Source organism: Polypterus senegalus, chromosome 11 (genome assembly GCF_016835505.1).
Source record: "Polypterus senegalus isolate Bchr_013 chromosome 11, ASM1683550v1, whole genome shotgun sequence".
Taxonomy (NCBI): Eukaryota; Metazoa; Chordata; class Cladistia; order Polypteriformes; family Polypteridae; genus Polypterus; species Polypterus senegalus.
This window is the reverse complement of record NC_053164.1, coordinates 88,673,786-88,734,733: the sequence shown is the minus strand read 5'-3', so window position 1 is coordinate 88,734,733 and position 60,948 is coordinate 88,673,786. Positions and strand designations below refer to the sequence as shown.

The following is a 60,948-nucleotide window of genomic DNA, read 5'->3' as shown; positions in this document are numbered from 1 at the left end:
GATTTTGAGCAGTGTTTGGTCGTTGTCTGTTGAAAGATCCAGCCCGGCGCAGCTTCAGCTTTGTCACTGATTCCTGGACATTGGTCTCCAGAATCTGCTGATACTGAGTGGAATCCATGCGTCCCTCAACTTTGACAAGATTCCCAGTCCCTGCACTGGCCACACAGCCCACAGCATGATGGAACCACCACCATATTTTACTGTAGGTAGCAGGTGTTTTTCTTGGAATGCTGTGTTCTTTTTCCTCCATGCATAACCCCTTGTTATGCCCAAATAACTCAATTTTAGTTTCATCAGTCCACAGCACCTTATTCCAAAATGAAGCTGGCTTGTCCAAATGTGCTTGAGCATACCTCAAGCGGCTCTGTTTGTGCTGTGGGGGAGAAAAGGCTTCCTCTGCATCACTCTCGCATACAGCATCTCCTTGTGTAAAGTGCGAATGGTTGAGCGATGCACAGTGACTCCATCTGCTGCAAGATGATGTTGTAGGTCTTTGGTGCTGGTCTGTGGGTTGACTCTGACTGTTCTCACCATTCGTTGCTTCTGTCTATCCGGAATCTTTCTTGGTCTGCCACTTCGAGCCTTAACTTGAACTGAGCCTGTGGTCTTCCATTTCCTCAATATGCTCCTACCTGTGGAAACAGACAGCTTAAATCTCTGGGACAGCTTTCTGTATCCTTCCCCTAAACCATGATGGTGAACAATCTTTGTCTTCAGGTCATTTGAGAGTTGTTTTGTGACCCCCATGTTGCTACTCTTCAGAGAAAATTAAAGGAGGAGGGAAACTTACAATTGACCCCCTTAAATACTTTTTCTCATTATAGGATTCACCTGTGTATGTAGGTCAGGGGTCACTGAGCTTACCAAGCCAATTTGAGTTCCAATAATTAGTTCTAAAAGTTTTGGAATCAATAAAATGACAACGGTGCCCAAATTTATGCACCTGCCTGATTTTGTTTGAACAATTATTACACACTATCTGTAAATCCAATAAACTTCATTTCACTTCTCAAATATCACTGTGTGTGTCTCCTATATGATATATTTAACTGACATTTTTTATTATAACAACCAACGATTTATACAGGAAAATAATGACTATTAACAAGGTTGCCCAAACTTTTGCATTCCACTGTATGTATGTATATATATACACACTATATTTGTTACCAAATTGTGTCTAAAGATTTCAGGTGGTTTTACATACACCACATGGTATAAGAGATGCATGCACTTGTCAAAACATTTTACCTCATTTCAGGAACCTTGCAAAAAAAGCATCAATTAGGTGAGAAATCACATATACTGCTCAAAAAATTAACGGAACACTTTTTAATCAGAGTACAGTATAGCATCAAGTCAAAGAAACTTCTGGGATATTAAACTGGTCAGTTAAGTAGCAGAGGGGGTTGTTAATCAGTTTCAGCTGCTTTGGTGTTAATGAAATTAACAACAGGCGCACTAGAGGGGCAACAATAAGATGACCCCCCAAAGCAGGAATGGTTTAACAGGTGGAGGCCACTGACATTTTTCCCTCCACATCTTTTCTGACTGTTTTTTTCACTAGTTTTGCATTTCGCTACCATCAATGTCACTGCTGGTAGCATGAGGCGCTATCTGGGCCCTACAGAGGTTGCACAGGTAGTCCAACCTCTCTAGGATGGAAAATCAATACGTGCCATTGCCAGAAGGTTTGCTGCGTCTCCCAGCACAGTCTCATGGGCATGGAGGATATTCTAGGAGACAGGCAGTTAATCTAGGAAAGCTCAACAGGGCTGTAAAAGGTCCTGAACCCATCAGCAGGACCGGTATCTGCTCCTTTGGGCAAGGAGGAAATGGATGGGCCCTGCCAGAGCCCTACAAAATGATCTCCAGCAGGCCAATGGTGTGAATGTCTCTGACCAAACAATCAGAAACAGACTTCATGAGGGTTGCCAGAGGGCCCGATGTCCTCTAGTGGGCCCTGTGCTCACTGCCTGGAACCGTGGAGCTTGATTGCCATTTGCCATTGAATACCAGAATTGGCAGGTCCACCACTGGTGTCTTGTGTTTTTCACATATGTGAGCAGGTTCACCCTGAGTGCATGTAACAGACGTGAAAGGGTCTGGAGAGACCCTGGAGAACATTATGCTGCCTGTAACATCATTCAACTTGTCCGGTTTGGTGGTGGGTCAGTAATGGTCTGTGGAGGCATATCCATGGAGGGATGCACAAACCTCTGCAGACTAAACAATGGCACCTTGAGTGTCATTAGGTATCGAGATGAAATCCTTGGACCCAGTGAAGGACCCTTTGCCGGTGAAGTGGGTCCTGGGTTTCTCCTGGCGCCCAACAATGCTCGGCTTCATGTGGCGAGAGTATGCAGGCAGTTCCTGGAGGATGAAGGAATTGATACCATTGACTGGCCCCCATGCTTGCCTGACCTAAACACCTCTGTGACATTATATTTCAGTCCATCCGACGCTGCCAGGTAGCACCTCAGGAGCTCAGTGATGCCCTGGTTCAGATCTGGGAGGAAATCCCCCAGGACATCATTTGTCATCTCATTAGGAGCATGTCCCGATGTTGTCAGGCATGCAAGCACGTGGGGGTCATACAAACTACAGAGTGCGATTTTGAGTTGCTGCAATGAAATTTCAGCAAAATGGACTAGCCTGCTGCATCATTTTTTCACTTTGGTTTTCGAGATGTCTTTGAATTAAGCCCTCTGTAGGTTGATAATTTTCATTTCCATCAAATGATGTGGCATACTTTCGTTCCTAACACATTACCCAGTCCATATCAGTATAGATATCCAGCATTATTTTTCCCCCCATTGAGATCTGATGTCTTTTCAGTGTTTCTTTCATTTTTTTTGAGCAGTTTATAATGAAACCACATGTTCACATACATCCATGTATTTTCTTAAACTGTTTTATCAGGATCTGGTTTAAGAAAACAGCAAAAGGTATGAGACATAAATTACCTCTAAAACTGATGCCTATCATTCAAAGGTACATTAAAGCACTTGCCACAATTATACATTTTACAATTTGTTATTGTAACTTCTATGCAGTATCTTTTCACACTCGCCACTTTATTTGGCCTCCTAAACAAATTCTGGTTCACCACTTCCTTCCAATATCATTCTTTAATTGTCTGTAGATGTGTTAAAATAATAGGAACCACACAGATCAAACATGTCCATGAGCTCCAAGGGTACTGAAATTCATGCCAAGTAGCATAAATGTGTTTATGGAAAATCAGTTCAAGTAATGCAAGCTGTTCTTGCAAAATGTCACATGTTCACTGGTGTGGCATGTCATAGAAAAACTACCCTTTTATCAAAAGTAAACAGCACTGTGTATTTCTGAAAAGATTTGAGACTTAACAACTGTAACCTTACACATATGAACATACAATGGTCACAATCATCATGTTTTCTGATAAAAAATAAACACAGAAATTCCTGCAGATAAAGTGCCTGCAATCTATTAATTTATACTACATTGCGAACCTAGGCAATCAGTGCATTTACATGTGCTTTATTACCCCATTATTCATAGAAATCCATTTTTTTAAAATGCCATATAAACCCTTATTCCAGGTTATTGGTTATTAGAACCCTGGTTAACACACGTAGATTTCTTCACGAGTAACCTGCTTATATGGCCATTTATAAACTTTAACCAGGTTACAGTTAAGGACTTTGTAGTCTGCATGTCTGTTTGCCTGCTTAGCTTTATACATGCTCTAGCTGCCACAGGTAGAAGCATCTGCAAGGATAATTTCCTGAGTCAATCACATTATTCATTCTCCTGGTTGAAATAATGTCTCAATATTTCAGAAATTGTTACATTTTTGTTGATGAGCTGAATGTACAGTGCTAAGCGCAGCACCACAATCTCAGGAACAGTGTTAGGTTAACATGAAGTAGTCTGATTACTTTTTACAGTAACAAGTAACCTAATGCAATACTCATTTTATTTTAGTAAAAAATACTTGCATTTGTTTTATCCCAGCAGCACTGGGTGTAGCCAAGAAGCATATCAGTATGTTGGTCCTTTTCAAGGCTCAATAAAACAGCCTAACAGAAAAGAGTGAGCTGTGTGAAATCTGGTAACAGAAACATATTAATAATAAGTATCAGTTTCATTTCCTGGTTTATTTAGCAAGTCAAATGAAAACAATGTAGAGAAATGTTTCAGCATAAATTAAGGATTTTAATTTGCTCTGCAACAGATATTGCAGGCAGAGAATTACATTTGCAACACATTTCCTTGAGTAACATCTCAGGGAAGTGAAAAGTTACAGAGGAAGGCATGACACTTATTTTTTTAGACAACTTGTTCTTTAAAATGAGACATACATATACATATTAGAATAAGGAAAAAAAAAATACTGTCACTTTATTTGAACTCCTATCAAATCAGCATTTTAAATCTGCATCTAAATGTGCCTTACGACTGTAAAACATGTTTGCATAATCAGGCATAGTAATGGAATGTATCAAAAATCCTGTCATTGAAATTTTTCTTCAGGGCCACTTTTTAAATTTACATTCTTTGGATTGCTATTGATATTTCAGTCTTTAGACTAAAAGTCTTGTATGCAGTTCATAAACTCAAAGGTGTGCAGCAAGTGAACTTGTAACTTTGCGTCCTGGACCAGCTATTGGACGGTCCCGCTCTTCCCAAAGCGTGACACCATCACATGCGCATATTAATTTGGGGTTTTCAAACAGGCCTGCAGAACGAGCAATGATGCCACAAGCCATCCTACAGAAGAAAAAGAAATTAAGTCTTTACCTGTTACTTTAGAAAAAAATTCTAAATTGCATTTGCATTTAAATTAAAAATGTACAGGAAAGCATAAGAAGAGAATATCCTCTCAACCTAAAGTGCCTAATTTAAGAAGTTTATTAGATATATAATATTAATGATAATCTTATCTGTGTTAAACTGTTACTACTTTATTTCTCCTTCATCTTTCAACTCCCGTTAGGGGTTGCCACAGCGGATCATCTTGTTCCATATCTTCCTGCCCTTTACATCTTGCTCTGTAACACCCATCACCCGCATATCCTCTCTCACCACATCCATAAACCTTCTCTTAGGCTTCCCTCTTTTCCTCTTGGCTGACAGCTCTATCTTTAACATCCTTTTCACAATATACCCAGCATCTCTCCTCTGTACATGTCCAAACCAACGTAATCTTGCCTCTCTGACTTTGTCTCCCAACCGTCCAACCTGAGCTGACCCTCTAATGTACTAATTTCTAATCCTGTCCATCCTAATCACACCCAATGCAAATCTTACCATCTTTAACTCTGCCACCTCCAGCTCTGTATCCTGCTTTCTGGACAGTGCCACCGTCTCCAACCCATATAACAAAGCTGGTCTCACTACTGTCCTTTAGATCTTCCTTTTCACTCTTGCTGATAACCGTCTGTCACAAACTACTTCAGATACTCTTCTCTACCGATTCCAACCTGCCTGCACTCTCTTTTTCACTTCTCTTACACAATCCTAATTACTCTGTACTGTTGATCCCAAGTATTCAAACTCTTCCACCTTCGCCAACTCTACTCCCTGCATCCTCACCATTCCACTGACCTTCCTCTCATTCACACACATGTATTCTGTCTTGGTCCTACTGACCTTCATTCCTCTCCTCAACCTGCTCCCTACTCTCGACAGATCACAGTATCATCAGCAAACATCATAGTCCAAGGGGACTCCTGTCTAATCTCATCTGTCAACCTGTCCATCATCATTGCAAATAAGAAAGGGCTCAGAGCCGATCCCTGATGTAATCCCAACTCTTCATTGAATGCATCCGTCACTCCTACCACAGACCTCACCACTGTCACATTTCCCTCGTACATATCCTCAACAACTCTTACATACTTCTCTGCCACTCCCAATATCCTCATACAATACAAACTGTTACTACTTTATTTACACTGTCAATTTTTCAAATGTTCTAATGTCATTGCCTACCATGTAGTCATGTGGTACTTAGCGATAAATGAGTATCTCCTAAGCTCTATACAGCTGTGTTTAAGTCTAGGTGACAATTTACTCAATGCAGACTGGTTAAACAGTTTCATTAACCAAAACAATGTAATTTAAAATGCTTGTTCTGAATGCAAAAGCATTAGAATCAATTGTGACATCTGTTGGTGAGGAGGTATACTATATGATTAACAAATTGCGGTAGTCCTAAGCCGACAAATATTAGTTGATGAAGCTATACTAATCTCTGTTTAATAATTTAATACATCTCTTTTTGCTCAAATGATTTCAAGAAATTGTAGAAATAGATCTTAATTACTGATAGACAAATTCTGGATGCAGAAGTATGAAATCAGCAGTACGAATTACCTTTCAAATTTGTTGCAGATGCAGTCAAAACCACCTGCTGCCAGTACTGAGCAAGCTCTGCACAAGCTCTGCACTGGTGGCAACACAGTTCTGCAGCTAATTCCTCAGGAGGAGATGGTCCTGGTGCTTGCTGGATACTTTTAGCTGATCATTTTGTACCAGGGTCAAAGTAAGTGAAAATGGGTTTTTGTGATAAAGTGAACTTTTTATGCTAATAAAGCTGTTTTCTATGAATTAATATGCATCTGATCACTCTGCACAATAATATAAAAACAATGTGAATTGCCACCACAAATCTGAAGGTGTGAATTTTGCAAAATACAACATTTGTGTCACTGTCAAAACTTTTGGCCACTACTCTAAACCTGATCAGCATTCAAATCATAGATAAGAAAATGATACATAATGTATGTACTGGCTTTTATATATTTTAGGGTCTAATCTAAAAAAGTCATTTTTGTCCTATTGATTTATTGTTTATTAACACTTCAATAAAAAGCAGAATGTATTTTTCTCCTTAAATACTTATTCAGCTGTTCATCACTAGTGATATAAGCTTATGTATACCAAGACAAAAATAATGATCATGTCACAGCAATAAATAATTTCTTTCAATAATTATGTCAGAGATTATTATCATTTTCTATAAAAAAAAACTATAGTACTAGTGTTCTAAACGTGCTTACCTTTCTCCAGAGTTTCCTGTTTTGCTAGAAAGGGGATGATTCCCACAACCTAAATCATCTTCTCCAGAATCCACTACAATTGAGCGACCAATTATGTCCCAAACCTGTGTATCCAGAGTGAGAGAAGTCAGAATATGCCCATCATCGTCTAGGCTTATGTTTGATAAAATCTTGAGAAACTTATATTGTTAAATTTTGATGTGGATGAATTTCTGAAGTAAGAATAATCATTAGTTTTGTAGGTTAATATTTACTTCAGCATAAAAGCCTAAAATGTGAGATGGACCCTTACACAAAACAACAAAAATGTTTATCTATAAAATAATGTATAAACATATGTTACTTCTTTACATTTTCCAGTTATATACAAAACCTATGGCTACATATATATATGCAATATATTTTTACTATAAACAATGGTGTGTCAGGTGATGTTACCCTTTTATCACCTCACAGTAATAAAATAACAGATCATTTATTAAAGTCATAATTATTAATGCTACTCAGATGCACTGGTCACATATTGTTCCTCATGTACTTTAACTTAATAAATTTCTTTCCGTATGGAAAAAAATAGAGATAGATACACAAGGTGCTAATATTTCTAATTGACAACAATAATAATAATAGTAATAATAATAATAATGTTCCAGAGACATCAGTGGGATTTATTATCTAATTTATTTTATGTTTGAGTCAGTCATTTTGTAAGATCTGAACATTAAGAAATAAATACTAAAAATTGAGAAATACGTAGCATGAACAAGTACTATATCCATCCATTCATTTTGTGAACATGCTTATTCTACAATTTAAGCACCACCAAGTCCATGTGTACACTTATTTAAGATAATTTGTCAATTTAAAAAAGTTTTAAGGAAGGCTTGGTAAATTTTTTAAATTACACAGATATTAGATTCACTGAGTTTTGGGGTCTGTTTTTAATATATTATTTGATTCCAGATAAATAATTGTTGTATTTAACATTATTAACCTTTATGCATCTTGTGATCTTAAACACCAAGATCTGTCATCAAAATTGCTTGTGCATTTCTAGCATTTTCCTATTATATACTATGTAAGAAAATGCCTTAATAAAACACATTTAATAAATACTTTTCATGAACATAATATGTAAGGAATTTACTCTTTAAAAAAAAATACACACATTTACCTTGACTTGATATTCTTCAATTCTAAAGGTAGCTCTACCATCTTTGTCAGAAAGGATATTTCCCAAGTCCCCTGCATGCTGTAACATACAAATACTCATGAACAGTAGTCACTTCACCTGAACTAATACAGATTGTATTATTTTAAATTAAGGTTGGTAATTCACTTAATTTAGTAATTTATTTTGATTTTAGTGGTGTGGGATTAATCAGTGTATAATGGCAGAAAAATGAATACAGTGAAAAAATGTTTAGGGTATTGAGGTGAAACATTTTTGAACTGTATGAACAAACTCAAATGGAACTTGCTGGATTTAAAACCACGTGATATCGATTGCAGTTTCCGCTAAACAAACCTGTAGAAGTGTTATGTCTGTAATTGAAATAAAAATTCTGACCACAAACCCCCTTAACTGAAAAATAATTTCATCAGATTAATTTATAATATGTCACAGTGATTTTTCCTATGGTTGTAGTATACAATCAATATATGTAATCAATCAATAATTAGTATAATATTGTAGTTCATGGTTTAAAGGAGTACCATGACATGTATATTTTGCATATTATACAGACATTAATAAAAGTATTATACTATGTACTTGTACTATGAGACACTAAATAAACTGTAGATCAAGGACCAATTGAAATGTAAACTACAGAGACAAAGTAGAAAACAAGATAGAGCTGGAGGTCAGGCAAGAATACCAATTCTCTTTAAAAAGGCACCTCATTCACAGCCATAGTTCTGCATTCCAAGAAGTGAATTTATATTAATTTTATTTAACCGGAATTGTTGCAAGGCTCATCATTTTTCAGGTGTGTATATTTTCTTCATCATGCACAGTGAAATAATGTTATCATAAGTGTGAGATTTTCTAGTTGACTGTAGAAAGAGAGACTATTCAGATTTGGCCAGCAATATTCAGTAATGTGAGTAACAGTAGCAGAAAGGGATTTGTCAAAATAAAAAGATATGCAAATGTGGTCCTGTGCAAGCCACAAAGAGATAAGCATCGATTCACACTTGGGTACCCGCATTTAATTTTACTGCTTGTTGCAATACTAAAGGTTCTTTAATGTTTAAAAAATAAAAATGAAAAATATAATCAATCACATTTTCTGAATATACAGTGCATCCGGAAAGTATTCACAGTGCATCACTTTTTCCACATTTTGTTATGTTACAGTCTTATTCCAAAATGGATTAAATTCATTTTTTTCCTCACAATTCTACACACAACATCCCATAATGACAACGTGAAAAAAGTTTACTTGAGGTTTTAGCAAATTTATTAAAAATAAAAAAACTGAGAAATCACATGTACATAAGTATTCACAGCCTTTGCTCAATACTTTGTCGATGCACCTTTGGCAGCAATTACAGCCTCAAGTCTTTTTGAATATGATGCCACAAGCTTGGCACACATATCCTTGGCCAGTTTCGCCCATTCCTCTTTGTAGCACCTCTCAAGCTCCATTGGATGGGAAGCGTGGGTGCACAGCCATTTTAAGATCTCTCCAGAGATGTTCAATCGGATTCAAGTCTGGGCCACTCAATGACATTCAGAGTTGTCCTAAAGCCGCTCCTTTGATATCTTTGATACCCAGTCTGAGGTCAAGCTCGCTCTGGAGCAGGTTTTCATCCAGGATGTCTCTGTACATTGCTGCAGTCACCTTTCCCTTCATCCTGACTAGTCTCCCAGTTCCTGCCACTGAAAAACATCCCCACAGCATGATGCTGCCACCACCACACTTCACTGTAGGGATGGTATTGGCCTGGTGATGAACAGTGCCTGGTTTCCTACAAATGTGACGCCTGGCATTCACACCAAAGAGTTGAATCTTTGTCTCATCAGACCAGAGAATTTTGTTTCTCATGGTCTGAGAGTCCTTCAGGTGCCTTTTGGCAAACTCTAAGGAGTGGCTTCCGTCTGGCCACTCTACCATATACAGGCCTGATTAGTGGATTGCTACAGATATGGTTGTCCTTCTGAAAGATTCTCCTCTCTCCAAAGAGGACCTCTGACAGAGTGACCATCGGTTTCTTGGTCACCTCCCTGACTAAGGCCCTTCTCCCCAGCTCGCTCAGTTTAGATGGCCGGCCAGCTCTAGGAAGAGTCCTGGTGGTTTCGAACTTCTTCCACTTACGGATGATGGAGGCCACTGTGCTCATTGGGACCTTCAAAGCAGCAGAAATTTTTCTGTAACCTTCCAAGATTTGTGCCTTGGGACAATCCTGTCTCAGAGGTCTACAGACAATTCCTTTGACTTCATGCTTGGTTTGTACTCTGACATGAACTGTCAACTGTGAGACCTTATATAGACAGGTGTGTGCCTTTCCAAATCATGTCCGATCAACTGAATTTACCACAGATGGACTCCAATTAAGCTGCAGAAACATCTCAAGGATGATCAGGGGAAACAGGATGCACCTGAGCTCAGTTTTGAGCTTAATGACAAAGGCTGTGAATACTTATGTTCATGTGCTTTCTCAATTTTTTTATTTTTAATAAATCTGCAAAAACCTCAAGTAAACTTTTTTCACATTGTCATTATGGAGTGTTGTGTGTAGAATTCGGAGGAAAAAAATAAATTTAATCCATTTTGGAATAAGGCTGTAACATAACAAAATGTGGAAAAAGTGATGCGCTGTGAATACTTTCCGGATGCTCTGTAATTTTACAGTTAGAACAATATGGGAATTTAAAGAGCTTTTATTTAGGAAAAGTCAAGAATGGATAGGTGCATAACACACACACTAATAAAATATCAAGGTCCATTTGAAATGTAAACTCCAGAGACAAAGCAGGAACAAGACAGAGCTGAAGGTCAGGCAAGAGTATTAATTTTATTACCCGTAAAAGGTGCCTCATTCATAGCCAAGTTCCCCATTCCATCAAGTTTGTTTATATTTGTTTTTACTGAAATAGTTGTACCACCAACAGTTATATAATTAAACATTTGAAAAAACAACAACCATTGGCATTGTCCATAGCATTTCTACAGTTCAGAGTCCTTTAGTATTTGTGAGAAATGGAGGAAAAAGGATTGTACATCAGATCAGTATTTGATGGTTTGGGAAAGCGAGAGGATAACACTAACAAAATTAAAGTAAGGAAAAATATTAATTTTAATAATAGTCAGTTGTGGATAGAGAGACCAAGAAAAGAGAGAGAGAGAATCCTTTGCACTCTTCAAATACACTTGTAACTATAGACAGCTATACCCTGCACTAATACTGTAACATCAAATTTAACATAACTGAATAAACAGAATAAAGGGGAGGTGGGGTTCTTAAAGTGTATGAAAATAATTCTGAGCAGAAATTAAAACAAACAAATATCCATCTCAATAGATTTATTGGGAAAGAGTCTTGTTACGGTTTTGATGGCCAAAATAGACACAGAAGATTCACATCTCCCAGTGTACAAATCCTATAAGAAGTATTCATCTTCTTGAAAACGTTCACATTTTATTCATATACTAGCTGTGTGACCAGCTTCACCTGGGAAATGGGCCTCAGTTATTGTGCCATTAGGTAATCGGATGTAGCAGAAATACTTTTCTGTATATAGTATTTGTATTTTTTAACTAATATCAGTTGAACATGCTACATACAGTTCTTGGTGATGCTGGTATAAAAGAGATTGTAGCAGAACTCTGTATTAAAGTGGTATTCGGTTATTTTGTTGAAGTTAATTCATTCAAAGCTAAAACTGCTAAAAATCCATTAGCTTCAAAGCCTTAAATTAGTACTGCCTAAGTATACAGTGGATTTGAATAAATGTCTACCAACAAAAAAAGCAGAAAAAATAAATTACTAAAGCTAGTCACATTATAACACTGACGTGGCACAAATTGTTTTGCCTTAATGTGACACAAATCTAATGATATCAGGGCTGTATAGATATAGAAATCCAAACTTTTCAAATCAGATTTGAGTCCCTTTCAAATGTGGTCTTAGGTCTTATATGTATGCGATTTTTGGCCATGTGACATGAACGGTCAGATTGGAATACATGTTTTTTGCATCTACGAATGGACTGAGTGCTGCCATCATCAGCTAACAACAGCAGCATGGCAAAACATCAATGGAGGAGAGTTACAGCTGTGAGAACAATCACGGTCTCACCATTGCTGACTCCTTTCTCATACCCACACAGTAGTGCCAGTAATAGCTGTGATAACAGAAAAACCTAGTCGTCTGGCTTTTTTTGCCTTCTTGATCTAATCATGTACAGGTGACGAAGTGTTTGCCATCCTCTAGGGCAAAATGTAATGCATACACTAGATACTAGCTCATTCATTTTGTTAGGTTTAAATAACACAAGTTATCTCACAAATATGACATTTTTTGTTGTTGGTGATGCAGATAACTTGTTCACAAACATATCAATGTGTGCCGTTTCAGAGGTAAGATGTGTTCACATTACCGTTAGATCCAGGTCACATGTACAGTACTTATGAATGTGAACTGTCAAGATAGGCAAATCCAATCTGAGCAAAAAAATCAAAACTGAGCACTGAGGTGTGTAATGTGAATGTAGCCTTACTACTTTTACTTACTCAAAAACACCACCCCTGTTCTCTTCATATCACATTCTGAAAAAAGGCAGCTCCATCAGCTATAGAAAAAAATCATACTTCATTTTATTTAATTGTGGCTTAACTCTGTCAGTTAATCTATGGTGAATTTTTTTAATTTCAAAAAGTGCTTAACACTGATGATTGTTTTTTTTTTTTTAAATTATGATATGCAGGGGGACAACAGTTTTGGGCTTCTCAAAAATGTAAGACTATGCACTGATAAAAAAAATGCAGTGTAATCAGTTTATCTTTGATTTATTTTCACATGTGGCACACCCCAGTCCATCCATCCATTATCCAATCTGCTATATCCTAACTACATGGTCCATCTAAGATAAATCCTGTAATCAAGCAAGACAATTAGATTGTTATTCCAAAGTGGTTAAAGAAAAAAAAAAACAGCATTTACTACCTTTCATGACATAACTTTTATTGATGCACTTACATAAAGTTTGTGAGTGCTGATAAAATAAGTTTGGAGCACTGCACTAGCTGATGGGAATCGTAGTCCCCACTTCAACATTTGTACTAGGTTGCAGATATGATGAAGTGGATGGGAAGAAATATATATTGAATTCTTATCTTACTGGATCAGTTGTGCAGAACTGACTACACTCACAGCCACAGTTTCTGGCAAGCACTTGCCAAACACATCTTCCTTGAGCTTCACTAAACTTTGTTCTTTTCACTTTGCTTCTACAAACAACTTTCGTTTTCATAAAGTAGCATGCCCAATTTCTCAGTGCATTTTCTGTCAGCATTGTGGCAAAACAGGGGATGGAATGCGTTGGAATGTTCCATTTGAGAGGGTGTTACTAACAACAAATATCACCAAATAAAAAAATTCATGCCAGATAGTTTTTTTTTCTCCAATATCACCAAATTTCAATCAAATCTGTCAAGGCATTTTTTGATGTTTTGGGGTATTTAGTTTTTCTACTGTTGGGAGATTACTCCTAAATATTAATGTATCAAAGTATGCTTTCTTAGTGGATCCATTCTACCTTTTATGTATCATGCTGCAAATTTTAGCATTGTGGCTAATCAAAAAATAGTGTGTTTATTGATGAGTGTGTAAATCAATCAGTTAGTCAACTTTAAATTATATATAAACAGGACAATCTTTAAAAATCAATAAAAATATATTATACAGTCAACTCTACTTACCTGCAATTCGATTAGCTGCAATCTCTGCCTAGCTGCAATGCGGGTTTTGGGCCCGTTTCTTTCACTATACACTCCATTGCTAACTGCATTCGGTTAGCTGCAATTCGCTTATCTGCAATTTCCAGTTTGCTGCAATGCCTTTAATTATCCCGTTTCATGATTTTCAGGTCAGTCGGCTTCGGATAGCTGCAATGGCCATGTGAGTCCGTTTTCCGCTTATTGTACAGTCTACTACGTTTTAAGTGCACGACCTCCGGATGAGATCGCCTCATGCGCTTAAGTGGAGTCAACTGCACTTGACTTTATGCAAATAGGGACTGTGCAAGTCATTTGCAGCTAAGCAGAGTGTGCACTCAACTGACGTGCACGCAAGTGGAGTCAACTGTACTTGATACATTGTACAGAGAGAGACAACACTATATAAAGTCGACAGTGCCAGGCATATGCATGGGCGGTGTCTGTCATTTCAGTAACTTAGAAAGCTGACAGATCTGAAAAGAGCATCAACTGTAGTTTTTTGAAAAATTTCTGGAATATCGTTACATTAAGTCTAGTTTAATATGGCAGCGTGTAAGACTTCAAATACGTTAAAAGCCCTGTCATTAGTGGATAGAGTAGAAGTGTTAAAACGAATTGATGGTAAGGAAAGTCAAGTGTCTGTTGCCAAGCACTTTAGTGTTAATCCAAGTCAAATCTGTTGCATTGTTAAGCAATGGCAGCAGGTGATTGATGACTGGCAAAAAACGCTGATCCTGACCGAAAAAGAAAACGGGCAGGAAAATCTGAGGATGTTGAAGTCGCTTTATTGCGTTGGTTTAGCCAAGCTGCCAGTTAATGGACCAATGTTGATTGAAAAAGCCAATCAGCTTGCTGTTAACTTTGGCATAGAGGGATTTAATGCTACAAATGGATGGCTGGAGCACTGGAAGCAACAAGAAAACATTCAGTTTAAACAGCAACATGGGGAAAAGCAGGATGCTGATGAATCTGGTACCGAGCGTTGGATACTTCAAGTTCTTCCTGACATCATCAAAGAATATGAACGTGATATGTTCAATGCTGACGAAACTGGGCTTTATTGGCGTGCCATACCCAAGGGAACATTAACGTTACACACCATGAAGCTGCTGGGACTAAAGTGCCAAAAGACAGACTGAAGCTGCTACTGGCCTGTAACATGGATGGATCAGAAAAGTTGCTGCCGTTGGTAATAGGGAAAAACAAAGAGCCAAGGTGCTTCAAAAATGTCAAGAAGCTTCCAGTGGCATACGAGGCAAATCACAACGCCTGGATGACCAGTGAAATTTGGCTGCAGTGGCTGAAGAAGCTGGACAATTCAATAAGGTCCAAAAGGTGACAAATTGTTTTGCTGTGTGACAACTGTGCAGCACACAGTGATGATAACAGACTGAGAAACATCAAGCTCGTTTTTATGCCGTCCAACACAACAAGCTTAATTGAGCCCACGGACCAAGGCATGATAGCAAATTTCAAGCGAAATTACCGATCCCTCATGCTTCACCGTCTGATGGCTATCATGGATCAAGGTGACAATGAAAAATGAGAGCAATTGAGCTGGCCTGTAAGCTGACGCTACTTGACAGTTTGCACATGCAGAAGGATGCATAGAATCGTGTCACTACGTCAACAATCGTTAACTGCTACAGACAGGCACGCTTCATGAAAGCTGTGGAGGGAGATAGCACTATCCCAGTTCCGGGTGCCTCAGCAGCAGTTGTGGATGATAGCAACAGAATGGGGCTACAGCTGCCTGATGGAATGTCAACTAATGATTTTGATCGTTATGTTGAAATCGACAGTAATGCTCCAACAAGTGCAGATAAAACAGATTAAGAGATATGCAAAGGCCTGAAGGAGAGGAGAGACTGGACACGACCGACATCGATGATGTTCAGACTGCACCTGCTATGGCACTGATGTTCGCTAATGCAGTGAAGAGCTTGGATTTTTTTAAAATTAATTTTATTGTAATCATTCCATACAAATCAATCAACTTTTACAAAAAGTAGGATTGAGAACAAGTCGACCCCCACCCCTGAAAGAGAGCATGGCCAACAGGGTAAAACTTAAGGCTTGTAAACATACCTAAATTGATGAGTTTGATAAGCCAATAGAGATGAATGGAGAAGAAAAAGAAATGCAGAAATAATTGCTTCCTCTGTGCTTTAAGAGCTTATTCTAAAATATTACTGATTAGATCCTGCCATGTTTTGAAAAAAATCTGTACAGATCCTCTAATTGAGTATTTGATTTTTTCCAATTTCAAATAGTATAAAACATCGGTTTCCCACTGACTTAAAAGAGGAGAGTTAGAATTCTTCTAGTTTAGCAAAGTAAGTCTGTGTGCCAAAAGTGTAGTGAATGCAATCACAGTTTGTTCTTCTCTATGTTAAACCCATCTGGAAGAACCCCAAACACAGCTGTTAATGGGTTAGAAGGAATTGTGACACCAAGGCTGTCTGAAAGGCACTTAAAAATGTTGGTCCAAAATGATGTTAATTTGGTGCAGGCCCAAAACATGTGACCCAGTGAGGCTGGGACTTGACTGCAGCATTCGCAGGTTGGATCTTGCCCTGGAAACATTTTGTAGAGCTTTAGGCGAGACAGATATGCTCGATATATAATTCTGAGTTGAATAATTTTATGCTTTGCGCATATGGCGCTCGAGTGAGTTCTCTGCATTGCTACTTTCCACTCCTTTTCTGATATATTAATTAAGAGATCTTTTTCCCAGTGTCCTCTTGGATCTTTGACTGTAAAATAATTTTATATCTTGCAGAGATGGTGTCTGAGTCCTTGAAATTAAGCAATATTTTTTCCAGCATTTCCAGAGGGTACAAGATGAGGAAAATTGGGCAGGTTCTGTTTAACAAAGTTCCTAATTTATAGATAGTGAAAGAAATGTGTAGCTGGAATGTTAAATTTGGAATGTAATTGTTCATAGGATGCAAAGATGTTGTCTATATAAAGATCACTAAGCAAGTTAATCCCAAATTTTTTCCAGATATTAAAAACTGCATATGTTTGCGAAGGTTGAAAGAGGTGGTTCTCTTGCAGAGGTGCCAGTGATAAAAGCTTCTCCATCTTAAAATGCTTTCTACATTGGTTCCATATTCTGAGTGAGTGAAGCACAATTGGGTTATTAGTATATTGCTGATAACTTGCATTCATTAGGGCACACAGCAGGGAATATAAAGAAGTACTGCAGGATTTTATTCTATTGCGGATCAGGCCTGTGTGTGTTCATCTATTTGTGTCCAAGTTTTTATAGCTTGTATGTTTGCTGGCCAGTAATAAAACTGAAAGTTAGGTAGAGCCATGACACTTTCTGCCTTTGGTCTTTGTAGGGTCGCTCTTTGGATACTTGGATGTTTTGAGTTCCAAATAAATGAGGTTATTGTTGAATCTAATTGTTTAAAAAATAATTTATTGATGTATATTGGAATGTTTTGAAATAAAAAGCAGCTTAGGAAGAATATTAATCTTAACATTGTTAATTCTTCCAGCTAGAGTAAGATGAAGGGTTGACCATCTATGCAAGTCTTGCTTATTTTTTTCCATGCAGACGGTGAAATTTTGTTGATAAAGAGCTTTATGTTTACCCCTAGGTATTTAAACTGTTCTGCAATGGTAAAAGGTTGGGTGTCTAATCTAATATTATATGCTTGAGAATTCACTGGAAACAGTACACTTTTATTCAGATTAATTCTGAGACCAGAGATCTTTTGAAATTCTGTGATATAGCAGCGGTGACAAGGGGTATCCTTGTCTGGTACCACTTTCTAGTTTAAAGTAGTCTGAACAAATGTTGTTGATACAAATTGAAGCTTCTGGATTGGTATACAGTAGTTTGATCCGTGCACAAATGTTCAGGCCAAACCCAAATTTCTCCAATGTAGTAAAAAGATATTTCCATTCAATCATGTCAAATGCTTTTTCTGATTCCAATGATATTATTATTTCTGGGGTGTTTGACTTTGTTGGTGAGTATATTACATTAAACAGGCATCGAAGACTGGATAAGTGTCGACCATTGATAAATCCAGTTTGATCTTGTGATATTACCGAAGGGAGCACTGTCTCCATCCTTCTAGCTATGATTTTTGAGAGCATCTTAACGTCATTATTCAAAAGTGAAATTGGTCTGTATGATGCACATTGCAATAAGTCCTTATTTTGTTTAGGAAAAACGGTGATTAATGCTTGGCAAAAAGTTTGAGGAAGAGTTTGATTGTCTCTAGCTTCTGTAAATGTTGCTAATAGGAGGGGAGCTAGCTGAGCAGAGAATCTTTTATAAAATTCTGCAGGGTAGCCATCAGGGCGTGCTGCTTTCCCACCTTGAAGTGACTTCTATAGCATCTAGTGATTCTGATAACGCCAGAGGTTTATCCAGTTCCTCTGCACTAAAAGTATTTATTTGTGGTATCTGTAATGTATTCAGAAATGTATTAGATTGTGTTCTGTCTTCTTTAAACTCAGTAGAATATAAGGAATTGTAGTAGTCTCTAAATGTGTGCATTATACACTAGACTGGAAGACGGTAGTGCAGTGGTGAGAGGATTTACAGAGAGAGAAAGAGAGAGAGAGAGATTATTGTGCTTTTGTTGCTTTTGGAGGCATTGTGCTGAATAAACACTCAATATCTGTGTGTGTTTCTGTTAGGGTTTTGGGGCTCGCTGATGCCCCAGTTTCTATCACATAGAATTAGAGAACCCATATGGGAACCACTGCTTGTTGTTGCAAGGCATTGGGGTGAGCTACAGATTCAGTGTGAGACAATCTCCCTAAACAACTCCCTCCCCTTTGACGCACTTAGACTCTGAGGTGGAGAAACCATTATAACCTCCCCATTCCTCCCCCTCCTTCTCTCTGAGGCACTGCGGACTCTGCTGGGAATAACAAGTTTCGATGCACAATAGAATTCAAAGGGAAACTGTAACATGTAACAATATAGGGAAGGGCACGATTATGCGTTTGTGTGGAGTACTGGGTAGGCTTGCAATTGTACAACCTTGGGGAGTTATTATAGGGAGTTATACATTATTTGCTTTAGTATAATTTAATTACCAGTACTGAGGTTCAAAAGCTGGTACCGATACCGAAGTCAAAATTTTATTGTCAATCCAGCACTACTCTAGACACATATCTTTTCTTCATGTAGAAGACCTCAAAACTGTTCCCTTTGGAGAAGAAAAGAATTTAAATTCCAGTCTGGTCTGGGACATAGTATTTACTCTAATGATAATACTGTAGCTGCGATTCAAGTTCAGAGATTTCTTGCCTTTTGGAGCCAAATTGCTAATATACCAACTGTAGAACTTCTTATTGTGACATTAAAAACTATCCAGGCAAATGCAGAATCATTTATGGGGTCAGAGTTAACAGCAAAAAGAAATAATCAATTTTGGTGGAGGGTTTCCAAAAAAAAAAAAAAATATGATGTAAAAGAAAAAAAAATTAACTTCCTGCTAATGCCAAGGAGCATAAGTAATGGGAAATAAAGCCATGAAAGAACAGCTTTTTTATGACAAATGAAATAATTGCTGGTGTAGTGCACTCTAAGATGTACTGGGCACAAAACAAATTACATCCCCTCTTCACAAACTATTCATTACAGGGGTTCATGCATTCATGTCTTGAGTTGCTATTGGACAAAATGTCAGGGAACAGATGAATTTACTGATATTCTAAAACAGATAAGGGTTTTCCCAGCCCTCTCTAAGAACCATTTTATAATAAACATACTTAACAAACCTCATGATTACAGCAACCTTGGATGTAAAGAATTTCTGTTATGTATTCTGTGAAATCTTTCCACCACAAACAAGAAATTATCCAGTCTTGAAAATATAACTTACTACAGCTTTTCCGATCATTTTGTTTGGTTACCATTCTGTGCATTTTTTTATTTCCTACATTGTGGGCATTAGTTATTTGATTCCTCTCCTCAGAGTTTGTTATTGAGGAAGTCAGAGATGCAACATGGCATTTCAGTGCCTGAATTTGATTATTATGGCAACTGACAGTATTCATCAATTCCAAACTCTGATGTTTTCAAACTCTTTTTTGTTGTTGTTTATATGAAGGTCCGTTTACATTCAGATCTTTTTATATACTAAGATGTATGATATCTCCTAGCAATTATTAAGCTGAACATCTTAGTATATTTTCAGACAAGACTGCCACACTTGACTTGTAGATATCATCAGCAGAGGACAAACTGGCAAATGACTTGTACCCACCATGACATAAGTGTTACTTTTAGGCATTGGGGGAGTAGATGTACTGGAAAAAACAAGTGGTCCATTGAGTTGCCCCAGTATAAGTACATTCACCACCAAGGGGAACATGGAATACAAGTTTTTATTAACTACTGTACATAGAATGAAACTGTAGACATATAAATAGGAATTTACAATGTTACTAATACACATTTCTAGTATGAAAGAACAAGGTTACAAAGTGAATATTACTTCTAATTTATTCTCTTAAGCTTTGAAATATTTTTAACAATAAATGCACCTGACGAAATTATGATTGGTACCAATAAAAAAGTACCATCGTACTGTGGATGTATTCAACACAAGTATATAGAAAAGAATGTTGTAGAAAGTGTGGAACAAAAAAGAAAATGTTTACCTTTTCAAGGTCTTTCTGTCCACCATGGTTCTTTCCAAAGGGATTATAATGCTCACCACAGCTGAACAAAAACAATGTTAAATATTATTTTTCTTTATATATTCCTAAATTTCTGCTATATGTATTTCATCAACTAAACCAAAACTGAGAATAAAATTAGGTTAATACATAATTCTTAATAGTTATATTAATGACATAAATCAAAACAATAAAGGTTGCCCAGCTAGTAACTCCTACTGAACAATATCCACAACTAAAGAAGTTTTTTGAACTGTTCAGCAATTATTCTTGTAAAAACAATGAGCAACCAACACCTGTAAAATAACATGCTAAATGCACTGAGCTTTATAAGCTCCTACTCATCCAGTCAAAAACAACCTGAAGTACAGCAATCAATATTTACGTACATAACATTAAACAGCATTAGTTTTAAATATAAACACTATAGTATGCACTGAGTTAACACTTCTGAAACTCTCCCAATTCACATTCCCATATTACTCTTGTTGATTGTCTTTTAAATGCTTAACTCAATGTTCACATTACAGTCGAAAGGCCATTGTAACTAACTCCAACATTAAAAAGCACTCTGAATCAGTAGTGTAGCATATCAGTACTGACAACAAAATATAAAAAAACATGCCAGAATGGCCTACACTCTCATTTCAATGGTTTACACTGATTTTGTGCACAAAAAATATAAGTAAGATTTTTTGAAATAATAGACAAATAGCAGTACTGATCAAACTACATAAGCATAGAAGATGGTCATAGTGATTTCAGAAAGGTTTACTGATCATGCATACATTAAAATGCTAAAAACAAAACACAGAATTATGTTTCCTAAATATTATAAGATGTAGGTAAGTTTGGTGAATTCTTCCATTTTTTGTACACAAAGAATAAAGCTACTCCAAATGTAATCATGGTTTACTTTCTCAATGACAACATTTCTTAAGCATAAGTGTACATATGCTACAAATGTCAAAAATGTTTTTAATTTGATCCATGGACTTTTATGACTGCGGTGGGCTGGCGCCCTGCCCAGGGTTTGTTTCCTTCCTTGCGCCCTGTGTTGGCTGGGATTGGCTCCAGCAGACCCCCCGTGACCCTGTAGTTAGGATTTAGCGGGTTGGATAATGGATGGATGGATTTTTATGAAGCTGAAACAGTAGTACTAATAAGAAAATGGTTACAAGAGAAAACAAACCTATTAGGTATATTTCTACATAAAAATCATTAAAAAAATCACAACAGTAGCACTACAAATATGTAATGTGACCTGCAGATAAGGAAAATGTGTAGTATTGACATAATGGCTTATGGTGTCTCCCACTTTTAGGATCACAAGTTTCAGTTTTGACTGGGACACTGTCTTTATGAAGTTTGGATGGATTTTCATAAAGTACTGTCGTCCCCCCATACACATGACAGACGTGTGTTGGTCTGACAGGTGAAATTAGGTGCGGGTGTTAAGTGCCCCTTGCAATAAGATTGGTCCTGCTAGATTATTTTCAAAACATAACTTTCTGTACTTTAAGCTGAAAAGAAATACTTAAAAGAATATAGTTGAACAAATCTGTCATAGTTATTTTTTTCTTTTACAGCATTCACATGTTTAAAATAGAATTAAATGTATACTGTAAGTTGAATAAAACAGTAATTTTCATATGTTATTATTAGCATGTAGCTATTAACTAAATGCTCCTGATCAGGTGATACCAGGCAAAAATGATAGGTAGATACTTGGCATATAAAGGACACAAATGTGTGGTTTGTCCAGGTCACATAATAATCGTAAATACCATGATGTGATTAAGTGTGTTTAAGGATGTTACATTATCATGTGAAACCTGCATCAATTTGGCTTTGTACTTAAGTATTTGAGTAAAAAATCACTTATTTCCCTGTCCAAAGACATAGGAATCCTGGGCAGGGCACCAACCCACCGCAGGACACACACACCGACACACCAAGCACACACTAGGGACAATTTAGAATCACCAATCCACCTAACCTGCATGTCTTTGGACTGTGGGAGGAAACTGGAGTTCACGGAGGAAACCCACGGAGACACGGGGAGAACATGCAAACTCCACGCAGGGAGGACCCGGGAAGCGAACCCGGGTCTCCTAACTGCAAGGCAGCAGCGCTAACACTGCGCCACCGTGCCGCCCCCACTTGAAATATGACATCAGTCAATTGTGACCAATTTAGACTTTTCATTACACCTGACAATATGCCTCTAAATAAAACCCAGGTGAATACAGTGACAATTAGCAAACCTCAAGCAAAATTCACAAGATTCTAAAGTTTTAATTGTTGTTGCACAGTAAGTTTGAAGATGAAAAAAATAATTCAGTAATATGAATCAATGACAATCTTTCTTTTGTACTCATTATAATGACTTTAGCAGCTGTGTTTTGAAAGAAGAATTTGAAATTGGAACCGCATTTCTTTCTAAAAATGTGCATGTGATTGCAGTATGATTGCAGACATCACTTATAACTTACTAGCTAAATTACATAATTACATAAGGCACGGGCAAACAATTTTCTTTATTTACAATTTTTGTAGTTGACAAATCACAATCCTAGCTAACAGAACTAAAAAAAATACTTCATTTTGTCAACGTCTTTCTTACTGATGTGGCAAAGTGCTAAATATTGTGCTGAGAAAAACAGAAAAAACAAACTCTCAGACCAGTAAAATGGAAAATTAGTGCTGGTAGTACCTGTGACAATTGTTGGTGAGGTCTCCAAATTCATGTACATGAAGCCCATGAAGCCCTGGTTCCAGTCCATCTATGGTCCCCTCAATTAGACAGCAATCCTCCGTAACCTGAAGAAAGCGCACCACACCTTGCACTTGATTTTGCCCTGACATCATTGCCACAGCTGCTCCCAGATGTGCTAAACGAGCAAAGAGATAATGTGTCAGGCATTCCCATTCTAGAAACATAATTTGCACCTGCCAAATACTGCTATTTTTTTCTATAATAGTTAAAATACAGTATTACAGGCATGTAAAATGTAGCTGCACTTTATTTGAAACTACCAAATGTTTTAATGAAATGTTACAGCATTATGTTTACTAAAAAAGTGAAAACATGTTGTCCTTACAACAGATCCAAGATGAGATCAAAAACAGCCTATTCCATATGTTCTTGACTGTACCACCAAAAAACATTTCTCAGAGAATATGATATTATGACTGCTATATGTACTTAATATGTATTTAGTCTTGCATATTATTTCAGGGTTATCATTACCATTATGACACAGCTAGATAACAGTATTGTATATCTGCCCATTGTAAAACAAAAAGCCTGAACATTGTGCAGCTGCTTCCCTAAATAAATCTCTTTACTTAAGATTAATTAAGACTAAAAAATGGGCATTAGCGGTATCTTTCCTAGCCTCCTCAACATTCCAAAACCTCACAGCACACATTTAGCTAATGGAATATTGTTAAATAAATTATCCATGGATATGCCTTGTTGTTAACAGAACATTTTTAACTTGGCTAACCAATAACTAACATAAAGTTGAATGGAAAAAGGAAATATATCCTTTTCAATTTTATAGTACAGTAGATGAGAATCATCTAGTCTCTGACAAGTTGAAGATACATCTAACCTCACATGACAAACAACAAACTATTATTTGTTTAACAAAACAAAATTAACCAAGAAGCTAAAGCTAATAATCAGAACCACATTTATATAAAAGCAAAATCCTTTGACAGTTTAGCAAAGAGGGTTCAGGTCTGTAGTGATATCATAGACAGAACAGAAGACAGTTTCTATGATTTCAGGGAACCAGTTACTGGTGTTTGTCATTAAAGGAAGTTACAAAGCCATTTCCAAACAATTTCTTCATCATTGTTAACTGTCAGCAATTATTTCAAAATGGAGGAAATTCAAGTGTTATCTCTCTTTCCAAGAGTGGGCATCCTGAGAAATTCTAACAAAGATCAGACCATACAATGCAATGTACTCTGGATAGACAAGACAAAACTGGAGTTGAATAGTTGTTATGGGGGTCTGCTGGAGCCAATCCCAGCCAACACAGGGTGCAAGGCAGGAAATAAAACCCAGGCAGAGCGCCAGCCCACCGCAGGTTATGAGCATCCTTTTCATATAATAATTCTGTTAAAAATGTTTTGGAATAAATAAAAAATACATTGAAAATACATCCATCCATCCATTTTCTAACCCGCTGAATCCGAATACAGGGTCACGGGGGTCTGCTGGAGCCAATCCCAGCCAACACAGGGCACAAGGCAGGAACCAATCCTGGGCAGGGTGCCAACCCACCGCAGGACGCACACAAACACACCCACACCAAGCACACACTAGGGCCAACATTGAATTTTTTAATGCAGTATTCTTCCTTCAATTTGATTTAAACAAAATATTAGGGGTCAGGGTGTATTTTATTCCAATATAAGAAAATAAAATAAGAATGGTAAGTGGTATTAAGTATTCAGATGTAAAAATGTGCAACTTGCTAAAATTAAAACAGAGTTGACAAGTCAGTCAGTCTGCTATCTTGTTAATTTAGGACTTCTGTAAACAAAAGGAACATTAAATAATGTAAAACCTTACTGTTTAGACATGGACACCAGCTAACTTTCTAAATGCAAAAAAAAAAAGTAAATGTACAGAAGCTTGAAAATGTATTTATTAGAGGCCATGATACACTTTTAGGCCATTAAAACATAAGGCAGCTTCCTTTAAGCGTTCAGCCCCATGGTATAATTCAGAATTATGGTCTATGAAAGCAGCTGGCCTACGCCTGGAGAGAATGTTGTGTAAGGCTGGTCTCAATGTGCATATCCAGGCTTTTTCTAGCCATCAAAGAGCTTACAGGGATTCACTAACTGCAGCCAAGAGCACACATTATGGCAGAATAATAGAAAATGACCATGATGTTCTCTGTAGTTAATAAAATACTTCAAACTGCATCTGGCCCAATTACCTCCTCTACTGAAGCCTGTGAAAAATTTCTCCAATTTTTCCGTAGTAAAATTAGATAGATAGATAGATAGATAGATAGATAGATAGATAGATAGATAGATAGATAGATAGATAGATACCTTGACATCGGCTTTGTGACAGCCACTTTTAAAAACCCTTCTGTGTTAAAAAAAAGTATGGTCATGATGCGGACAAACAATTTTCGGTCTCTCATTTACCTTTTCGGTCAAACATTCTTGAGCGTGTTATAACCTCCAGCTCATCAATTACTTAAATTCTAATAATTTGATTAAACCCTTTCAGTCTAGTCTCAGAGCACAACACAGTGGCTCAGCGGCTTAAGCAGGGCAGGGTTTAAAGAACATATTTCCTGGGAGTTTGTTCATCCAGATGCAAACACTTGTTTTGAAAATGCCATCTTAATATCCTCTAATGCTGAAAATACCACTTTCATACTTTTTGATTTAAGTATAGACTTTGATACTACTAATAGTAGCATTTTACTATATATACTTGAGAATTTAGTTGGATGGTTAGACAATTTACTGTATACTATATATTATTTTTCGTAGGTTTAAAAGTAAAACCACAATACATAGTCAGTTTGGTTCTGTCTGCTGTCATAATAGTGGTCAGTGGTACAACTAATTATGTTTATCTATGATACTATTAGGAGATGTTGTTCAGAAACACTAATCCGAATTCATATGCTATTGACACTATGTTGGATTTATAAGTGTAGTAGTGTGTTAAAGAAGTAAAGAAAATAACGTAACATGATTGTCAATGTAATTGTTTTGTCACTGTTATGAGTGTTGCTGTCATATATATATATATATATATATATATATATATATAGCAAAACACCCACGCTTTGCAGCAGAGAACTCGTGTGTTAAAGAAGTTATGAAAAAGAAAACATTTTAAAAATAACTTAACATGATTGTCAAAGTAATTGTTCTGTGTATTTGGCGGCAGCGTCACGAAGTTGTTTCGTCTAGCTGCATCAGAAAATGTACCACGACGTCTGGCACACCTCCTTTTTAGTGTTTTCTCACAGCTTGGATTGCTGCTGTCATAATCGGTTTGAGTCTACATATATATACACACATACATATATATATATATATATATATACACACATACATATCTTCATATATATATACATATCTATATACATATCTACATATACACATATACAGGTATATGTATATATATATATATATATATATATATATATATATATATATATATATATATATATAATCCATCGTGGATTTTAAATGTAAGCATATCTAAATATATATCACGGATTTTTCGCTGGTTCGTGGATTTCTGCGGACAATGGGTCTTTTAATGTAAAGTACATGCTTCCTCAGTTTGTTTGCCCAGTTGATTTCATACAAGGGACGCTATTGGCGGATGGCTTAGAAGCTACCCAATCAGAGCATGTATTACGTATTAAATAAAACTCAATGATATGTGATGTGCTTCCCAAGCGGTGCTTGATTGTTTGCTTTTCTCGGACTCTCTCTGACGTTCTCTGCTCCTTACAGAGGGGGTATGAGCAGAAGGGCTGTTTGCACAGAGGTTGTTTGCCTAGAAGATACGAACGCTACTCTAAAAATGCTGAAAGACTACCTTCACATTGCTCCCTTCTTTGCAGCTGCTTTATCGCGGTGCGTTTACTTAAAACCCCAACAGCACGTATTGATTTTTTGATTGTTTGCTTTTCTGTCACGCACTCTCTCTCGCTCTCTCTGACATTCTCTGCTCCTGACGGCGCTCCTTTGAAGAGAAGATATGTTTGCATTCTTTTAATTGTGAGAAACAACTGTCATCTCTGTCTTGTCATGGAGCCCAGTTTAAACTTTTGACTAAAGGGTGTTATTTCATGTCTAGAGGGCTCTAATAATGTTAACAGTGTGGGAGAGTTTATAAGGGCTTAAAATATATAAAAATAACCATACAAACATATGGTTTCTACTTCACGGATTTTCACCTATCGCGGGGGGTTCTGGAGCAACCCAGCGATCGAGGAGGATTACTGTATATATATATATATATATATATATATATATATATATATATATACACTCAGCAAAAAAAGAAACGTCCTCTGACTTTAAACTGTTTTTACTTTCAGTAAATTTAATGTGTAAATATTTGTATGAACACTAAAAGAGTCAACACCATAAGACATAAACTAAAAATGTTTCACAATTTGTCCCTGAATGAAGGGAGGCTCAAAATCAAAAGTACCAGTCAGTATCTGGTGTGGCCACCAGCTACTTGAAGTACTGCAGTGCATCTCCTCCTCATGGACTGGACCAGATTTGTCAGTTCTTGCTGTGAGATGTTACCCCACTCTTCCACCAAGGCACCTGCAAGTTTCTGGACATTTCTGGGGGGAATGGCCCTAGCCATCGATCCAAATCGATCCCGCTCCAGGGTACAGGCCTCGGTGTAACACTCATTCCTTCGACGATAAACACGAATCCGTCCATCACCCCTGGTGAGACAAAACCGTGACTCATCAGTCAAGAGCACTTTTTGCCACTCCTGTCTGGTCCAGCGAAGGTGGGTTTGTGCCCATAGGCAGCGTTGTTGCTGGTGATGTCTGGTAAGGACCTGCCTTACACAACAGGCCTACAAGCCCTCAGTCCAGCCTCTCTCAGCCTATTGCGGACAGTCTGAGCACTGATAGAGGGATTGTGTGTTCCTGGTGTGACTCGGGCAGTTGTTGTGGCCATCCTGTACCTGTCACGCAGGTGTGATATTCGGATGTACCGATCCTGTGCAGGTGTTGTTACACTCGGTCTTCCACTGCGAGGATGATCAGCTGTCCTTCCTGTCTCCCTGTAGCTCTGTCTTAGGCGTCTCACAGTGCGGACATGGCAATTTATTGCCCTAGCCACATCAGCAGTCCTCATGCCTCCCTGCAGCATGCCTAATGCACGTTCACGCAGATGAGCAGGGACCCTGGGCATCTTTCTTTGGGTGTTTATCACAGTTGGTAGACAAGTCTCTTTAGTGTCCTGCGTTTTTAGAACTGTGACCTTAAATGCCTACTTTCTGTAAGCTGTTAAGGTCTTAACGACCATTCCACAGGTGCATATTAATTAATTGATTATGGTTAATTGAACATGCATAGAAAACATAGTTTAAATCCTTTACAATGAAGATCTGTAAAGTTATTTGGATTTTTAAAACATTATTGTTGAAATACACAGTCCTGAAAAAGGGACGTTTCTTTTTTGGCTGAGTATATATATATATATATATATATATATATATATATATATATATAACTGATCACCCATTGGCCTCGCTCACTGACTGCAAGGGAAAAAAATAAAATGTAGTCTATAAGTTATTAAACAGTAAAACATTAATGTTTTAAAAAGTAAACATACATTGAGCACCACTGGAGTGGTTTCGGGTAAGCTACATTTTAAAGCCGGTATAACATAACAGGTAAGTAGTACTAACAGCAGCTAAAATTTATATGGATCATCTCTTGGTAGTTGATCCCTTTTGAAAGGCGCTAAACGACGGCTGTGGTATAGAAATTACATTTTCGATGTGAACGTCCAAATTTATGCCTGTGGTAATGTGCCTTACCGGCATTACCAGCAATTAAAAGAAAATCATTTTTGTGTCCTCTGCAGTGTTAAGAGAAAGGCTTTGGTTTGGGATAAAAGGAAAAAGGTGTAAAGAAAGGAAACTTGCCTTTTTCTTTTATATAGTGTAGAGAGAGGTCTTTGCTGACGATATGAGCGTCGCAGTGGGTCTCGTGTAGACTGGAGAGACGGCCCTGCCATTAACTGGCCGGGATGGCACTCCTGTGTGTGTCTTCATAATCCTAATAATAATCCATAATAATTAGTTTGCCGCGATCTAGAAATGGGATCCCGTGTTTACAGTTGTCTGGGCTATAGCTCATGGGAAGGAGGAAAAAAATTAAAAGTGTTTACTTTCACTTAAGGCAGAGGCGCAGTCAGCGTCTCAAAGGCCAGCACAGCTACGCACGCGGGCGCGCGCCGGCTGCTCGACTTTTGTAGTATTTTTGCAGTGCAGGAAACGCCACTTTTTGCAGACACGTTCATGTGATCAAAATTCTCCGCGCTCTTTAGAGGTCTTGCTTTCTCTGCGTACTGCATTCATAGTCAGTTCACGTGAGCCGTTCGGAGTACATGCATCGAAGCTTCTGAGCTGTGCCTGTGCTATCTCGTGATGTCCACGGCTTTATTTAATGTTAGCTAAGACCCACCACTTAAAAGTTTCTCGCTACAGCAATTTTAACTCCGTTACAAAGTGATCCAAAGTCTCGTTTGTACCTCGTGTCTTCTCATTAAACTTGTATCTCGTGAATAAAGTATTTGGCGTTTTTCTTCAGTGCTCTTTGGGAGCTCTTCCTTCTTCTCTACGTACTGCGGTCACAGTCAGTTCACGTGATTACGTGGAGGACGTGATGATGTCACACGCAGCTCCGCTCCCCATGGCCATCGAGCTAATGTCCATTACAGTATATGGAGAAAAATAGGTTCCAGTTATGACCATTACGCGTAGAATTTCGAAATGAAACTTGTCCAACTTTTGTAAGTAAACTGTAAGGAATGAGCCTGCCAAATTTCAGCCTTCTACCTACACGGGAAGTTGGAGAATTAGTAATGAGTCAGTCAGTGAGTCAGTGAGGGCTTTGCCTTTTATTAGTATAGATCAGCTCTCTTAGTCAGGTAACACAATAACTGAAAAGTGTTCTTAGGTTTGGGAAAAAATAGATATTTTTGTAGTATCAGGATATGTAAATTATGCAACATTTTTTGCTCTTCATAGATGTATTTGTATTTGGGACTTACATCACTGAAAACTGATGAATATGCACAAGAATGAAGCAATCTAGGGAAGAAGGAAATCGTTTTTGCTTTCCTGTATGAAAACCTTAGAATAGCACATAAGAAGTTGCACTACCAACAGAAAAACATGTTGGGTAAATGCCACTCTAGAGAAGGAGTTGCCTGGGCCTTAGATTACCCTGACCACAAAAAAAACTATCAATGAAAAACTTTTACTGTGTATTGAAAGAAAAACAAGGAAGACTTCAGGATTAAGATAGAAGAAGAACCAGGGAAACTTTAATGTTAAGTGGAAAACGAGAAAAGGTACAACTTTGATATATAGAAGGGAAGAGGGGGACACTTCTGGATTTATCTTAGAAATAGGGCAAGCATAGACTTTATTTTTGTAGATATAAATGACAAAAGGACAATTTCAGTTTCTGGAAAAAAGATGCAAGAAAGTGCAGCCCAGGTAGACTCCTAGGGTTGAATCATACAAAGGTTTGGGTGGTGGAGACACAGTGGGGCAAGTATGGATGGTAGTTCTCTTTACAAAGAACAAGCAACTTCAGCTTTGTTTGGCACAAGTTCCTTACTTTTTATGCTTTATAATTTGTGCTATTCCTCCCATAAACATGCTGATTTTAAAATGATTTATTGCCTTTGATCTAAGTGTCCCCTAATTAAAAAAGATGGTTTCTCCTTAAACAAACAAGTTTACTGTTTTTAAGATTTCTCCAACACATTTTTGTAAATGTGTAATGGTGAAAAAGAGAGCACAGTACAGTTAAAATTATATCAGTCATTCAGACACTGAATTTGTACATGTCACACTGTCCTGGAAAGTAAATTACATCATCATAGCTGACTCGGAAGCAAAAATGATTCACTCTACCAACATCTTTGTGATGAATCATTCAGAATACTGATGACTTCAAACAAGGAATCAAGTGTCTATTAGGCAAGCTGGAAATGTGGTTTCTTAGAAATCTAGGCCTGAAATCTTTAAATTGGGTTCCCCTTTAGTTTAAACTTAAAATAACATTAAAATGCCTCAAACTCTTCATAATATAAACTGCACTGTTCTTCTCTATTTGTTTCAGATGTTCAATAAACATCAGACTCACCTTCAACTAAAGACCCCATTCCTTTCAGCACAGCCCGCCGTCCGCTGTTCTCAATTAGGTCCTGGACCTGCTGAGATGGCAACGTGCAGTCCACAACCACCGTCTGCTTCTCCAAGTCAGTGTCCACAGAATGGATTCCTACACAAAGTAATGAGCTTGTCACATCTCATATACTATAATTTTAAAAAAGGAGACTCACACATTTTCTTTCAGCAGAGATGTATTATTCATCTGGTACTTATATTGTTTATCCTTTTGTTAGGTCAACACAATACGATGCTGGATATAGATGACTCCTTTAGAAAAAAATGTTATATATTACTACAAAAATGCATTAGCAAACCTTTATTTTTTATTCAATGGTACAACATTTAAAGACAGAATGTTTGCTAATATTAACTTTCAGTTTAGGAAAAAAGCATGGTGCTATAGCTAAACTGAAAGTCAATCTCAGCAAGTACATGTATTAATACTCAACATTATATGAAAGATATTTTAAAACTGGTGAGGACACTAGCAAAACATATTTTACTACAAAATAAAAAAATAACAACAACAATGAACAAAGTAAAAAATAATATGATGTCAACAAGAGATGTTGTCATGGAGAATCTCAACTTTGAATTATTTTAGAATGAAGTCAAAACATCAAACAAAACAGGTTTATTATTATTTAATTGTAACAAGGAAGGATTAAATAAAGAACAAAACAAAGTAAAACAGAGATAAACACAAGAAACACTTGCAGCCACTTCACACATGCTTGGTTCCCCATGTTCTTGTCCTTGAGAGATGTTCTATAACTCGTACTTTTGTACAGGTTCCCAAATATTCTATACTATTTATTTCTATCTTCTCTTCTTTCTCTAACTCTTTTGCTCACTCACTCTCTAAACTCTGATCTATTTTCTGTCCATTATGAATCACTTGCTAGAGTCAAAGAGAAAGAGGGCCAGAGTGACTCCCTGTGCTCTCTACTATGACTGTGCATACACTAACAGCCAGGATGTGCTGCCTCATCTGGTATCTCCTCCTTGATCTTCAGGCATCCATGGCATGTGCTGGGTTTCATGTCCTCTAACTCCACCACCCTCAAAGAAGAATGACCCTTCTCTCTGGTATGACCCTTCTTGGTCCTCTTCCTGGGTGGTTTTCCTTCTAGCTTCTCCCAAGGATCCAATAAAACAACACTGCATACCAAAACCTGGTAGTGCACTTTTTTGCTTTACCATAATGGAATACATTCTCCATGTTAACGCATGTTCTATTCTTTTTCATACAACCATACTGGATACAACCAATGCCAAGTATAACTAAATCTATGGAATGTGGAAAAATAATTAAGGAGAGGAAATGGAATATAATTAGCACATGCAAACAATATGAGATGGAAAGGACCTGGAAAACACAGATTTATGAGGAATATGAACAGGCATAGCATTATTGGAAGTCTAAAATATGGACAATTGTTATTACTGCCTGCAGTGGTAGTAGTGGGAGTAATATTCTTTGCATAATTCTTAGATTTGAAAGAGGCAAATAGGCAAGAATGAGGGAAACTTGCTGCTGAAATTAACAGATTGGGTCAGCTGCAGACAACATCTTCCAAAAGCATTTAGACTTATACAAACATGATGAATTTTGACTAGTAGCCAAACAACATCTCCTTACCTTTACACAGTGGAAGAACGAAATAAAGCTTTTAATCAGTGAAGCAAATTCTTGATCATTACGAAAATGTTTGTTAAAATATCATTCTTACCTGAAACTCCCTCCAGCATGTTCCTGACTGCACTGACGCAGCTGTCACATGTCATCTGCACAGCAAACTCCAACTATCACATAATCAAAAAGAACAAAGACTGACAGGAATGAAAACAGAATAGATCCCAGCAGCTGAAGCATCCCAATACTAAAAATACACAACATTTCTAAGAGTTGGGGCATTTTCCTCCCAGCTATAACAGATTATTTTTCCCGTTTTCTTTGCTTAACATTTACGGAACATTTCCAAAAGAAAGGTAGAACTTGATGAGAGGAATACTGATAAACAAAAATATTACACCAAGGATGTTTAATCAGTGACTTAAATTAATACTTATTTGAAATTCTTAATGTAACAGGTGTTTTTCAGAAATGTCTTTTTAAGAGTGCTCATGAGGATATTAGCTCTGCATTATGGAAGTGCATGGAAGAAAAACAGTACACAATACCTTTTTGTAATTTGGTGACGTAAAAAGAATGACTTTTGTTGAAAAACCAACTAAACCAATTATAATTTCCAGCTTGCATGTACTATTTTTTATATTACTAATGAGGCAGTACTGGCACAGTGTTTAGTGCTCCTGGCTTAGGGTTCAGGATCCAGTTCCTGGACCAGTCCCTATCTGAAAGGTGTTTATACATTCTTCCTATCACTTGTGTTTTCTCACAGTTAATCAGCTAATCTAAAATGGCCCATTATGTGCAAAGGCACATGACCATCCTGTGATGTACAGCCATTTTGTCTAAGCTTGGCTGTGCCTAAAGCTGCATAAATGTGCTAACTCCCAGCAACTCTGTAATTAAAAAAAAACAATTCTTACAATGAACAGTATTATATAACTGGAAAAGTCACTTATGGAAAATAAACTATAATACTCAAAACTGAACATTATGACTGAGAAAAATATTTTATCTGGATTTACTTTTCTCCTCTCAAAATAAATGACTTATTTTGAAAATATGGGCTAAGCAAGTTTAGAAAATGAATAAAATTTATGCAACATTACTTTTTGCCATATTTATACTTTATGATTTTCAATTTATCTCTTCTGCATTGAGAGCATAATGTGTGTGCTGCTTAAATCCTACACTGCTCACAGCTGGTTTTCATCAGTGCCATAAACTCCCAATTTTTGCAATAGGTATTCCAGTTTTATATGTGCAAGCTACAGTAGGTAACTGATCACTTTAAACTAGCTTGGTATGTCTAACTGTGGGAGTGTGCCTTACAAGGGACTGGCACCTTATCCAGGCCCACCTTTTAGGACTAGCACTTTGTCCAGGTCCACCTTTTACTCAATGCTACACCCCAAAAATTGCATTAAATAGATTTGAAAATGGATGAATGTACTTGAGAGAGGTTAGGTTTATTAAACAAATATCAGAAATTATGGAAAAAAACATGTGGATTCAATGAAAAAATTTAATTTTGTAACGTGTGATCAGTACTGGTGCAGAGGGCTGCATTGGGTATAACAAGCCAAAATTCCAAAGGCAGCCAATAGCAAAAACCTAACCCAATACCTTTTTTTACCTGTTGTTGTTCGTCATTAGAAGGATCTTTTAGTATGGTACTGGAAAACAAAAATGTTGAGGCATTCAGTGGTTCAAGTTGTATCTACCCCATTAACTATTTTGTTGACTTTTACTGAAACAGGTGTTTGGGTAAATGGACCCTGTGATTGGTTTACTGATTTGAAAAGGCCAACTTCCAACCAATCGGTAAGAATATTTGATGCAAGTGAATGATAGACTAAAAAAAGAAACAGAACACCCACTAATTCAGACAGCCCTGTTTGCATGGAAAGGATTTCCATCACTTGGCCCACTTACACAAACTCACTCTCAGGTTAGATTCTGGATTGCCAAAATCTAAGAAACTGTTATAAGAGATCTGAAGTGCAAAAGGACTGGAGACCTTTATGAGAATGATTGGCCAAGACTGCTAAAGTGCCTGTAAATAACTTCAAGATCGAATGTTTTGAAAGGATGCCCTAAAGCCTAACATGCTTTCATTTTCATTTAATATGTATTTGAAAAGCCAGACGACAGTTTGTACAAGTAACTTTAAAAAACAAAAATTTCCAAAAGCAATAATCTTTAACATTGGGCAGAAAATACTCAGCCACATTTTCGTAAAATACATACCCACAAATTTACAGTAAATATTTTGATCCCTAAGCACGTGTGGTTGATTTTCTATTTCCAGATTGGCTTTTTGAGAGTCAGTGGGCGCTTCGATCAACTAGAGTCATATCCAGTGTTATAGGCTCCGTCCACGAGACCAAGACTAAGGATAAGCGTATTTTTTTAACGCAGTGCAAAGGTTCGCAAAATGAAACAAGCTTGGAGTTAACGGTGCTTATTTGCGCAGGAACTGGCATTCATATACTTAAGATCAAAGAACCCCCTTCTTTATGTAGGCACAGGATTCACGTAAATCCAGAGATAAATTGAATGTGGCACTTGTCATGTGTCGAAAATATTAGCAGCACGGTTCACAAATTAAACAGACAAACAATACTATGAAAAAGGCCTGGAAAACTAACGTCGGTTTAAGCATTCCAGTACGGGAAGTGAATGGGTTATTGATCTTTCCAAAACAAGTAAAATCCTCCGAAACTTACGATTTGTCTTAAATAAACACATAGTCTGTGACAACTAATATTGAACATAAAATATAACTTATTCAACCTTGCTAATGACTCCGCCCCCTTCAGCCATGTTCATATCGTTCAACTCCGCTCTGCGTCTGTTTAACAAAGGGGCGTGTTCTCCTGCCAGGCATGCGCACATTTCCCGAGAAAGGCGGAGTATTTGCTGAGTGACACACAAGTAAACCAAACGTGGCGCAGCACCACCTCGCAAGTTTCGGTAAAGATTATTTTTGAATACTATTATGATGTATAAAAAAATGGTGTAAACGAGCCAGCATGTTTTCAATCCAACTCAATAAACCAAAGGCCAAAATATATATAATATATATATATATTTGTAGGTCTCAAATATTAATAGAACAATAATCAAGAAAAAGAAAAGTGATTATTCATGATAATTAAATAACAAAGTTAGCCTTTGTACCATATTTTGAAAAATGTAAGTGATAAAGAATATGGGAAATATATCTTTGTGGATTTCCAGCTACAAATATGCAAACCGTATTACAGACCCTTGCTTCCATATATATATATTACATAGTTTACTGTACATGCGTTACCTGGTAGGTAACCACCCATACATTCAGATCGGTACTCAGACTACGAATGCTATATACTATACGAATGCTTTATATATATATATAAAGTTTCCACACTTCTGTATTTTCGTTGGAAACGGTGAAGGCGGGAGGAGTAATAATTGGGCATTAAAAAGTTGGTACGACGCTGGGAAAATTACATCTCAAACGAAGGTGACTATGTAGAAAAGTGATGTAATTTGTTTTTGAAATTCTTAATAAACAGAGTTTTAAAAAGTGCGGAATATTTTTGGACGTCCCTCGTATAGATCTGACAAACACTACCTTGGAAACTCTTCATATCCTTGACTCCTGGAATTGTTCCCTAATTTACTAAATAACAGATCTTACTCTGAAGTTTTGTTCTCTGTGATATTTTTATTTCAAAGTACCAAAAATCATAAATTGTTTTTTATGACAATCCTTTGTTTATAAAATAATCTTAAAAAAAGGAAATATGTTATTTGCATTCATTAACTATTCAATCCCCACCCTTTCATATTTTGAGATAAGTATGTACCAGCTTTGCACGCTGTTCAGGAGTGATTTGTTCACAAGACCACGAGCATCGACAGCTTGTCCTTATTTCACAGCAGGTGCTTGTATCTCTTGACTATCCATTTTTCCTAATTTTAGGCACTTTGGTTCAATATAAACCTTGTTTCAAAAATCTCTACATTATCTAAAGATTATATTTCTCATTCTGGCTTTATATTGTGTGCTGCATGTTTAATATTTTTTTGACAATATAAATAACTTAAGGTTCACGCATTGCTGTTTACCACCTGCATGCACTGTTTTCACATGTAAGCTACTTAAAATGCTGTTGTTTCAAGATGCAATCATAATGATTTTTGGCACATGGTGTTATCTAATTTTTTTACCTATTGTTGGTCCAAGACCTGCCATTCAACACTTTGTCTCTCTCTCTCACAGATGATGTGGTATCTTATATTCTGATTGGTTTTAAAATTACAATAATCTATAAAATCCATCTGACTAGCCTGTTGTAATATTGATGCTGGGCAAGTTACCTTTGGAGCAGCTTTGTCAAGTGTCACTCTGTAGCCTTCTTTGAAACAGCAGACCAGTCATAAAATATCAAAAAGATGTCAGGCAGTCATGGTTATACATTTAAAACTCCACAGCAATTACCACTGAGAACAAATAGTGTTGATGGTTATATTCACACTGCAAAGTTAGAGACTAAAATTCAGACCTTCATGTGGACTTACATCTAAATTTGTATAACTTTCAGCTCAGTGACAATGGGGACACTTTTGGTTATTAGTTTTAAACTTTTTTGTCAAAAGCAGTTGTACTACTGTAGTGGTTGCAGCATTATTAGTAGTACTGTATTGGCACGTGTAGTGTGGCTACCAAGTAAAATCCTTTATTGTCATTAGTAGACTACGCCATCTAGTGCTCAAATTGTGTGTAATTTACTTTACAATATTTCTTAGTATTTTAATTCAAGATTACAGTTACGCATAACTTTCATGATATTCAAAAGGCAAAGACATACTAAAAATGCATAAGTTGTTTGTCAGTATCTCGCTGTATTTATTTCAGGATTATAATTATTCATACATTTCCTTGTTCAATACACACAGGCAAAGATTATTTTATCCTGTAATAACTCCTGTTCTCATTGCTACTCCATTAGAACAGAAAGCTTTAAAAATATGATGTGAGCTACATTATGAAAGGTATAACTCATCTTTAAGTACTTTAAATTATGATTATGAATGTTTTGCTATTTCAGATTAACTTCAGATTTTCTCCCAATGACAGTGAAATTAGAATCCTTTTTTGTTGCAGATCAAACTTGTCTATTGTTTCCATTTCAAACTAAATTAAAGTAATTGTAGTTCAGTCATTAACATATTCTATGAGAGACATATGATTAAACTGTGATAAATCTTTTATTCCTTATTCAGTTTACAGGCATCCAACAACAGTTTCTGCCACTGGAACAATGTTCAGTGCTTACCGGAGTGCAGCTTTTACTTTTTTATGCTGCACAGCAGGACAGTATTTGCATTTTCCTATTTTATTTATATAATGAATTTTCAAATCTTATTAATTTTTAACTATTATATTATTATCATCTGGAAATCTATGATCATGGCAACGGTTACTGTTGTGAGATTGTGTGGATATGAGCATTCAAACATTGTACTTGGCAGTATTCAGTGCTCAGGCAATAGCCATTTTCACAGAAGCAGAGTATGGCAGGAACATACCAGTCAGGTTCAGGGCAGAGCATAATTTGATTCCCAGAAAGATGCCCTTTCTGCTTTTGTGTGAAAAAAGGTGCAGAATTGCTGGGTCATGCATGCAAACACCATAATGGCCATTAATGGCCGTACTTTGAACTGAGGAAACTACAAACCATCCACTTTGGGAAGGTAATTGTTAAGCATTGTTACCTCAAGACAACTGTGGTGTTGGTTGGCAGCAGTCTTTAAAGGGTCTTTCAGTATCCCTGTTTTGATAACTGCAACTGAAATTACCTATTGACATGTATAATTTTGGTTATTGGATCAACTTGACTTTTGAAGCTCTTTTTATTTACATACTTCTATTTTTTTTCATCATTTCTGAAGTTATACATACGGTAGCATATATTCCATTCAACTTGTGAAAACTTGCAGTGTATATTTAATCCACATGCCATCTTATCTGTTATACTTATTTTACAAATCCTTTGTTAGAAGTGGTAAAGAAGATATTCTGTCTAGAATAATTTGAAGACATTAGATGTAAAAATCTTCCATTATCAAACTTACTTATACCAATTCAGGGCAATTGAGGTATGACCTTATCCTGGTACCTTTGGTCACAAGATAGGAACAACCTCTGGATAGGATTCCAGACCGTGACAGGGCAAATTCACCCATTCACTCACCCACATGAGTGCCAGTTAACCTAACCAGTAAATCTTTGGGTGTAAGATGAAAACTGAAATTCTTTGAGGTAAACTCATGCAGAGTGAGAAAGTTCAAAGTATATGAAGATAGTCATTGGGCAGGATTCAGACTCATTCTCCTGGAACTGTAAAGTAGCAGACATAGCACCTTGCTATTGTACATCCGTCAGAAATGTGATATTTAATGCAATAGGCAAAATGAGTTCTCCATGATAATGCAGTTTTCTTGCTTACCAGGGCAATTGGGATACACTAATTATGTTTTATATACAGGGGTCCTTGGGTTACGGCATCTTGACATACGACGTTTCGAGTTTACAACATTCACTCCCATAAAAACTTGAAAAAATTGAGGCATGAGTGTTTTGGCTTACGCCATTAGCGTCGTACTTACAGACTACATGGGTGAACTAGTTTGGTTGCACGCGGTGGAAGTATGTGGCGTATGAGTGAGGGAGTTGGTGAACTAGTTTGGTTACGCACAGCATAAGTGTTGCGTTTGTGTTGCTTACTTTGGTGACTTTTTGGCCATTATCATGGCTCCTAAACGAAAGTCAGAGTCTTCAGATGGTAGTGGAAAGCCATCATGATGGAAGTGAAATTAGGCCTTCTAAAGAGATCAGATGGAAAAAAAGTAAGGATTTTTCCTTTTACTACAGTACAGTATATTTATGCCATTTTCCTTTTTCTGTGGCTTAGTTGTGTTTTTATGTTGCAAATGTGTTAGGATAAGTGACTTAGGCTAAGGTGTGTTTCAACTTAGACCAAAATTCGGGTTACATCACTGTGTCATAACCCAAGGACCCCCTTTATATACAAAGTTCCTCTTCAAGACACATCTCATATACTTCCATCACAATTTGGTGCTTCAAAAGCCTACCTATGCTCAGTTCTTCTTATCAGATAAAATACCAAAATAAATGACAAAATGAAAAATTGTCATTTTTATTGTCATAAAGAAATATTTTTATTAATTAAATTCTGCATTATGGGCATTTAATGCACTAACAAGAGTTTAAAATAGTTACTTTAATTTTATATAGAACTAACATCATTCAGTTACTAACATTATCATTTACCAGTACAGATATATTACACAACTGTTTCCTGTTTTAGCTGGAGCAGAACCAGGTTAACTGACTTATTAAGAGGTAGGAATTGAGCAAAAAGTTTTGATTTATAGTCAGTTGTAATAGTCACTATGCAACACTACCTGCATAAAATAATGCTTTTAATTTTGAAATAATACAATTATTTTAGTATATACATTTTGAATATTGAAGAATATTATGTTAGATTACAAAACAGTTCATACTAGACAGTTATGCAGTACAGCAATATTATTGTCTCTTTACTTTTTAAGATACATATTGTGGAGGCAAAGAGACAAAGTCATAGGTAGATCAATAACAGCTTTATTGGAGATTAGCTTCCAACTCAATGGCAGCCATCATTCTGATTGATTGAACAGATGGCTTTCTGTATTACGATGCGCTAAGGAAATCAAAACAATTAACTTCCCCCAATTAATCTTGGAAGACCATAAGACATTCCTTTATCATTCGTCCAGTGAGAATATGAAACCTGTTACTGTAACATTCTGCAATTACTGAAACAGGCATTTCTAAAGCATTTCTTTTCTTAACTTTCCAATATCAAACTAAAGGCAGTAAGGCCTACAAGCCTTGCAGTTAAAGAAAAGTCAAAGGAAAGTTGTTATTTTTGTTCCACGATAGATAGATAGATAGATAGATAGATAGATAGATAGATAGATAGATAGAACTCTATCTATCTGTCTGCCTGTCTATCTATTTGTTCCCAGTATGCAGTGGTGTCTTTTTAAAGAAGTTCATTAAATAAATAAATAGGAGGACAGATAAATATATATGTTACTGCAAAAGCCCATAAATTGGTAAATCCCAGGTTTTACCGGTAAATCCTAGAATTTATCACAGTGAGGTAAAATGCTTGTAAACGCTTCCTTTTTGGGTATTTAACAAAACATTTCTGTAAATGCCAGCATTTACCAACACCAATTGATAAAAGTCTGAAATAAGCGATGAGTCTATCTGAGCCTGTAGTTTGCAGGTTCCCACATGCTCGTGACTCTCTTAGCTGTTTGCATACCTAACTGCTCACGTTTAGACGGGTGTGAGTGGCTGCAATCTAGTATCAGTTTGTTTTTTTCCTAATCTATTTTATGTTTTTTTATTTTGTTCATAAAAATGGGTGATAAAAAGTTCTACGATCTTTTGAATGAATCAGTGAATGATAAGAAGGATAATAACTTATTTAATGAGAGAGATATAATTCTCTGATGAATGAAGTGAAAGAAGCTAAAAGTGTTCGAGTAAAACTAACAGTTCAGGTGGTTGAAATGCTATGATATTCTGAACATAGGAGGTGAAGAGAAACTTATAGTGCCACTATCTGCAGAAAAAAAAAGAAATCATGTATTATGTTACTATTGATGAACTGTTTAATGTGATACACGAAGTTCACATTGCTGTTGGCCATGGTGGAAGAACCCGTGTGATCAAGGAACTGAATCATAAGAACAAGAACGTGACTGTAGAGTTGATTGTCACAGATCTGAGACTATGTGAACCATGCCAGAATAAACAAAAAACACTAAAAAAGAGAATTGTAGTTAAGCCTATTCTGCACAATAAAATGAATTCTTGATGTCCAGTCGACCTGATCTACATGCAATCCAATCCAGATCATGATATGAAATTTATTTTAGTATATCAAAATCATCTTACAAAATTCATCCTTCTCCAGTCCCTACATAGTAAAACAGCTGATGAAGTTGCATATCATCTTCTGGACCTATTTACAACTTTTGGAGCACCAAACGTTCTTCACTCCGACAACGGGAGAGAATTTTGCAATCAAATTATAAAGACTTTATGTTTAATGTGGAATGATATAAAAATAGTCCACAGTAAACTGGGATATAGTGAATCGTAAAGATTCTGAGAACATGTTGGCAACATGGATGGAAACAAACAACACAACAAAGTTGTCAGAAGGATTACAGTTTGTACAAGCAATGAAAAACAGCATATCATGAGGGGATCAGATGTTCACCTTACAAAGCTGTTTGGTGTTCCTATGAAGCTGGGAATTGCAAGCTCTGTTGTTCCATGGAATTTAACTAGCAACATAACCACTGAGAAGGACATTGAAAAAGTTATAAATATTTATAATGAATGTACGAGTAATATAGAAGATGATGAGAAAGTAACTACGAACCAAATCTTGATTTGGAATTTCAAGGTAATGATAATACAAATGAAACAGAAACCTACAGTATGTAACGATGGAATTGGAAACCAAAGTTCAAAATGAAAAAATAGACACAAAAGAATTCTCTAAAACCCCTAACATGACAACTGCAACTATCAGCAGAGCTCAAAAAGTGAAAATGTTTTGAGAGGCTGCCAGAGAAGGACTTGAGGAGCAGGCAAAGAAAATGAAAGCAACTTCCTCTAAAAAGTTCCAAAAACCTACTCAAAGACAAAATGTTAAAATAAAAATACCAGATATTGATAGAGCAATGATGGATCCAAATTCAGTAATTGCCATTATCACAGACATTAAAGACAAAATATTTTATGAACTTGGTACTAATTTGGGTAAACTAAAAACATTGTACACAAGAAACAATTTATCTTGTGCAAAGAAAATTTTTTAAGCATCGAAGTAGTCGGAAAGGAAGAAATAAGTGTATGTGAAGTGGTAAATAAGCTTTCTTAAGTTGGTTGGCAAGGATTCAAAAAATGCAACTGTTTAAAGAAGTGTACTATGAAGATGTGTTTGTGCAAATCACTTTGTAACTACAAATGTCACAACTCTCAACCTTGCTGTAACAAATGAGTTTTAATTATGATTTGATAATGCTGAAGGAAATTGTGATTAATAAGTTACTTTTATTTCATGAACATTTTCTTATAATACATTGATTAAATGTAGTAAAATAATAAAGCAGTTATATTTAATGTTATTCTGGACATTATGTTTCAAATTTAAATTGAAAAAGGCAAATTATTATAATGTATTAGTTTAACGGTGTAAAATATAGAATTTTATCTCATAATAGAATGCTGTGTTAATTTCCTATTCCATTTACACAGTTTTAAAATAAACAATGATAATGGAAAATATGGACCCAGTACAACATATATCATATAAAAATTGAGTTGCATAAACTTATGCAAGATAAATGACTGTTAGAATATTTTAAAATGTAATTGTTCAAAGAAAAATTAAAAATAAAAAAAAACACACACACACTTAAAAAGTACAATCACAGTCAAACAAAATGGACCTTTACCAATTGGTGTTGGTAAAGGCTGGCATTCACAGAAATGGTTTGGTAAAAGAATGAAATGGAAGCATTTCAAGCAATTTTTGGAGTTTTACTACTTCACTAAGGTAAATGCTAGGATTTACTGGTAAAACCTAAGATGTACCCAATTTTGGGCTTTCACAGTAACATACACACACATTATAGTTTGAACGCACACCAGAATGACTAAAAAGGAAGAAAATTAAAAAGAAATTCCTCTAAATTGGCAATTACAGTGACAGTGAAGTATTATGCAGGCATATTGCCATTGCTATAAAGGTACCCCAATAGTGTTTCTTGACACACTTCTGCTGAATAATTTGTTGGCTTAAAGAACTCAGTGTTAGTGTGACAAAGACAGAATGTGTAACATTGTTCATAATGGCATTCAGTTTTCTTTTCATTTTTTCCTTCACTACTACTTCCAAGAGGACAAGAGTATGTCCCATAACTGAGCCTGCCCTTTTAGTTTGTTGATTCACTGACATGACCTGGCCTTATACAGTATTTATAGTGAAAGTTGTTATGAGAAAAAGAGAGAAATCTGTTCCTTTTGGTGTACCAGTGTTGCTCACATCCGTATCAGAGACACAATCTACGAGACAGATGGGCTGTTATACAGCACACCACAGGCTCATCCACCAGCTTATCTCCGAGCTTACCCCTTAACAGGGACAGTTGGATGGTATGGAAGGTACTGGAGAAATCAAAAAACATAATCCTCACAGTGCTGCCAGCTTTATTCAGGTGAGAATAAGCCCTATGGAGGAAACAGATAATTGCATCATGTAGTCCAGGACCAGCCTCTCAAAGTTCTTCATTATGTGAAACATATGTGTGACTGGTCTGTAGTCATTAGGTGAAGAAGCACCTTCCTCTTTGGAACAGGAACAATATTGGATATTTTCCACAGCAATGCCTATTTCAAGAGCGTTTAGCACAGACGGAACAGGTGACCCAGGATAACACAAAGTTGGCCAACAAAGGCCTTATGAACTCAAGGATTGATTCCATCTGGTCCTGTTGCTTTGCCTGTGTGTTCTTTATTCAGTTGTCTCCTCACTTGGTCTTGAGTAATGAACAGCCCATACAGATTGTCACAAGTGGACTCATCACTGGTCATTCCAGTTGAAGAGGTAAGAGTTGTTGATGTAATAGGAATGGTGAGAGTAAAATGATCATTGGAAGAGGGTGGTACTGGGAGGGAAAATCTATTAAGAAATTGTCTCTGTGCATTAGCTTTGTCCAAATCTACTTCTACCACTTGAATCCAGTTGTTTGTTTTGTTTTGTTTTTTTGTCTTTTTGTTTCCCATTAATTCTTCCTTCTGCCACAATACCAAGCACAAATAGCAGAAATGGAGTAAGAGAGGAAGTACAAATGCCAGATTAATGGTTACAGAGTACAAGCACTTGAGGTGTCTCAGACTCCCAAACCCCAAACATGATTGCACAGAGAGAAGCCCTGGCTTTAAAATGTTGTTTATTTGAAGGAAAACACTTTAAAACAAGCTTCAATTTTTACGACACAATTATCTTTGACTCTCTTTTCCTCTCTTACTTCACCTTTATGACAGGTGAACTTTGTCCTTCTCCACTCCTAACTCTGACTCACCTGGGTGAGGCAGAGTAATCCTTTTGAAACTGGACTCAGGACGACTTCTGGTATATTATTGCTGCAGCCATGAAGCACTTCCAAGTCAGGTGGAACCTCCAGATGCCAGAGGTGTCTCCTCCCAGCAGATCCCCATTGCAGCACCTGTGGACTGCAACAGGGCTGATTTCCAGTAATCTAACTCCCATAAAGCCCTGCAGGTGTCCAAATGGGAGCTGTGCTAGAGGGATATTGCCTCCCAGTGTACTGGGAAAGCACATGGTCCCAGGAGGCAGTCTACCCCTGTTTTTCCATCACAGTGATTTCTCAACCTAGAACAGAAACACCAACCATCCCAAATGGACACTCCTCCATCTACACAATCTATCCATTATTAGGGTCTCCCATACAAATAATGGACTATCCATCCTGGCCAGACCTCAAACTCATCCTTGCCTTCCATTACAAGAGATACACAAACAAAAGTAATGATATGATTGTGCATCTAAAGAGTGCTATCTTTAAAATGCAGCAGTATTTCACAAAAAAGGAGTAAGTTTACTCCTCATGAAGTGAATATCTATAAGTAAGTGCAAACTAAAACATGAAATAGAGCTTCTCTAAAGTAGTATAAGTTGCTGTTGTACTATTAAAATACCAAAGACCTACAAAAAACAGCACTAGGCAGTGGGCTTCTTACTAACTTGCATAACTCCAAAGAAGCCTGAAGGTGCAGAAGAACCTATAGAACTACCAGAACCATCTGACAGATGAGAGAAAATATAAGTCAAATAAATAATTACCATCCCAGGTTATTTGCACTCAGTTTCATTGCAAAAAGAAAAAAGTGCATTAACTCCCCATTGTAGGTTATGCATTTTGGTTTAACAGAGAAAAAAAATAGATACAGCTACACTGTCATATGATATCTGTAACACAGAATGTAAACCAACATTGCGTATTTCTTGAATCACCCTGCTTTTATACTTTTATACATACTGTTAGTTTTTTATATCGTAACTTGTTAACAGTTACAAAATATAATGCTTTTGTTTTTATTGTAACAACAAAGTTATGATATCCATGATGACATTTTGGACTTTATTATTGAATAGTCATTTCTGCATATTCTGCATTTTTTCTTGCTAAACTTTAATGAAAACAAGGACACAAAAATTGTTACATTACATAGTTTACGCTATCATTTCAGGTCTCATCATCTCAACATACAAGTACCTACGTGTAGTCGTCTACTTCCCCAACAGAGTACTTGGTCCCTCATGATTCTCTTTTGGAGGTACTCAGTAGGAGTCGCTGTTTGCAGTGCCTGGTCTGTTGAAGAAGATGATAACGGTGGAGACTTTTCGTGTGCAAAAGAATACAGTAAACATGAGCGCCAGGCGAGCTCGCCTTCTTAACGGAAAAGCAGACTATCGACCTAAAAAATTGTGCGGGAAGCCACCGCCATGCTCAGACAGCGACGTGTGTCAGATAGACGAGGAGAAGGAAGATTTCCGCGAAGACCTGTCTGAAATTACGCAGAGACTGAGCAGTACCCTTTCTTTGGTAGTCGAGGGTGCCTTGGCCGAGATCTCCCGGTTATTTGACCACCGCGTCCGCCTCTTAAAAGCCGGACTGCTAGAGAAATCAAAAGAGAACAGGCTGCTGAGAATCCGGCTTGAAGTGGCGGAGACTCGTCTGCGAGGAAGCGCCGATTCTGACAAGCATTTTAACAAGGATCGTTCGCCTGATCAGGGGCGCAGGAGTTGCAGTGCCGGTCAGGCCGGGCGATTAAATGATGAGCTAGATGACTGCGGACTAGGCGCTAGCCCGCTTTCTGATTCTCTACACGGAGATGGCACCAGTCAGGCGCCGCAAGATAGGCGAAAAAAGATGGCAAAGCCCGTGGACTTGCAAGAAGAAGCGAGTCGGGAGAGCCCTGGTAATTCCCCAGATAGCGGACCCCGCACCTCGGAGGATTTTAACTGGATGGAGCAGGTGGCAAGATGGGGTCGTCAGCGAGATACGGGTGTGTGTAAGGCAGACAGCAGTGTTTTTGAAGTGCACCGTTTGCTCAGAAATAAGCAGATTTATGTAGAACTATGAACCGTGATTGTTAATAAGGTACAACAATTAGAGGTGTGTATATGTCAAACTGCGAGGCCTTATGTCTAGGGTGTTGGACATTAAATCCCAAACTGGATGCATCCGTCCCCGCTACTGAAGGTTATCGAACTATCCATCCTTAATCCCACCCACTATATCCCAACTACAGGGTCACGGGGGTCTGCTGGAGCCAATCCCAGCCAAACACAGGGTGCAAGGCAGGAAACAAACCCTGGGCAAGTCGCAGGTTATCGAACTAATTAAAATGTATTTAAATATTTGTAATGCGTTCTTACTTTTGAAGTCGTATTCGTTAAAAACGTTTGGCAAATATGATTTACATCAATTTAAGGAACTTTCTATGACACTAATCAGGTCAACTGAACTGCAGTTACAGCAGTTCTAAGAATTATGCTGTTTGTGTTAGGAAAGGCGCATTTGATAGGATCGTGTAAAAAGTGAATTCTCATGTCATGTAGCACCTTGAAGTGCCTTACCTCAAGCAGAGAGATGTACTTTCCACAGCACTGGAAATGAAAGAACAGTGATACTTTGCCTGATTGTATGACACTGCTTCAGTTGAAGTTGTATAAGTAAAAGTAACTTTGCCATTACTAACCAGAAATGCTTTGAAATCTAAACCATTTCTAAAAGTTCTGTCCTCGCGATAACAGGACAATCGGTAGCACAATAATGTCCAAATTAGCAGAAGCCAGTCTAATTCGAGGTGTTCATAAAAAAAAAAATTGTGAGGTAGAAGTACATAATAAACAAGTAGTTGCATCAGATATTTAAAATATTAAAATGTGTGCTTCAGTTTGAATGTTTAAAGTTTAAGTATTCTTGATTGTTATAGAAGTTTTTCATTTTTCACCCAAGGATAGAGGACCATAGAGAGATCTAGATCCCATGTAAAGGATAAAAAAATATAATATTCATAATCGCTGACCTTGAAATAGTCTAAAAGGAGGCTTATGTTTGAAAATTGTCAAGAAGTGTGTGTGTGGGTACGGGGTGTTTCAGGTCTAGAGGGGCAAAAATGTGCAGGAACCCCAAAAAGCTTGATGTCTTGCATAACAAAACATGAGTCAAATGTTATATATGTTAGGGGTTTTTTTTTGTACCAGTGAATCGAGAGGTGCCAAAAAATTGAAGTGATTTCTAAATGTTCATTTATAAGTAATTCTTATATATGTAAATTTTCTCCTCGACTACAAATTACTAATTCTTATGAACACAATATGCAGTGCATCTTTCATCAGCACATGAAAATAGTACACTTACTAAAGTAAAAGATTTGAGTAGCACAAATGCTTTATAATCACATCGCTTAAGAACATGGTTGAACGGAAGAACAACAGTTGAAAATAATTCTTAAAAATGAACAGGTTCTGCTGAAGTTGCCTTTATAAATTTTTCCAGAAAATACAGACCAGCACAATATAAACTATTTTTATGCATAATAGTTGCAGATTTTTAGAATCTAAAAATTTGGGTTAGGGAGTAAAAATGGCTAAAGAATAAAACATTTCAAACTCACTTAATCTAAGAGTCACGAGGGGCCATGGCAGAAAACAGCACTGGACAGGTCACTTGTCAATGTGGGGCTGACTCTCGAACAAGGCCAATTTGGAATTGCCAGTTACCCTAATGTGCACATCTTCACAAATGTGGGAAGAAAACTGGAGTATCTAGAGGAAAACGGGCACAGTCTACCCAGTTAATGAACATATCCGGAATGTGAACTCACGGGATACTATATATGTGTATTAGGGCTGAGAATTGATTAAAAATAACTAATCACATAAATGTATGTAGTTAGTTACAATTAATCACATCTAACATTAAAACGTCATTGTAAAATGACTACATAAATCATTAAGCAAATACACATTCTATTACAAAATTAATGTAGAATTGACTTAAAAGATTAAAAAAAATGAATGGCATAGTTTAAATGTAAACAGTGATGTTAAAAGTTAACTTTTAACAAAATACTACTTGAGTAAGTACAACCTGAATTTGAAAACAAGGTCAATTTATTAAGTCTCAGATTGGCACAGCATATCGGGATGAGTCAAAATAAAAAACGATCAAAACAACTGTTGAGTTTGAATGCAGTGCTACAGACTGATTTAATTGAAAGAATATGCATGTCTTAAATGGGCATACATTAAAACGTATTAAAACTCCACAAATACCATCCTCAATTGTTCGTCACCATCAGCAGCTTGATAATTATACTCTACACAAGTGTTTCTCAACTGGTGTGCCACGGAAATAACACTGTAGTGCCCCTGGGTCCATACCTGAGGGAGACACGCTCCTCAAATGGTCAAGACCTATCCGAACTGGACATAAAAACAGCTCTGTGATCACCGTTTTGCAGACACAGCACTTAAAGAGCACTTTAGCAGACAGGAGGTATGTCCATCTGCTTGGATACTTGTTCGCCAGTGACTCTCACAGAGCCCAGGGACAGTGGGCATACTAGTGCCTCAGGTCAGTGGAATTAGACAAAGATCGGACTGCCTGTATGAGTGGGGGGCAGCTGGAAAATACTTCCAAAGTGTTCACTAAGTGCTGTGGTGGCAAACGAAAATCTCCAAGCTGCTTTTTTTTTTGCTGCCACCCCTGTCCCACCCCTTCGGACAGTTTAGCATGTCTAAGAGATTTAATGCTTTTGTGGTTGGCAGAATCATGGTGTGCCTTGGGATTTTTTCGGGTTAAAAGTAGTGTGCCATTACAGAAGAAAAATTGGACAACACTGCTCTACCTCTGCCCTTGCTCCTGGCATTGTGGAAAAGATATCTGTAGCGCTGTCTCGTTTAAAAACTGATACCATGCGTTACTTGGATGGTTATGTTGCATTCTTAGCATAAATAAGAGAAAATACTGCAAATTGGAATAATTGGAAGGTATAATCATTACACTTCTGTTTCATAGAATTTTGTCAATATATATAGGCAGTCAGCACTGTAAACAACCTGGTAGACTGGCGAGTTAAATACAGGTGTACTAGAGACTTGTTTTATTTATAGTGCCACTTAAAGTTAACTTATTTAGCATTTAAGTGATATGACATTGATTTGATCTTCTTACAGAAACATGAAATGGAAAAAAGAGCATAATTTTTACCTTGGCAACTTTTCTCTACCATTGCATCAGGACTGCATTAAACTCCCCTCCTTACCACCTTTCATCCCACTCCCCCGCACCTATGTTAGTATGTATAAATCAAGAAAATGAGCACCAGTGCTATGTATTAACGTGTGACATATTGTTGTGAAAAGCATAATATGAAATTTTAACCTTTTAGTATATAAATATGGTACTGGATGTGTATGTATTTCTTTAGGTACATATTTATCTTTTTTGTATTATTGTTTTGTAATGTTAAAAAAAATTACATCAAAATACTGCTGTATCCAAAGCACTGCCTGAGGCATTTGCCTTTTTGCCAGCCCTGGATGCAACAGTATTCTTTAAAACATTAAACAGGGCACATTAATTGCACAAATTAACTTTTTAACTACATATGGCAACAATGCTAACCTATGCACAACCGTGCTGTCCAACATCTACTAATATACAGTGATAATTGACCTTGAGTACCATAGTAGATATGTATGTAACATAGATATAAGTATGAGTGAATTCATCTGTGAATATAAAGTGTTCCATGCAATTAAAACAATAGACTGAAATATATTTATTTTTGCTATGCAAAATCTTATGAGGTTGTGTAGCTATAGTTTTTTTTTTTTATTATTACTGGCCAGTCTAGTGGAATCTTAACTCCCCAACAGTGCATATACTGTACACAGGCCATTGAAGAGTCTTGTAAAGCCAAATTATTTTGTTATATTAGAATTTGCAATATTTCAACCACAATAATTAAAAAGACTTGTATAATTCAGCTATTTTTCTAGACCTTTTCCCTATTTTAATGATACAGAATACAGAGACTGTACATTTCCAATTATTTAATTCAAAAGCATAGTTTTCAAAATCTAGAAAAATGACAGGGTAGTTCATTTGTAGAAAGGGAAGGGAAGGAATTAATCTGGTTTCACAGTGTCTGATTCCTTTCTCCATGTACCACTTTATCATAAGTTTAAGCAAACACTTGACATGTAACCGAATTACATTTATGTGTTGCTAGATGTCAATCTCTGATTTTAAATATTTTAATCCTTCATTTATGAATTTGGAAGGTCATGTCCTTTGGAAGAAATACACACACACACTATATATAAATATATACTGTGCATATACTGTAATATACAAAATATCAGTATTTTTGTTATGTTTAGATATCTATGAAGAGGGTAAAGTAAAGGCAGGTCAGCAAAAATCTGTGTATTAATGTCACTTTATCTGTACTGGGAAATAATGAGATATCTCATCCAGTCTAATATAGTTGTTAATTCAGATTTATTAGAAGTACTTTGAAAATATTTTAAAAATAAATCTGTAATTAAATGTTTGTCACTTTCTGTGTTTTTAGTAATGCAAGGTTTCCATGCATTTTTCTTCTTAATGCAGGTGTCCAAGCTGATTCTGACCCAACAAAAGGGGATGGTGCCAAACTTGAGTATTCCCCTCTACCAGATGATAACGTGGACCTGGAGTCAGTTCATATTAAAGAAGAGCTTGATGATCCCGAGGTAGAATTTGTCCGTGTCACTGATGATAGTCCTGATGATTCCTATGATGATAATGAAATGACAATAATTCAAAATAATGATGCCCAAGATCAGATAAATGACAGGCAGTCTTCCCAAATCAGTGTCTCAGAAGATCAGTATAATGAGGATGTAGATGAGAGGACTCAGATTGGGATGATGGTGAGTGGCTCTCATTCAGTACGCATGAGTGATCGCAGCCTGGAAACACTGGCACTGCAGATGAGATATAGCAGCTGTACAAGAAGGACAGCTAATAATGACCTAGGAGAAGATGAAGGGCCATCTGGCTCGGCAACAAGTATGACCTGTGAGTAACTATGTACATATTTTTCATATTACATGTTTTGTTGAGTATTTAACTTGAGAATTTACCAGTAAATTTCAGGGATAGCATCCCTGTGTCAAGGGGGTTTAAAGAGAGATGGCTAGAAATAGTGAAGAATTGGGGTCATTTTAAGTACTTTATAAACATTGAAACTGAAGCCATTAAAGTATAAAATAACAATCAATTTTAAATTAATATTTTCTTGTTTATTTCATCTGCAGTGGGCTTGCGCCCTGTGTTGGCTGGGATTGGCTCCAGCAGACCCACTTGATCCTGTAGTTAGGATATAGCGGGTTGGATGATGGATGGATGGATGTTTATTTCATTATGCTTATGAACAACAAGGCTATGCTGTAATTTTCAAAGACACACGCATTTTCTTTACAGTAATAAAAAGTAAATAATCCCAAAAATCTCTTAAGACCAGCTTCCTGTACATTGCAGGGGAGAGACAAAAATTATAGGAAAATACATCATTTGGATCTGTGTCAACATTAGGGTAACAAAAATTGTATGTAGGGGCGGCACGGTGGCGTAGTGGGTAGAGCTGCTGCCTTGCAGTTTGGAGACCCGAGTTCGCTTCCAGGGTCCTACCTGAGTGGAGTTTGCATGTTCTCCCTGTGTCTGTGAGTTTCCTCCGGGTGCTACGGTCTCCGCCCACAGTCCAAAGACATGCAGGTTAGGTGCATTGGCAATCCTAAATTGTCCCTAGTGTGTGCTTGGTATGTGTGTGTGCATGCGCCCTGCGGTGGGCTCGCGCCCTGCCCAGGGTTTGTTTCCTGCCTTGCACCCTGTGTTGGCTGGGATTGGCTTCAGCAGACCCCCCTTGACCCTGTAGTTAGGATATAGCGGGTTGAATGATGGATGGATGGATGAAATTGTATTTAGATGGTCATATATTTCTTTAAAGTTGGTTGTGGCATGATTATAGTGACAATTCAAAGAAAATTTTAATATGTATTTCAGAGTTGATCACATAATCATGTATGAATATAATGCCTTTGCCTACATGAATCATATCTGCATTACACTCTAACCATAACCTCTAGTTTGGTTATAATGTAATACAACTTAGATACAAAACCATAGTACACATAGCTACTGACTAATGTTGCATTCTCCCCACATCCTTTCCTTGAAGAGCCTGTTTTTAGTGGTTGATAAAGATACAAAGGTTGTACACCATGTTTCACTCTTAAGGATTCCCAAGTGAATAATTTGTTATGTTAAGTTTACTTTCCTAACATTGTCCAAAGGGAGTTAAACAAAAATACAATAAACAAAAAAATGAGTAAACATCAACCTCCATTCCAAGATTGAGATGGCATAATAAAAAATGCTCCAAAATTAAGTTTGGTTGGATTTTTAATTCATTGGTAATCATCTTCACGGTCACAAACTGGTTAACACTAAGAAATCTTGTGATTTACACATGGTTGTGTAGCAACATCACTACTTTCACATATTATAGAGCCACAGGAAGCTGGTGCCAATTGAGATATGCGCCTCTTAACGACTACAGAATGTTCTGTGAAATGAGACGTTGTGTGATTTGGACATTGTGTTAACACCATATTATATATAGTCTGGTCCTGTTTTTACTTTAGGCATCTTCAGGGAGTTGAAAGGGATTCTCATTTGTGCTTGGTCCTCAGACCACGTTATTAGTAACTTCTCATATCTAATAGAGGTCTGTCTCACATTTTCCTTTATTAGCCTTGTAGCTTTTAGTGGAGCTGATCATTCAACAGCTTGGAGAATTTTTTCTTTGTTTTTGAGGAACTTCATGATTGTCAACTGTGACATGCCTTAATCATGAGCAATAGCATTCACCAATTTTCCATCTTTGTGCTGTTTAATAACCTTTTGTTTCACTTCTGAATTGATACTTCTCCTTTGCCTCTTGGCGCTTCTGTCAGTAGCACTGGTGTTGCTGAGTTTGGGAGCCATGATTCATTTTACTGTATTATTTTACAGAAAATGAAACTGAGATAATGCTACAACATTTCAGACTCATGATATTGGAGATTGGGTGCTGCTGAATATACAGACATACTGTATATGTGGTCAGATGTTGCAAGAACGCACATTATACAGTGCATATCTGTAATGTTAAAATTGGTTGCAAACCATCACATGACCAAGTCGACTTTATGCTAATAAAATATTTTTTCTTTTGTTTTAATGAAACATTAAAATTACCTTTAAAAAAATGAAGTCATAACTTTGTAAGTTAATTGCAGTAGCTGAAATTAGTTGCTCAGCTTTAGAATCTCTCAGAATATTTACTAGTTTATTTTTTTATTGAATTTAAAATAATGTTGACACCATGATTATTGCTACTGTGTCATATTTTACATTGTGGCCAGGATAGTGGTGTACACAGTATGGAAATTATAAATTTAAGACATGGTCAGTTATGTCTAAAGTAGATTTTTTTCTTCAAAATGTATACAATAAATTTAATAGGGTCTGTTCTTTAAGGAACACAGTCTTTAATTTGAAACACAGTGTTGAAATTTAAATAGAGTTCCTCAGAATTTAGTGACCCTATAAAAAAGTATTACATCATACCTCTCCGGAATCCTTAGTAGAACTTGAATTTATGCTCTGCTTACCTGTTAGGAGAACTTCCTCATTTGCCACATACCAAAATCTTCCCAGTTTGGTTTATTTACATGCATTTTCCTGTTGGAAGTTTGGGAGAAATGCAAGATTAATATTGATTTGCTGCACAACATGCCATTTTTAGTGAAAATGGAAAAACAAAGCAGATAAGTTGAGTGAATATCACATTACTCCAAATTAGATGTGATCTCCAAGTGCCATTTTTGGGGTACTGATTTGTATTATTTATTTTATATATTGATATGAGGCCGGAAATGAATGTTACATCACAATGTAACAAATTTAGTTAACAGAGGTATTTCTGAATTGTCCGTCTGGGTGCTACCACTTTGAAGGGTATTGAGGTGAAATGTGGCTCTGGAAAGCGGGCATTTTCCATATTTTATAGCATGTTAACCTAGAATTACTGTACATCAAAAATGATCAAACAACTTTAGAGACATGTACAAGTGTGCTAAGATTAATATTAAAAATTACCCCCAAGCAGGGTGCAAGGATGATAGAGACATAAGTCTTAGAGTTAATGTTGCAGTGAAACGTACCCCTACCAGATAATAATGTGAGTGTCTGAAAATGTTTTCAAAGACCTTGCATCATTTTTACAGTTCTTCTTTTAAATATTTGCAGTTACATAAGTAATTGTGCTTGTAAAAGAAGAGTGTTTGTTGCAATGCTTTTGTGCGACTCCTCTGTAAATTTGAAGAACCCAAGAAATCTTCGGGGAATACTGTCTCAGTAGCCTCATTGGTTTCATAGTTCTTACCTTAAAAAAAAGACTGTTGTCTGAGGGGAGCTAGGTATAGGCTTGAGGGTGAGTGGGTTAGAAGTTACCAGATTTACTTCTGTTATTTCCAAGCACAAGTATTAAACAGTGAAAAATTGTGTTGCAGGATGATCTTTTTGTGTAAGACACAGCATTTAAAATATCAACTGACAACCTACAGCTATGGTGCTTTCCCTGGTGACTAAAATTCTGTTGGTGTGCATCGACTCTTCAATTCCACCTGGGGGAGTAAATGATAACATTATTCAAAGTTATTGTCTGTTTTTACATGCATTTTTATTACTCTTTAATATTTTTTTTATCAGTATACTGCTGCTGGATTATGTGATTTTCCCCTTGGGATTAATAAAATTATCTGTCTAGCTGTCTGCCTGCCTGCCTGTCTGTCTGTCTCTAAAAATTAAGTGTCATGCCATTTAATTGCATAGCTTGTCAGAAATTGTGAAGAAAATCAGAAAATGAGGCAGCCAGACCACACAAACCTTTCTATGTCTCCCACACTGGAGGTTGCTCAGTTCTGAAATTTAACTGCAATTTTTCTGTCATATGTTGATTTTGTCTATCAGCATATTGATTGTTTTCTTTTCCTTGTTTCCCATGGTAAATATAAGTCATAGTTGACCATTACATAACTGTTAAATAATTCCTGTGTAACTTACTTTAAAGTGTTTTACCGACCATGTGTCACTTCTCATGCCATACATCTGTCTCCATATGTATTTTGAAGTCATATGTGAATGTCAGCCATGGGAATTTCCTCCCTTTACAAGCAATTCAGTCACTGCACATTGTTGGAGAAAAAGAAGTCCTGGTGAGGCATATAATGAAATATGGAATTTAAATTTATTGAGCTAAAATAATTATTTAAAAATTGGTCTTGTTACAACAAGGATAATTTTATAAAATATTTGTTCAGATCTACAATTTTGATCCTGTTTTTCTGATGCATATTACAAAATAATAATCCTTGTGTTGTTGGATGCTGGCTTAGTTCTGCTTTTTCTACCAGGGATTCTGCTTTCCTCTCGCATGACAAAAGTGGGTATGTTAGATCAGTCAACGCCTGTTATGAGTGAGCATGTAAAGTAAAGCACAGGTGTCTTGGTAAATGTTTGTTCCTGCATTGCACCCTGTTCTGCTCTGACGTGACAATCCACAGCTCTTTGATCAGAAAAACTGTAATGTTCTTACAGCTGCATACAGTAACGTTAGGAAGTAATGGTTCAATACAAATTCAGAAAATTAATGAATAATGGAACAAACTAAATTTATACATTTATATAAGATAGTGTAATGTAAAAGATTAAGCATTACCACTTGATTTCTTGGTCTTGTAGGTACGAGTATTACATGTAATATGTTACATTAAGATTGAAAAAGTGTACATGTTGTAAATACGTTTGTAACATTACTTAATGAAATCGCAGAAGTAAAGCATTGATTCAGAATAGAAAGCTGGTAATTGTTTGTTGATTACCAAAAAATAAACTGACAAACTGCAACATGAATTGAATGCAATATAGTAACTTGTGTCTTGTTTTATCTTGTAGATGCCCAGGCAGAAGTGGAATCTCTTCTGTGTCCACAATGTGGAGTCTGTGTTCCTGGAGAACGGTTTCTTGAGGAGCATATAAAAGTGATGCATCAAGACAGTTCAGAATTTCAACAGCGACTGCAGCAGACAGTGTTTCCATTGTCTTCGACAGCTGTTGAACGCTTCCAACGCACTCCTGCATTGAAGTCCGTGGGTGAGGAGGGACAAGCCTCTCATCTGTGTCCTGACTGTGGAAAAGTTTTTAATTATCTTGGCAACCTAAAGCAGCACCGACGCATTCACACTGGGGAAAAACCATATCACTGTGCAGAGTGTGGTAAGAATTTTCGACACTCAGGTCAGTTCAAAACACACAAACGGACGCATACAGGAGAGACGCCGTATGCTTGTACAGAGTGTGGGAAGAGTTTTACGGTCCTATCCACCTTAAAAAGACACCAGAGAATTCATACAGGAGAGACCCCTTATCAGTGCAGCGAATGTGGGAAACGCTTCAAAGAACTTGGCAACCTGAACACGCACCAGAGAATTCATACGGGGGAGACGCCTTACCAGTGCACGGAATGTGGCAGGCAGTTCAGGCACCTGGGCACACTGAAGGCACACAAAGCAACACACACTCTACTGTACTAGATACACAACCCTGATGCACGAATCACTGGCTGGTTACTTATATTCTGGAGTATAAGTAGTGTCAGTAACTAATAACTGGATTGTGGTCTGCATCTTCATTTGCTATTTGCTATGAGCGTGTTAAAACAATAGCTATCTGTAAACAATCCTTCTTTTAAAGAGTAAGAGTAATGTTTTCTAAATAAGCTAATGACCATTCATAACACAACTTAATAATACTGGAGCAGTGGATGGCAAAACTGCTGTTTTCCCTTTTCTTGCACAAACCATGTTTTACAGGAAAACAAAAACAGTTTGCCAAAAATGTTATGTTATTTAGTTAACTTATACTTAAGAAGACCCTTGTTGGAGCTAGCATTTAATTAAAACTGGAAGTTTGTGGAGTATTCCTGAAGAGATGTTCTTAAAATTTGTATAACGTGCATTTCATAGTTTAAAGTAAAGTAGGCTATGTTTAATCATAACATTTTTACCCTTTTTGTTACTAATTTATTAAAGGTTCAGTGAAAAATATAAATGTTACCTAGAAGTGTCTGTCAAATTGAAGTGTAGTTTTTCAGCTATAATTTAACCAAGTGTATCTGATATACTCTTTTGTTGTATATACTAAGAAAAAAATGCAATAAAATGAACCACATCTGACAGAAGGACCTACCTTGTTTGTATCGTGTTTGAGACATTTTCTTTCAATTTGCAATCATTTTATTTCATCACTGTGGTCTCTGGGGGCATATATTACATCTTATCTTGAAACACAGTTAGCAATCACTGAATTTTGTTAACAGTTTTTGGCATATTTTTGTTTATATTTATAATGCAGAATCTTTTTATGGTGAGAGAAAAACAGAGGAAAAGAAAATTAATGTAGCTCTGTGAATTTACATTTAATAGAAATGTGTTACTTCAGTGCACAATATGCAGCGCAAACGTAAAAGAAACTGTTCATTGAATTATAAGTTTCTTGTCCTTTTTTACTAGGAGACATACATGCAAAGGATGTTATTAAGCAAAAATCAAAGTCATGGTATCTCTTATATACGCTAAAGCCAAAAATATGCTAGGACGGCCAGCTATGGCTGCAAGGCATTGGTGCATGCTTGTTACATGTAATGGTATAACACCTCTACCTATAGTGCCAAAAGCTTGGTCACTCGCTTTAACTAAGAAGTTGTTTAGTGAGGTTCAAATAAAACTGCTCATAGCAGAAAAATGTCCGCTTTAGTGTAACAGAATCAGATTTTGACAGCCCCTTTGTAAATGGGTAACTGAAATTCTGCTTCGGATGTTAAAAGCATATGTATGGGTGACCAAGAAGTTTGCATCAGTTTTGTGCTTCCCTAGAACTGATGGTTCAGAGAAGGTTGTTCATGATATTGACCAAATGCAGTGAATTGTAATGCAGTTCTTACATAATATTTCAACATCTCCAATGCCAAGTTACACAGAAATGCTATTAATGCTCCATGAACGGTTTTCTTGCACAACTTTCATGCGGATTATGTTTCTGGTTTCTATGATATGAAAATAAACGTAAAGAAAACCTTTATGCAAATGATGTCAGTGTTTTACGTTGTTTCCGTTTGTAACATGAAGCAGTAAATTTGAAACGCCCAAATGATATTCCAGACCAGCACAAGAAGATTGTGCCAGAAAACTCCACACAGACAGTTTAGTGCTATTCACATCCACCACCATTGACAGGTTATTTACTAAGTAAACAACAATTAAATTTAAAGGCATCTTGTAACTTAGTGGTTGTACTGTTAAATACCTTGCATATAGTTTTACATGGCAGTTATGCAGGGTGACATAATGTCCTAATAATTAACATTGGTACTGCACGGTTTTGAGGACCAGAACTTGATTGATAAGACTTCTCATCATTCCTATTGGATTTCCACAACAACTTATGACTTATGAACTCGTACTCTGCAATAGATGAGCATTTCATCTAGGGCTTGTTCCTACCATTGTGTGTCACTGCTGCTGCTGGTATGATCTTCAGCTCTGAATGGTTGGAAAAGATTATCCAGTTACATGTTGTACATTACGATTACAATTTCAAAAATATTCAAGCTGAAGGGAAGTATTTTTCTGACAGATTAAGAGGTGTTTTGTAAACCTATATATAATCTTATTGCCATCTGTCACAGTACAATAAACTACAAATGTACTCACATGGATTTGTCCAAGTTCAAGTTTTATAGTCCTATGTGTACAGAATACACTGCTGTTACTACTTTCATATCTGATCAATGGGCAAATTGTTGCCACTCTCCAGCACCGTGATCAGTAAGTATTACAAGTGAAACATCGACTACACTTTAAAACCTCTAGATTTTTCCTGTTACAATCTTGATGGGAAGATACAAATGTTAACAATAATATAACTAGTTATCCAAGAAGGCAGCTTATTCACAGTAACTAACAACTCAAGGTGCTTTGTCTTGTTGAAGTCATTATTATCAAATAAACTGCCAAGTTTATTTAAGTAAGTACATTTATGTAAGTAAGTAAAATAAAGGATTCAGCAAGCATTTCAGCTTCCTATTTACAATTAAAACTTTCAGAAGCTGCACAGTTGCAGGAAATGGCCACCAGATTGCAGACTTTTACAAGAAATGAACTGCATGGATTATATCTTGATTTTTTCATGCCAGTTATCCAGTAATGAATTTAGAGAGAGGTTAAGAGCACGCACCACATGAGCAAAGAAAATTCAGGTAAATTTATCATTGAACTGATGTTTTATTTATGT

At 36.7% G+C, this 60,948-nt stretch overlaps 2 protein-coding genes across 3 annotated transcripts; one reads left to right on the top strand and one right to left on the bottom strand.

Moving 5' to 3' along the window:
* Positions 1-591: 591 nt before the first annotated feature.
* Positions 592-36,152, bottom strand: LOC120539285 (copper chaperone for superoxide dismutase-like). 2 transcript variants are annotated; one of them, XR_005635583.1, is made up of 9 exons: positions 36,049-36,152; positions 33,353-33,425; positions 31,591-31,728; positions 23,376-23,553; positions 20,642-20,702; positions 8,227-8,304; positions 7,053-7,156; positions 3,987-4,096; positions 592-632 (listed from the first exon to the last, which is right to left on the bottom strand). XR_005635583.1 is itself a non-coding variant. In XM_039769211.1 (8 exons), exons 1-8 carry the CDS (start codon positions 36,148-36,150, stop codon positions 4,605-4,607), a joined length of 888 nt encoding a protein of 295 aa, XP_039625145.1. In that variant the 5' UTR covers positions 36,151-36,152; the 3' UTR covers positions 4,127-4,604. The 2 variants fall into 2 exon arrangements, 1 of the variants encoding a protein (XP_039625145.1); XM_039769211.1 differs by lacking the exons at positions 592-632; positions 3,987-4,096 and adding an exon at positions 4,127-4,758.
* Positions 36,153-46,752: 10,600 nt separating this feature from the next.
* LOC120539283 (zinc finger protein 16-like) lies at positions 46,753-58,840 on the top strand. Its single transcript, XM_039769207.1, has 3 exons — positions 46,753-47,497; positions 52,123-52,572; positions 57,553-58,840. Exons 1-3 carry the CDS (start codon positions 46,813-46,815, stop codon positions 58,188-58,190), a joined length of 1,773 nt encoding a protein of 590 aa, XP_039625141.1. The 5' UTR covers positions 46,753-46,812; the 3' UTR covers positions 58,191-58,840.
* The last annotated feature ends 2,108 nt before the right edge of the window (positions 58,841-60,948 follow it).

Coding starts and splice junctions, on each gene's coding strand:
- LOC120539283 (XM_039769207.1), top strand. CDS start 46,813: ATGATAACGGTGGAGACTTTTCGTGTGCAAAAGAATACAGTAAACATG. Junction 47,498..52,122: donor GGGTCGTCAGCGAGATACGG/GTGTGTGTAAGG, acceptor TTCTTAATGCAG/GTGTCCAAGCTGATTCTGAC. Junction 52,573..57,552: donor CTCGGCAACAAGTATGACCT/GTGAGTAACTAT, acceptor TTTATCTTGTAG/ATGCCCAGGCAGAAGTGGAA.
- LOC120539285 (XM_039769211.1), bottom strand. CDS start 36,150: ATGTGCGCATGCCTGGCAGGAGAACACGCCCCTTTGTTAAACAGACGC. Junction 31,729..33,352: donor CATGCTGGAGGGAGTTTCAG/GTAAGAATGATA, acceptor TACTTTGTGTAG/GAATCCATTCTGTGGACACT. Junction 23,554..31,590: donor AATGGGGTCTTTAGTTGAAG/GTGAGTCTGATG, acceptor TTGCTCGTTTAG/CACATCTGGGAGCAGCTGTG.